Raw genomic sequence first — 52,912 nt, 5'->3', positions numbered from 1 at the left:
CAGAGATGAAGTGTACAAAGGCCAACAGTCTGACTTTACAAGACAAGGGATGATTTTTCTACTTTAGGGTTTCTTTTGCACACCATATGGTGGTGCTCATCTAATAAACTAGAGGAAAACAGGAGGCCTGGATTGAAAAGAAAAACATGACCTCTGAACAGAGAGAGCGGATGTTCTCATTTCACTCAATGTCTCAATACTAATAACATAAAGCTACAAAACAACTTATCCTGGATCATTTAGTGTATCAATTATTAGAATTAATCATTTAATTTGAAAATATATCAATAGCCCATGACAGCTCTTTTAAAACATGTGGTTACATTTTATTTTATAGTGCCGTTGTTACAGTGTAATTATATATTCAAGTACTAAAGCTGCGTCCCAAATGACACACTATACACTATGCACTCATACACTATGTACTTATGCACTATGTACTCAACCATGTAGTGTATGAATTATATAAGGTTATTTTTGTAATTCATAATCAGAGTCTGATTGTAACATTGTTTATTTGAAACTAAAAAGCTAATCATATAATGTGACTCAATAGATTCACAGTATTATATTGGAACCAAGTCACAGGAAAACAAATATGGTTTTCTGAGTATAAACCGTGCTGACACGGGCTGAGGGGATATTCTCTCTCTTCAGTGTGTCTGGAAATGCTGCTGTTGGGCTGTTCGGTCAGATAGGAACACAGAGAAATATTCAGAACCTAAAAGGCCACCATTGTGTCTGAGAAATGCGTCAAAGCTGACCATTCAGGAAAATAACACAGAGAGAAAAATCCCAGCTACGCTGACAGAGGGAGTGAGAGAATGAACCTCCACAGACACAGAAACCTCAGAGGCAGAACAACTCTGTGTGTGAGAGAAAGAGTGACATAGTGAGGGAAAAGTCTGAAGTTTATGATACATTGGACTGTTTGTATGGAAGTGACGTTAAATATGTAAGTGGATAAAAGCGATTTTATTTCAAAATAAACCCTGGCGGGGTGATCAGGAACACAGAAGCTGACTGTATCCTATCAAGCTTATAACATGTGCAACTGCCAAAAATACATGGACAATATCGATTTGAATGGGGTGATTTTACCATTCAGGGACAACAAACACAGTTTATCATCATTATTTTAAAACATTATTTATTAAACTACCCATGTATTTGCCACAGGCCAATCAGAATCAAGTATTCCAGCCAACAATTTAATAAGTATTATAAATAATGAAATTATTGAAGGTACATAGCACCCCAAACCCAGCCAGCCCCTCATGGGTTTTAAAGGGTGTTCTGAGATCTCCATCAGAGGGCACCTTCTCACCCACAGCCATTCGTTCTGAGAGAGAACTGAACTTATTCTGATATTTCTCCGAGTATCAGAGGATGCATTCACATTACAAGTCAATCAGGCCATTTCAGTTTTTTTTTTTTTTTTAGGTTCATGTGACTTTTAAGCCTAGCCCATATCAGACACTGGCCTAATATGCAACAAGTAACACTTTTGAGCTGCTTGATTAGTGCACTTTTCCTTCCCATGTTAGCATACTTCTTATTGATATCTAGACTGGGATTGTACTTTATTATATTTCTGGTGGACTTACCTGGAAGTGACCGTAAGCATTAAATGTGCACATCTGCTAAAAGTTCATTATTACACGCACTAATACACGGGTAAGGTATTAGTTGCACACACTGAAATCATATGCATTTAGGTATTTATTTAAGGTTCATGCTGTCATGAATCCGGTCCATGAACTTCCGTCTGCTTACCATCAGAGGTCACCCTTTCCATTACATTGACTCTCGCACAACACAAACTGTTGCATAGCACCCCGGACTACATATCCCATCATTCATTGCACGGTTTGCACACTGCACTGATTGCACTCATTGCACACAGCTGTTGCTTATCACCTCACTCACTATATAACACCCACTCAAACCACCATTCTCTGCTGAGTATTGTTTAGCCCGTACCCCATTCCGAGTCTCTGTGTTTTCCTTGTTTTGCCTTGCCTTGCCTGTTTTCGCGGTTTCTGATCTTTGCCTGTTTCCCTGGATTTTTCCCTCTCGTCTCGACCCTGTGATGCTGTCTGCCGATCGGTGACCTACGCTAGCCCTGGGACTATTCTTGTGTTTTGCCCGCCATATACCTGTTTGCCATTGTTTGACCCTGCCTGTTTACCACGTCTCTTTAATAAAGCTTGCAGATGGATCCACACGTCTCACGTCTCGTCAGCCCCGTTACACTAACACAGAAATCAAATGACATTGTGCTGTTAAAATGACTGGTTTTGTATTGTGTATGTGCATCTTTGTGTGATCTGAAATGTCCGCAGACTGGTGTGAGCAGTGAAGATGGAGATGTCCACAGCATCATCCTGGAAATGGTCCAGTGCCATGGATGAGATGCTCCATCACTCCACCTGCCCTCATCTGCTTCATCAGGACCGGATGTTGCTGTGGTCTCTTCATCCTCAGTGACCCCAGAGCCAGTGAGAACATCTAGAGAAACACCAAAAGACACTGATGTTGTATGAACAAACCAGCAGGACAAACTTGACCAAAATCACATCCTCAGTCAATGAAACCTGAGTTTCAGAAGCTTCAAAAGCATCATCAAATAATGTCATGAAGCTTCTGAAAATCAGGCTCCATCGACTGATATTGTATGAACAGAAACCAGCAGGACAAACTTAACTAAAATCACCTTTTGTGTTCAGAAAAAAACAAACAAACAATGATTGAACAGTGTGGAGGCAAGTAAATAATGACTGAATTTATATGTTTGGGTGAATTAACCCATTAAACCCCCCAAATAAAAATTTTATGAAATATATGTAAGCATTTATATTATAGTAGTACCTTGACTGATAAATTGAAGGACATTTGTGTTGGGTAAAAAGTGAGTTAACACATCAACACCAAAATCACATCCTCAGTCAATGAAACCTGAGTTTCAGAAGCTTCAAAAGCATCATCAAATAATGTCATGAAGCTTCTGAAAATCAGGCTCCATCGACTGATATTGTATGAACAGAAACCAGCAGGACAAACTTAACTAAAATCACCTTTTGTGTTCAGAAAAAAACAAACAAACAATGATTGAACAGTGTGGAGGCAAGTAAATAATGACTGAATTTATATGTTTGGGTGAATTAACCCATTAAACCCCCCAAATAAAAATTTTATGAAATATATGTAAGCATTTATATTATAGTAGTACCTTGACTGATAAATTGAAGGACATTTGTGTTGGGTAAAAAGTGAGTTAACACATCAACAACTACCTCAACATGTAAATGCAGTATTGAGCACATAAATCACTGGTGGCGACTGCGGAGATCAAACCAGCAACTTTCTGCTTACCAGTTCACTACACCACAGAAGTAATGAAGCTATATAAAAAATTAGCATTTAATTGTAAACATATGAAAAGAAATTTAGCAAGAAATGGAATGCTAAACATAACATAAAATGTTTTACAGATAGTTGTTTTACATTCTGATCCACATGTTGACACCTCAGTGCTTTGTTTAGTGGTCTTGGGTCAAAACAATTTAATAGATTTCCAGATGGTTTATTCACCACCATTATTTACTGGTCTTTCTCCTATCAGCATGGTTGTGAAGAGTTGTTTTGCTTGTTTGTCATCTCTTTTTTTTGTGAACTAAGGCTTAGGATTTCTTGAAACCATTCCTCTTCCATTTCTGTTACACTGTGTTTTGCATGTGGTTGCAAAATGGATCAGTTTGCCACATTTTCTGCACTGCTTTCCATAAGCCGGGCAACTCAATTTTTCCACTCACACTGTTTTCCACAGAATTTACACTTAGTTCAGAGAGTCAAACAAGCCCACACTCTTAAGAAAAATGGTTCTAAACAGTACCAAAAAAGGGTTCTTCGGCTTGTAACAATAGCAGAACCCTTTTTAGTGCTAAATATAACCTTTTTTATAAGGTTCCATATAGAACCATGCTTTAAAAATGTTATTTATAACACCAATAAGGTCGTATATAGCATTTTCAATGATAGTTTTTCATGTTAATATCATTAATATTAGTATTATTTGTATATATTATTTATTAATATTGTTTTTTACCCCTCTATCTGCCAGGTTTTATAATATCTTGACGTGTCTATTAGGGTTTTACATAAAATCAACAACAACAACAACAACGTGTCAATTAGGTACTTTTTTTAATGACGTGAAATTGTAGCAAAAATGACAGTGTTCACAGTTAACAGTTAATAGCAGAATACATTAAGCATTTATTTATGTTCAATGTCCTTTGTCATTCATTAAACAAATAAAACAAAATAGAACATAAAGGCATCATAGAAGGTCTTCAATACACTATTTTAAGTTAATCATTATCTGTATTTTGGTGTGATTGAATGGCAGTTTCTCTCTGCAGATGACGAGGTTGTAGGATGTGACAGCATCTGAAATGCACAATTGAGTTTAGATATACAGTTTGTCTCCTTTCATTTGTTTATGTAAAAAAACAATTGTTTATGAAGGTTAAAAGTAGTATGTGAGCACTTCACAATGTTAAAAGGAAAATGTAATATAAAGTCAAGGGATAGCTGGGTATGTTTATGCATAAACCCTAGTAATAAAACATATCTAACAAAATGGACCAAAAATCCAATATCTTTGTTACTTACTTAGTGAAGAAGAGGAGAGTATCCTTAACTGAATAGTGCTGGCCACACTTACATGTTCTCTTAAACTAAAAAGAGAAAAGACAGAGGAAACCAATTGGCATTTGAAAGTTATAATTTATAGACATTTTAAGAAATAAATAATTTACCTGTCGAGTGTGTGTTGACAGTCTGTGTAGTTGGGATGGCTGAGCTCCAGAAAATCAGTAATGAGGCATCTTAGAGTGTAGCCTCGGTTAAGGTTTTACATTAAAACAACAACAACAACAGCAGCATGTTGTCAGGGAGTATCTGTCATGTCACCAGCTCTGGACTCCATATCCCAGAATCCTCCTCGGCTCACACCAGTTCACATTCACAATCACCAATCTCACCAGATCTCACTCACCTGGATTCTGATCACCTGCACCTGCTGCCACCAATCAAGCCACCTTCAAAAGCACGCTCCTTTCAGTCACTCGCCGTCCGATCTACAGTTCACTACGCTACTCCTTACCGGACTCACTGTACCCGGACTCCATCCTGATACCTTCCTGTCTCTGTGCCATCCTCTTCAGCCCGATCCACCAAAGAACCCTTCACTTGAGCCCGATCCCTTCCACTCCCTAGACTATTGTTCTAACCCGTTTGCTCTCCATCTCTCTCCTTCTCCCAACACCTGTTCAAATAAAGCTCTGTTCACTTTACCTCTCTGTCCCTGGTCTCCTTCTGTACTGTGACAGAAGATCGGACCAAACGATGACTGCAGCAGACACGCGCTGTGGGGTTTGCGGCAAGGCGGTCAGAGGTTGGAGCGATATGTGGAGGGTTTCCTCGAGCTCACCAACCAGGTGAGTTGGCACGACGCCGCTCTAGGTGCGTGCTTCCTGCTGGGGTTGGATGGCAAAACTATCCGCTGCGATCTCCCTGCGGGCGATTTTCCTTTGATCGAGCTGATTAATCTCGTGCTATTCCTAAATGGCTCTGATGTGGAAGTTGAGGAGGTAATGAATGTTCCCAAGAGAGGCCTCCAGAGCGTCCACCCCCTCCTCCCCGTTGGATGTTATATGGCGTGGGACGCGCCTTCCGGGAGGGGGAGGTAATGTCAGGGAGTATCTGTCATATCACCAGCTCTGGACTCCATATCCCAGAATCCTCCTCGGCTCACACCAGTTCACCGTCACAATCACCAATCTCACCAGATCTCACTCACCTGAATTCTGATCACCTGCTGCCACCAATCAAGCCACCTTCAACAGCACGCTCCTTTCAGTCACTCGCCGTCCGATCTACAGTTCACTACACTACTCCTTACCCGGACTCACTGTACCCGGATTCCATCCTGATACCTTCCTGTCTCTGTGCCATCCTCTTCAGCCCGATCCACCAAAGAACCCTTCACGTGAGCCCGATCCCTTCCACTCCCTAGACTATTGTTCTAACCCGTTTGCTCTCCAGCTCTCTCCCTCTCCCAGCACCTGTTAAAATAAAGCTCTGTTCACTTTACCTCTCCGTCCCTGGTCTCCTTCTGTACTGTGACACATGTTGTGAACTATGTTTTTATTGACATGCAAAATTATCAGTGCTCTTAACAGTTATTAGCTGAATACATTAATGAATGACAATTAACACTGAACATGAATAAATACATAAAGTAAAACACAAAATAAGAACAAAAAATAGATATGATGCCTTAAAGTCCATAATTTTGGTGTGATTAAGCAGATTTTTCTCTGCAGATGATGAGGCTTGGGATGTGATACATCTGAAATACACAATTAAGTTTAGAGTTACAGTGTGTCCATGTAAAAACAATTGTTTATGAAGGCCAAAAGCAAAAATGGCTTTTCCAGCTCATTTTCCGCTAGAAAACGTACAACTGCAGTCATGCACACCATGGAATTTTATATCACTAACAAACACTACATTTTAGCTAACATGATGATTTCCATGCTAGTCGGACTCGTACCTGCAAATGTTCAAGTTGGTTGAGTAGCCTTTGTTAAAGCAAGAGTCTTCATGCATAGCTTACGCTGTACAACTATGTTATTTCCTTTATCCTCTTTGAAAACAAAAAGGAAATTTCCAAACATGAAAACGTGTTTCTCAGCAGGATGCATCGTAATTAACTGTAGCAGTGTCTCATCCAGTGTTAGAGAATAATTGTAGACAGGTATTATTTGTGCACGCACCAGCAGGCGGCTCACGAGTCAACGTGTCAACAGAACCAGGAACTACTGTATGATGAAGCAGCGCTAAATATATAACGTTATGTCAAAATACTAATTTATTTAATTTTAAATTAAGCAAATGTAATCCTGATAGAATTCCCACTTTTTACAAAATGTAACTGTAATCTGAATACTTTGTTTTTTGATGTAACTGTAACTGATTACAGTTACTAGATTTTTGTATACCGATTATGTAACGCCGTTACATGTATGGAGATGGAGGTGGCTTAATGAAGCAATGTCTGGCTTCTTGGCAGAGAGAAACATGTGCTGCATTTTCCACCAAAACATCGGCTTGTCCCATCTGTTCAAAGATGGAGTCCACCTGACCCTCGAGGGAAACAAGCTTTTGATGAGCAACATCAGAGAAGCTCTGCAAGTGGAACTGCGAAGATGAAGCCACCAAAGGCCCTTTTAAGGGCCAGCAACAGCGGCTCTTTTAAGAGCCGCCCACTCATTCAAAAAAGAGCAATTTACAATACTAGGAAATGCACTGGTTTATTTTGTAATTGAATTTATGAATTTTAAATATATTTTAATCTCTCTTTGTGTGTGCGTGTGTTCATTTTGATTTATGTAATGAGTATAATGATAAACTTTAATCAGTTAAGGTGCAAACAATTTATTCAACCATCTAATATAACACGCACATCTATTAAAATTATAAAAATAAAAAAAAATTTGAAAGATAAATAATCAAATGCAACTTATTTTACTTAATTCCTTTCTTTAAGTTGACTGTTAATGAGACATTGAGATGCTGTGCTATGGTGTGAAAAAAAAAATTATTAGTATTAAAGTATTAAACACTACAACACCAATTCCAGAAAAGTTGGGACATTTTGTGAAATGCTATAGGATCAAGAATGCTATTTGTTCATTCTCTTTAACCTTTAACTCTTTCCCCACCAGCGTTTTTGAAAAAAGTTGCCAGCCACCGCCAGCATTTTTGATCATTTTCACAAAAGTTTCATGGCCTCCAGAATATTTAGTTGTATGAATATCTGAACATGCAATACATCAAAATAAAAAAACAAAGCCTCTACTTTATACAAAAAAAGGCCAGTTTAGCACATTCAATGAAACCACGCTGTTGTAGCACATGCAGAATGAGACTGGCCATTGTCTTGATCTATTAACCATGGACTTCCCATGAAAGATGTCATCTTGATGGGAGTACATGTCTCTGTACAATTCCAATACATGTCTCCATGTCAATGGTACCTTCGCACATATTTCAGTCACCCATACCATTTGTTCTGATGAACCTCCATACCATGACAGACGTTTGCTTCTGCATCAGTCGCTAATGAAAGTCTGGATACTCCCTTTGGTCTTTGGGACTGAGAACTCAATATCCATTTTTCTCAGAAACAAGTTGAAATGTGGACTCTACTGACCACAGCACACAATTCCACTGTCTTTTTGACTGAGGTGCGCTCTGGCCCAGAGAACCCCACGGCATCACTGCACAGTATTGATGTATAGCTATATCCTCGAGTAACAGAGATTCAAGTTGCGTTTCTTGATGCAGCAGCAGACTGTAAAGTCACAGCGGTTTTCCAAAGTACTCCTGAGCCCATGTGGCTATATTTAACACAGTTGAATGTGCAAGACTTTTGAGCCCTCAGACGGCATTGCATAAGAAACCATCATTCTGCTGAGGTTTCCTGCGTTTCCCTACAAAGACTGAGATTTCTCTGGATTCCCTGAATCTAGTCACAATATTATGTATGGTAGTTGGTGAAAGGTTGAAAAGTTGGTGATTTTGCATTGAGAAATGTGCTTTTTGATTTGATTGACACTTCTCTCATGAAATTTAGCACAAAGTGAAGAGCCATGATCCAGCTTTGCTTGCAATGACTGAGATGCTCCTTTTATACCCAAACATGATACCCTCACCTATTACCAAACCACCTGCTTACTGTGAAAGGTTTCAAAAGTTTAATTTGTATATTCTATAACCTTTTCAACTTTATTTTGACTCTGCTGCAACACACTCAAAGTTGGGACAATCAAAATCAAAATGCGTTTATTTAGAAAATACATTTAAGTTGGTATGTGGAAACTTAGGAAAATGTTTTCTTTGTACTTTCGTCAATTAAATAAAAGTTAAAAGAGTATTAACAAAAATCCCAGATTGTAGAGTTGGAGTTGTAAAACAAAGGAAACAATCTTGCATACTAGCTAAAATGAGAAAACCAATTAAAGCTTGTAAGTTGATGTTTTGTCTGCATGTTACGGGACTCTGTAAATGATCAAGTCTAGAGGTTAGTTAAAAAATATTGACAATGTGTTATTTTGACATGCAATTTCAGTTTTGTGTAATGTGATCATCGTAGATTATTGTGTGTAAAATTTCAAAAATATCATTCATTCATTCATGCATGACGGCGATTTAAACCTAATTCACTTCAATAAAGATAACTATACATGCTATTCTTGTCATGAGCATCGAGGTGTGGGGGCGCTGCGGTGCAAATTTCACTCATGTTTAGTATGTTAACTCAAAGATTCGTAGAAAAAATATAAACGTTGGACTGTGGTCGATTCTGTGTTAAGGTAAGGCATGTTATTTGCAATTATGTGTTGTGGCTGGGTTGTTATAGGTCTGCGTGACTCTCGATGTCTTGGGCCTAATTGAACGGAGGAATTATGGTATTCTTCTGTAGCCTGACGACGAGTAAAGCCTGTGTTATACTTTCTGCACATACAATCCGGACGCGCACGTGGACATCGCGGACGACTTGCAATTATACTACCGAAACTGTCCGCTCTGCGGACGTGTTCCATACATGCGTAGTAGATCGGCTGGAACAGTAAACAAACATGTGAACAAAGAATTGCCCAGAGTTATTGCACATCTGGCTGTCTTAATATTGTTTTATTGACGGATTGTACAGGTTCGAGTAGCAACGGGCTTCTTCACACAGCCTGCGCATGCGCAGTAGCCTACTGACCGCGCGGACAACAAAAAATGGGAGGCATGCGGATGTCCGCTCAGAGCCTCCGCGCACACTCTCCGATGACGATTTTTACGTCACGCGGACACTAGCGGACTAGCACGCGCGCGGAAAGTATAACACAGGCTTAACTTTAACCGTTTTTAATGTGAACTCAAAGACAGCCTGATGCTTTGTTTCTATACTATTTGTGGGTGGCTGTTTGTTGTTTCACCTATCAATTCGTGTCGATAAAGTATAACGGTTAAATCCTGTATAGTGATTTATCCTATATAGTGCTTGCATAACACAACACAAGTCGTGGTCAGAATTGTTGGTACCCTTGGTAAATATGATCAAAAAAGGCTGTGAATATAAATTTGCATTGTTAATCCTATTGATCTTTTATTTTAAAAATGTACAAAAATATAACCTTTCATTGAAGAAAAAGAATTTAAAATGGGAGGAAATCTCATTATGAAATGTTTTTCTCTAATACACATTGGCCACAATTAAAAGGTACCCTTTTATTCAATACTTTTTGCATCATACTTTTGCCAAGATAACAGCTCTGAGTCTACACCTATAATGCCTGATGAGTTTGGAGAACACCTGACCAGAGATCAAAGACCATTCCTTCATCCAGAATCACTCTGGACCCTTCAGATTTCCAGCTCCATGCTGGTGCTTCTCCTCTTCAGTTCACCCCACTGATTTTCTACAGGGGGCCATGGGACGGCCATGGCAGAAGCTTGATTTTGTGCTCAGTGATCCATTTTTGTTTTGATGTTTGTTTTTTGATAATTGTCCTGTTGTAAGATCCAACCTTGACCCATTTTAAGATTTTTAGCATGGACAGTCATTTTTTTATTATTTACCTGTTGTTATTTGATAGAATCCACGATGCCATTTATCTAAACAAGATGTCCAGGGGCCTGATGTATAAACATTGCGTACACACAACATGGGCATTTTTCCATGCACATATCGGAATTTATAAAAAATAAACTAGGTGTAAATATGTGGTCACCGTACGGACATTCTGGACCATGCGTACACACACTTTTACTGGAGGGAGCGAAATAAGGTAGCAAACACTAATGAATAATGATCATTGATGTGAACTGGATTCGTCTGATGGTTTTGGAACATAGACGGTAACAACAGACATAAGGATGCACTCGTTGATCAAACAGTCCATTGGCTGGTTTGATGACAGTACTCTAGAACCTCTGTTCACAGGCACACAGTAACCTAATGATAACCCCTTTTGTGCTCTTCCCAATTGTAATGGGGCGACAGAGACGTGAAGCGAACGGATCCATGTGCATTTTTTTTAAATTAAGAGACGTAGTCATAACAGGCATGGGTCAAACAATGGCAAACAGGTACAACAGACAAGACAAAGAGTAATCCTAGGACAAGCGTGGGTCTTCGATAGGCGAACAGAATCCAGAGGGCTTGACAAAAGGGGTAATCCGTAATACACAGGCAAAGATCTTCACACAGGAAAACAGGCAAGGCAAGACTAGACTAAACTATGAACTAGACCGGGAACTGGCTCCGTAAAGTAGCTACCGCTAGAAGAGTGATAAATGCTAAACAACACTCATTAGTGAGTGGGTGACCTCTGGTGGTGAGTGAACGGAAGTTCATAGACCGGATTCGTGATACCAATATTGGTGACAAACACCATATTTAAAAGATAGAATTAGAAGGAAACTGTAAGATATGCACGTTTTATTTTCAAAATGTTTTGTTATTGACACGGTCAGGCAGTTATTTACACTGCAAAAAATAAGGCCCATCTCCACTCAAATATAGGCTATAAACATGCAATTTTGCCTATAAAGTAAACTCATTTTAGAATAAGTTTGAATAGCAATGTGATGTCTCAAAAAGCATTTATATTACGTATCTAATATTTTCCTAAGGTATTGTACCCTTAACTGCGTTAAACATGGTGTCAAGTGGATGGAATATGCATGGAAGTGATATGCAGATTACGTTATGCATATTAAAACTAGGCGTTGTAAGCTCCATATATGGCTATTCGGGGAGGAGATTCATGTACGCACAATCTTCCGCTGACTGGGTATTACAAAGGGAATTTTTTGCAGGTTCTGGCGTACACATGGCTTTATAAATATGAAAACGTTTGTACGTACGCAAAATCTAGATTTTTTGTGCGTACGCACACATTTAGGATGAAATCTACATAAAGTTTTATACATGAGGCCCCAGGACCTCCGGCAGAAAAATACACCAACAACATTAAAGATACAGCAGTACATTTCATTGTACACATGGGGTACTTTTTTTACTCCGTGTACCAAACCCATCTTGTTTGCTGCTAAAAAATTTTTTTTTTTTTCATCTGACCATAGAACCCAGTCCTGTTTTAAGTTCCAGTAGTGTCTGGCAAATGAATATGCTGGAGTTTGTTTTTGGAGAAAGCCACTCAAACTCTCCTCCTCACCATGCATTAGGACAATATAAACACACGTCCTCTTCCAGGAAGATTTGTAAAATCATTAGTTGATTGGAAATTCTTAATTATTGCCCTGATGGTGGAAATAGGAATTTTCAATGCTCTAGCTCTTTTCTTAAAGCCACTTTCTAATCTGTGAAGCTCAATTATCTGTTGCTGCACATCAGAAATATATTCTTTGGTTTTACTCATCGTGATGGATGATTAAGGGAATCTGGCCATTTTCCCTCATGTTTATATTCCAGTGAAACTGGAAGCAGTGGCCGGAAGCAAATCGTAAATATGAATGGGAATATACTTAAGAGATATTTTACTGATAAGAATTTCTAAGGGTACCAATTAGAGAATTTGCTTAGATCTCTGCGCGCGCGAATATACTTAAGAGATATTTTACTGATAAGAATTTCTAAGGGTATCAATTAGAGAATTTGCTTAGATCTCTGCGCGCGCGCGCGAGAGAGAGACTGGGTCTCTTTTGCCCTTTTTCTTTCTCCCTGGTGAAACTGAAAATAATTCCATACAATGAAGTGAAATCGTTCAGGGAAGCAACACTGCGTATTATACTTTATGCCTGTATAATAGCCTATATGCTGCTATGTGTTAAACACACAAATTACAAAGTCCATCTGTAACATTTAGCTTTCGCTTCCAAAAAAGGAACTGAACGTCTTGTGCGCTCAACAAAACAAAAAAAATCTGAAAGATTGCGACTGATGATTATATCTCCTGCTCCACTCATATTAGTTTCTATAGAGGCCATTATCTCAAGAGTTTTATCATTAGATTGTCAGATTTTGTCCATATCGGTCACGCTGTATATAGATCAAAACCTCTCACAATGCAGAAGTACAGAATCCAAGAAAACTTTATATACCACAAAACTCAGGTGTAAACAAAACAGGGTTTAACTAGTCAACACAGCCTTTCCAAGATTAATACCAGAGAAAAGAGAGCTCCACACCTGAGAGTATAAATAGGGAGACTAAACGAGGAAACACACCTGAACTGAGGACTCAAGTCAATCTGTAACCATGGTAACAAACAGGTAGAGCACAAAGCTGAGCAGAACTAATTAACTAACTAGTAGTGATGCAAAGTCCGATTCATTTCCGCGAACCGGTTCTTTTCAGACAGTTAGGCTCATTGAACCAGATTAAAAAGGCGATTCATCGGTTCCTGGCGTCATCAAGCTAGAGGTCTACATGGAGACCCGGGGACCCGACCCGGGATCCGTACGGGTTCGGGGCTATATTTTAAATGGTCAGCCGGGTCCGGGTCAGGTCCCAAATCTATTACTTCGGGTCCCGGGTCTGTTTAACATTGTGTGTAATACCCGAGTCGATCGGACTCGGAGAACACCCGGCTGTTATCAGTCAGTCAGCGCTGTGCGTGTGTTGTTTTGTAACTTTCAACTTGTAAAATTAGGATGAGAAAAGTGTGAGTCGGTAATTTGAAATAAGGTGGGAAAAAAAACAAAAACACGAGCGACGTCATCAGAAGCAGGGTGGGCGGAGTTAATGCACACGCACGGTGATAATGGATACCTTCATGAGTGATGTGAGTTATTATTGATTATTTTTTAACTAATATTATGAATGAACCGTCTTGTTGTTATATCTAAAATTTTTGCTCAGGCTCGGCTCAGAGAGCACAGAGATGATAGCAAATAAGTAAAGCTAACGTCAGCAGCCATGGCACTGGACGAGCAATCGTTATTATAATCCAAATGGGCAAACAGTCTAAATTATTATGCAAGTTGACTCGAGATTCAAAAAATGCAAAACTGCAACGTCGCATTTGTCATCCGTCCCCGTGACAGCAAGTGCTGCCGATCGGGTCCAGTCAGGTCTGTGTCTTCCCGGCCAGGTTCGGGTCCATCTTTCAAATAATTGACGGTCCGCGTCGGTTCCGGGTAGTACATTTTTGACATTTCTCGGTTCTGCACGGGCCCGGGTCCAACTTTCAAAATAATAGACAGGTCCGGGTCGGTTCAGTGTAGCACATTCACAAATTTTTGGACCCGTGTAGACCTCTACATCAAGCAATGATGTCACTACGCATTTCTTTTCTAACAACTCAGTGGCATGTTGTATCAATGAAACATTCAAATAAAGTCATTTGTGTCAACATGTACTAAAACATTAAAATAAAAAGTTATTTGTGTGAACGCATATTGCTGATTATTGCCTTTCATTTACTTAAGTTAATGGTCAATGGTTCATTCGCGGATCCTTCAGTCAGATACGACTGACCAGTATTGACTAACCTACAACTTGGACAAGATTCCTAAAAGTTTCACACCTACAGCACACATTACAGACATTGATGCACAAACGCAGATATGTTCTACATGTCTAAAATATAAAGAAAGAATAAAGCAGTCTTATAAACTCATTGATTTCGCTTAAACAACTTAAAATATAATCTGCATGCACAATAAACTATAGTCAAAATGATTTACATCTCTCGACAGAAAGGTTTTTGCAGGTTTTAATAAAATGTTAATAACAGTAGTCATATTTCCAGTACTGTTTTAAGCAGAGGGCTGAGAAAATCACCTTGGACCCCTCACACCCAGCCCACTCTCTCAGCTCCTGTGGCAGGTTGAATTTCCTCAGCTGGCAAAGGAAGTACAACCTCTGCTGGGCCTAGAGGTTGTACTTCCTTCGCCAGCTGAGGAAATTCAACCTGCCACAGGAGCTGCTGAAACAGTTCTACTCTGCTATCATTGAGTCTGTCCTGTGTTCATTCATAACTGTCTGGTTTGGTTCAGATACCAAATAAGACATCAAGAGACTACAACGGATAGTCAGGACTGCTGAGAGGATTATCGGTGCCCCTCTGCCCAGCCTCCAAGATCTTTACATCTCCAGAGTGAGGAAAAGGGCTAAGAAAATCACCTTGGACCCCTCACACCCAGCCCACTCTCTCTTCGAACTGTTGCCTTCTGGTCGGCGCTACAGAGCACTGACCACCAGAACAGCCAGGCACAAGAACAGTTTTTTCCTGCAGGCTATATTCAACCTGAACAATTAATCTTTCATACATCATCCATCACAACTGACATATTTATACACAGAATCCATCATTTGTACACTTGTAAACTGCACACTTTGTAAATAACATATATGCACACTTATAACATCTGTACATTTATCTAAACAATTGCATTTTTTATCTATACTTCTATTATTGTTTATAGTACATTATTTAATTTCTGGGTTTTTTTTATATTCCATCCCTACTGTGTTATTCCTATATATGTCTGCACTATGTCTGTAGTTTCTTCTACACTGGAAGCTCCTGTCGGCAAGTTAAATTCTTTGTGTGTAAACATACTTGGTAATAAAGCTCTTCTGATTCTGATTTAACTGGTCACAGCGTGTGGATGGATCCAGAAACGTACCCTAATACCACGAATCTTCAGGATAAAACATGGTATAACACTACTTTGTGAAACAGTATAGTTGAATACTGTGGGAAAAAAGGTGTTTAAACAAGTATTCTATAAATAACACGGCTGTTCATACATAATATGGTTGCATAAATGGATACCTTTATTTTAAACTTTAAATAGTAGTTTCACATCGATTTACCATACCTAATGTCCAGCCTACAGATTTGCTACACATTTTTGTTAAAAATAAATACTTTGGATGTATTTATATTTTCCTCTTATTATCATCTTCTCGTTGAGAGAAAACCTACAACCAATACATTTCATTCACATTCTGAATTTGTTATAAATTTCACACTGAATCCCGTGCAGATTTACCAGACATTATTATACATAAAAAGTCCCTTCCTTAGTTTACCTAACACAGCGGGAGATGTCGCACCACCAGGGGGTAGTTTGGAAATGCCAGATTATTTTACAGTAATAACCTGAACAAAGAAACGGCACAGACCTATAGAATTATTGATGAAACTCGCCAAACTGGGAACGCCTCCGGAGGGTCTGGTGGACCCAAGTACGGCGACGCTGACCCCTACGCCGCTGTTCTGCTCTCCAGAGCAAATACAAAGCGGTAACTCTCTCGATGAATGCTCGATCAACATCAGCCATCTTGCAAACAGACAACCGCCTAGCACTTGCCCCTCCCACAAGAAGCGGATTTCGCCTCGGACGCGCGTCAATTTCGCTTCAAACGCTTGTTTTTTACGCGCGTCTATTTCGCTCTAGACGCGCGAATGCATTCAAAATGTTCAAGCGGCAAACTAGACGCGGTAGACGCGAATTTGACGCTCTATTCGCGTTTGGTGTGAACACTCCTTTAGATTTTTTTCTTTTACAACTTTATTGTTCTGATTGTCACGTTGTGTCAATGACTCAACACCCATCAATCTCTGGTTTTCATTGCACAGGATGACACACAAGCATTTGCTTTCATCATGGTTACATATGCACGTGTCTACGTGTTAGATTTTTCAGACTTAAAATGCCGCTGTGTTCAAAGACCGAATAAAGGGGTCTCACACCCATTTTATGACACAGCGTGGAACAAAACATTTACTCTCATCCTGATATTTTAACTATGCACGTGTGTACGGGCGTTTCAACTGATAGCTAGCACACCACAAGTCTTACGGTTGAAAGATCAAAGACGAATCTTCTCTTGTTTTTTATTGTCCACGCATGATATGTGCATATCTAAAGCAACAGGATTGAAACCAATGGTTTTGTTCATGGTTGCTTTAAATATGCACACATGCACATAATGGTCCGCAAGTTTTAAGCTTGACGACAATCTAAGAGTGAATAAAGGAATACTAAAATTAACTAAATGAACTAAATTGAAACATTTTCCTGTAGCAGACTGCTTTATTAAAAACACCTTGCAGGGCTGTAGGGTGCGACATACTGTATATGTGCTATGAAATAACTGGTTTGTGCGATGAATAAATTTACCTCTGTAGCACACGTGCGATACAGTTTTGCATGTTCATTACACAGCCGCTAAATAGTGTGAAGTGATTTTGTTGTTCTTGTTTGTGTGTGTGAGATTGATTATACTTGGTTTAGGGGTGTGCAATATGACGATTTTTGATGGTGGATGATTAAAATGTCTCCATGATCTGCTTTTGAAGAAATGTCGTAGTATCGTGCTACAGCACACATTCTATCAGCTGCAGTTCTGACGCCTCCGTCTATGGTCTCAATATACTGTACAACGCCACATAGATTCACTTCAAATGTTAACTCAGAGGTAGAGTTACGCTCAAAGGACACAGCACTTATGCGCAATCACAAAAGTACATTATTTGCATGTGCTTTAAAGCCTTGCCGGTTAAACATTTAATTCACGTGCTGTTTTGACGTGCTTCTGAGCGAGTACACATGAAGTGATTACTAGACTTAAGTTTAAGACTTAAACTCAACTTATAAGTTGTCTTTGGCGTCTGATTGATTTCGCGTCTAATACTGTCAAAAGAACACAAGGTTTACATATAAACACAGTTAGTTATGTCTCAAATGAAAGTAAACAGTTGAGAGAGAAATGGATGCGTGCAGCTCTTAAAGGGACAGAACTAAACATACTGCCGCTTGTCATTAAAGGGATAGTTCATCCAAAAATGTAATTTATGTTGTTATTTACTCACTCACATGTTGTCCCAAACCTGTATTAATTTCTCTCTTGTGCTGAACACAAAATATATTTTGAAGAATGTGGATAACCAAACAGTTGCTGGTCCACATTGACTTTGATAGTAGGAAAAAATACTATGGAAGTCAATGTGGACCAGCAACTGTTATGCTATGTGCAAAAAAAAGTTAACGTACAGCCCTGCCTTGACCCCCTATTTATTTTAGTTGGTTGTTATTGACTTCTTGAAGAAAAAACCTTCATACCATATATTTTATTCTCATCCTGAACATCGGTTTGAAATTTCACAGCGGACCCCGTGCAAATTCAACAGATCCCCATTATAAAAAAAAAATTTCCCTAAGAAAAAGCAGGATTGTTTATCTTCCTGAACCTTACCTAACATTGCAACAGGAGACCCACTCCCTCAACTAGCATGTGCATGTCATAAAATAGAGGCAATGGTCATACTTTGTTTACTGCACATCTTAGAAAAATTAACTGTTTTGACCCACTGCACTTTACCTGACACACCACCAAAGTTCACAATGCCAGACCCCACAAAAACGTTAGGTTACTAACGTAACCCCGGTTCTCTGATAACATGAAGTGAGGTATCTCACTATGGGAACGCCTCAGGCGTGACCGATCGCGGAAGCACCAATAACACCACGTCTGCCAACTATGGCAGACCAATCGCTGCAGCGATCAGGGAGTCCCGCCTCCCTGTATATAAACCGCAGCTACCTGCCGTTTCATCATTCTCTGCATATCTCTTCTCCGTGCAGTAAAGGCAAAGAGGGCAATGTTTGTGAGATACCTCACTTCATGTTATCAGAGAACCGGGGTTACGTTAGTAACCTAACGTTCTCTTTCTAATATTCGTTCAGTATCTCACTATGGGATATAGACAACTGCCGTATTGCCGATATGCTGACGAAGCAGACTAAAGTAGAGTAGGTTATTATCTGAATCATAACTCCCGACAGAGGTGAAAACCGAACAATATGAGGAATTTGCCCCTTCATAACCTGCATTATTCACCCTGACTATTCACTCCCAGGACTGAGTGGGCCAGAGAGGGTTCTGTCACATCCAGTCTATAGAAACAAGCAAATGTGTGCGGAGAAGACCAGGTGGCTGCCGCGCAAATTTCTTGAATAGAAATGCCTCTAAACAGAGCCCAGGATGTAGCCATACCTCTAGTAGAGTGTGCTCGTAATCCTATTGGGGGCTCTATATTCGCATTATTGTAACATAACACGATAGCATCCACCACCCAGTGGGAAAGGCATTGACGAGAGATAGGTTTTCCTTTGTAAGAGTCAGCCCACGAGACAAATAGCTGATTGCTCTTACGAAGTGTGTGGGTTCTCTGAACATAGGTATACAGAGCACGAACCGGACATAAACTGTGTAACCTCTCCTGCTCTGGGGATGAAAAAGGTGGTGGATGAAAAGCTAGCAGGTCCACTGATTGAACATGCACCAGCATGATTAAACACTTTAGGCACAAACGCGGGGTTAGGTCTAAAAGTTACTTTTTGACCCCCCGGAGCGAACATCATACACGAGGACTGAACTGATAAAGCATGTCGCTCACTCACCCTTTTTGCTGTAGTGAGAGCAAGTAACATAGCCGTCTTAAAAGCGAGCAGCTTCAAGGCAATGTTATCAATGGGTTCGAAAGGGGCTTTTGAGAGCGCGTTCAGAACTACGGACAACTCCCAAGGCGGGACCAGCAGCTTTGATACTGGGTGCAGCCTATGTGCCCCTCTCATAAATCGACAGAAGAGAGGGTGTTGGCCAGTAGTACCCACGTTAAGATCAACATGACATGCTGAGATAGCGGACAGATAAACCTTAACTGTAGAGAAGGCTCTGCCCTTATCCAGAAGGTCCTGTAGGAAGCACAGCACATCCAAAACTGAACACAAGAAAGAAACAATGTTTCTATCTGCGCACCATCCCTCAAACACCCTCCATTTGAGATTGTATAAAGAACTCATTGAGGCAGTTCTGAATTCTCAATTCAGAACGTGTTCTGAATGGTCTCTACCACTTTCGAAGGTAACCCAGCTGCATTCAGATTTAGCCTCTCACGGGCCAGGCCCAGAGAGCTAGTTTCTGAGGGGAGGGGTTAAAATTTCACCCCGTGCTTGTGAGAGGAAATCACTGCATTCTGGTAACGACCATGGCTGGTCGTAGAGCAGTTGCGCAATCTCCGCAACCCACAGTCTCCCCGCCCATTATGGCGTGATCAGAATCATTACATGTCTGCATTGCCGAACCCTCCGTAGTGTCGGCTCAATCAGGCTCAACAGAGGGAACGCATACAGTAACACGTCTGGCCACTCGTGGGCTAGAGCATCCACACCCAACAGTGCATCGTCGCTGGCCAGAGAAGAACAGGGGACATTGCGTGTCTTCGCATGATGCGAAGAGATCTACGGCACCCAGCCGAATCTCTGCCACACCATGAGGATCACTTGGGGGTGGAGTCTCCACTCCTCATACAGAGGATTCCCTTTGTGCAGTAAATCCACTCCCCTGTTCATTATTCCTGGAATATGTGTCGCGTGTAACGACAGGAGGGTCCTGCTGCTCCACATAATCGGTTCTTTCGCTAACAAGTGAAGCTTGTGAGAATGAACTCCTCCCTGCCGATTTATGTAGGCTATCACCGTTGTATTGTCCGTCCTGACCAATACATGATGATTCTTGAGAAAATGCACAAAATGTCTCAGAGCTAGTAACACTGTTAGTAGTTCTAGAAAATGTATGTGCTTCTCTCTCATTGCGGGAGACCAAACTCCTCTCACTGTTCTGCCCTCGAACACCGACCCCCAGCCCGTGAGAGATGCATCTGTCGTCACCACTTTCCTTAACATAACAGGACCCAGAGGGCATCCTGTCCTGAGAAAAGACGGGGCTCTCTAATGACGAAGAGCGCTCATGCATTCTGGTGAGACGCGCAATCTGTGGCTGAGATGGCTCTTGAGACGAATGCCCTGTGACTAGGGGTGATACAGTTAGCGGAAAAAAATCTAACCGTACGGTTCTCCACAAATGGTTCGGCACGCGCTAGGACCGCAGTTCAACTTAAATCTGACAGCGCATCTGTAATATGGTTTGCTATAAATAACACGTAAAACAAACAGGGTTCGACTAATGTATGTTTCTGTTGCTGGATGTACTGTATCAGTGCATTCTCTTAAAGTGACAGCACTTTCTTAATATTAATCAAACAGCAACAACAAAGAAATCACTCACTGCTCTTGATTGAATAGCTTTTGTAACTTTAATAAAGATTCATCTTTAATTTATACAGTGAAATATGCAATGCTGTTTTACATTTCATTACTTTATTCAATTTCTGTACCTAAAAACTAATGTTAGACCTCCCTAAAAAAAGTGAAAATCACTGTTTATTTTATTTGTATCTTTACTCTAACTACAAGCAACAGCACAAATAAATACAATAGATAGATTATTCTTATTTTCTTTATTTTTATTTGACAGTATAGTTTTTCCCTAAACATAGCACATACCGAACCGTACCAAAACCGTGACTCTAAAAGCGTGATACAAACCGAACCGTGAGTAAGTTGAACCGTTCCACCCCTACCTGTGACACTGTCCAAATCTGAAAATCCCTCATTCGCGGCAGTCCCAGGGTAACCACTGACACTGTGAAGGCCATCAGACCCAGTAGCCGAAGACACATTCTGAAAGAGACTGATCTCCCTCATTGAAAAAGGGAGAGGCAGCTGTGAAATGAGTTGATGTAACGGATCTTCGAACAGCGGGGGAAGGACGGGTGACACCCTCTCCATCATCTCTCTCCAAGAGCTGCTGGCCTGCGGACCATCCATCGGTTCCTCTCTGGGTTAAGCACAGAGGCATGGGTCCGACTTCCCAGCTACTGCCACGTGGAGTCTCCACTCTCGGGTTTTAGCTGAGAACTTCGTGCAGTGAGGACAGCCCTCGGGGTTTGACAGAGCTACCTGAGCGTGTTTAGCGCCCAAACAGAAGATGCAGAGGCCGTGTGAATCCTTCGCAGAAATCCACATTCCACAAGCACACGAATGGGGAGGAAGACCTTTTCCTCTCAAAGTGAACCGTACCGAACCGTACCGTGTCGTACCATGCAGTGGAAAAGTGTCATTAGAGGTTTTTTACAACCTTTTGAGGTACTATGGATGCATCAGTAATTGTACAAGCCACTTACCCACCCTCTCTGGTTTTTAGTGCGCAGTCTGGCGCGCAAACATTTGCTGTGTTTCAACACAGCAGTTTTTTAAGCCTGTAAAATCAAAGACCGAATAAAGGGGTTTCTCACTCATTTTATTGTCCCTGCATGCGGTGTCTACACCGGACGCGACAGCTGTACAGAGATACCCATTTTAAATACATTTAGTAGTAGAGCTACTGCACGCAATTTTCAGTGCTGGAAATCTATTTATTCTTTGTTGAAACTTCCACTCGTCGCGGAGAACGCAGGTCACAGTTGCTTAGCAACGGCAGACGCCACGAAAACGCAAGCTCCAGAGCGCTTTGGAAAGAAGGAGATAGCAGTGCGACTGGCGTTTTCCACGTGTTTTTAGGCGCGACATGTGAACTGTCTACACTGTCTACACACAAAGTCTGTCTACACTGGACGTGACAAAGCGACCTTTGCAATTCATTTGAACTTTTGTGTCAGTACGTCATAAAGAGAACGCAGCATCAGTTTACTGTTGGGGATTTGTCGTGCCGCACCGCATTCAGTGTAGTCAGTTACACAGCATCACTGATTAAAATGGGTTCTATAGTATTTTGTCGCACCGCTCTCGTCCAGTGTAGACACAGTGTGAGCCACGCAGATGCATGTGAACTCTGAATTCTGTTCACTTCTGCATCTATTTGTGCCTGAAATACGGTGCTCTGCAAGTATCCTTGTAAACACAGATGCTTATAGCTTAGGTGAAGGGAAACAATTGAGAAAGAAAATGGATGTGTAACAGTATATTGGTTCACAACAGTTTAATGTTCCTGTTGCTTTCTCTGTCATGAGCGTTAATCAAACAACAAAACACAAAGAAAACTCACTTTTGTAGCTTTAACACAGATTTGTTAGATTTAATTTATAGTGAAAACTATGCAGTGTTATTTTACATTTGATTATTCAATTTCTGTACCTGAATACTGTTAGACTTACCTGAAAAATATAAAGCACTGCTTATTTCATTTGTATCTTTGTTCTGTTATTTATCTATGCTTGTAATTTGTTTATTTCCTATTCTGATTTACTCGCCTACAAAATCACCCCAATCATTGATAATTTTTTTCCAAATAGAGCTATTGAAGTAATCTGATTTTTTAAAATATCGCAATATATACCGCAGAAAAAAAATATCGCAATGTGAGTTTTTTTCCAATATTGTGCAGCTCTATATACAGGGAGGCGGGACTCCCTGATCGCTGCAGCGATTGGTCTGCCATAGTTGGCAGACAAGGTGTTATTGGTGCTTCCGTGATCGGTCACACCTGAGGTGTTCCCATAGTGAGATACCGAACGAATGTTAGAAAGAGAACTCATTAGATTGCAAATGAGTTGCAACCCCCAGAAAACACTTTTAAGACGCTTTTTGACTTTTCGGCTTTACGACTCGGCTTGGCACGGCTCAGTATGGCACGGCTTGGCTCAGTTTGCATTTCCACTGCAGCTTAGTACCGCTTTAGAGTGGGTGGGATTATTCACATGTCGTTATGCGCAAAACCACGTTCATATTCGCGCGATTTTTTGCGCAGCTCGTCAGTGAACAACGGCTCTGTGTAGTTAATGCTGCTCAATGTGAAAGCACGCAGGTGATGGAGATTTACCGCTGATTACAGAACCGGCTTTCTGACAAGATGCGCATTAAATATCGCATGCGATTTATCGTGCAGCCCTAATACAAACCATGACTTTCATCCTGATATTTTATCTACATACGTGTGTACATGCGTTTCAACTGATAGCTAACACACCACAAGTCTTATGGTTGAAAATAAACAATAAAGGAATAACTGAAATAAGTGTGAATAACTAAATAAACTAAAATAAAACAAAACAACATTTTCCTGTGCCTTAGAGTGATTGTATAGAAGAAAACTTTTACAAATGTTTTTGCCCCATTTTCATCATCTTTAAAGTGTAATCAATTAAGAATTTATCTTGATTTATTAAAACAACTCTTAATTTATTTTTAAAACGTCATTTTGTTTAATTCTTTTACCATACATTTAAATCTATCTTTGATAGATATCCTATCCCTCTCCGTCGGTGTTAGGGGTGGTTAGTGGGTGTGGTTTACCACTACGGACATCGGTGAGAGAGGGCCTATATCGCTGCCACTGCGTAAGATGCACAACTTTTTCTTTTCTAACTTGTATCAGTAACAAACTCTACCTTTTTAAAATTGTAATTTTTATGAGGGGTCATCAATCAAATTTTGACACATAGTGCCCCATCAACTGGTGCAGTGGGCCCTGGTTCCTCCTGGTGCATAATAATGTCCAGCCTCATGTGGCTAGAGTGTGTAGGCAGGTTTTAGATGACGAAGGCATTGATGCCATTTACTGGCCCTCACGTTCCCCAGACCTGAATCCAATTGAGAACCTCTTGGACCTTATCAGCATCCGAAGTATTATGTGTCAGAGCATCCGAAGCCGCCAAGTAGCACCAGAGACTCTCCAGGAGTTCACTGATGCCTTGATCCAGGTCTGGGGGAAGATACACCAGGACACCATCCGCCAACTCACCAGGAGCTTGCCCAGACTTTGTTGTGAGCACATACAGGCATGTGGAGGCCATACACTACTGACTTACATTATGAGTTGCTGTGATGAAGCTACAGGCTGATCCAACTTGCATGAAGTTAAATTTTTTACATTGAGGGCTGGATTCAAAATCGCACCAAAATCAGTGTGTTGATGATTTTGGTTTCCATTCACATAATTTTATTCTTAAAAATTATAGAATGTATGTAACTAAAAATTTTCAAAGATTTTTCAAACTGAAAATGTAATTAATGTAGATTCAATATGTGATTCAAGTATTCACTTAATTTTTTTTGGAGCAGCGCATATGGAACAATTGGCAACCATGTAGGTGTTTACATGTTCACGTATGAATTACTGTATGAATAGCGTGCACTGCGAGTAGGCGTGATCACATTACAGATAATGAGCTCAGACGGGAAAGACTGGACCTCTCGTTGGCTTCATATGGATTACTTTATCAGAGAACATTTGTTTTCGAAACGACTTCATTTAAAAGTAGACACTTCAAGCTGTCTATAGATATATTTCTCGTGTCTGTGTGTCAAGTATTCGCTGAGTTTCAGTTCATTTTTGTGACACGTTTCAGAAAGTTGTTCACTAAGACCAAGACTGCAGAAAGCGCACCGTTTGTTTTCTTTATTTTACAAAAGCATAACGTTCTGTTGTTATTATGAGTGTATACAAATAAAAGTAGACCCTTTACAGATTCGAATGATGTATTGCTGTTATCTGTAAGATCAAAAATGAAAGAGTAATTTTAGTTTTTTTTTCGGTGTTATCAGGAAAAAAATGCCACAAAATGCGCCGACGCGGGCTCCAACCCCAGAGGGTTAACACAAGTTATTTGGGTATGTAGCTTGGGCCTTTGGCCGAAGGGGATAGAGTCACTGACAGCCGCTGATGCATCCAAGGGGCGACTCCGATGGTTACTCTGGAATCAGTGCACAGTGCTTGCCTCAAGAAATGTGGCATGCGCTCGCCTTAGGATGTCAGCGTTGGGTATTTTGTTCTCCATAGCGACCTCTAGAAGATGCAGTTCTTTTATTTCAAATGTTGCATGCTCGTAGTTTCTTTTGCTCTTTAGTGAAATTATATACAGCGTGCGCCGCCGCATTTGCGTGTGCAATTGAAGAGTGTGCGCTACGAGCACAGTATAACATCTGACAGGACAGATTACTTCATTTTTCTGAGGTGAAAGAGTTTTATTTATAATAAGTAATGAAAATAACAATAGAATAATGACATTGACATTAAGCCTGACAACATTTCATCTGACTGCAGATACCTAATTGGGACAGCACATTTTTCTCAGGCACTGACAGAACTGTCAACAGCTCTCACACACGTCTTTCAAATAGTCGCATAAGAAAAACAGTCTTCTTACCAGTTGAGAAACACCATTCTATAACATCTCACTGTTACCAATTCATCATGCAGCTCAAAGCATTATGGGTAGAATCTCTCATCAGTCTCTTCTGATTCATCAACACAGTTTTACTGATGTTCCAGAATAATCAACTCCAAACCCAGGATAGAGCGGCTGAGTGAATGTAGTCTGGACTGTGTGGATGAGGCTCATTGTGTCAAGAGATGCTGTAGAAGGACAGAGTTCCTGCACTATGATCCACAAACACTCCTATTCTACAACATTTGCTGATGGGCTTTACTGGGAGATTAGTCCATATATTATTGTGTCTGAATGAGTATCTGTAGGGAGAGGAGATCAAACACCAGGACTGATCATTATATCCAAACACACACTCACTACCCCGTCCTTTCCTGCTGATGCTCTTATATCACACTGATATAGACACATATTCTCCACTCCACTCAATCTCCCAGTAACAGCGTCCACACACACTCTCTCTACACAACACCTGAGAATAAAAATCAAATCTGTCTGGATGATCAGGATACGACTGTTTCTCTTCCACATGTATCACTGTTCTGTTCTCCTCAGACAGACTGAGTTCAGTGTTTGGATCCAGTGTGAGAAAACAGGCATCTGAACACAAAAACAGAGACATTTAGAACAACAATCACTAAACTGTGTGTGCGCGAGTGTGTGTGAGTGCGCATGTAGGCGTACATTTCATGAGTCCTGCTGTAATCCTGGATTCTCCTCCATGATCCACACTAGAAAACACACACAAGAGTCACATTCAGTCAGTGAACACAAGGTTGTTGCTATGCAGTTGTTGGGGTACTTCTGGTGGTTGCTGTGAAGTTGATAATGTGTTCTAGTGATGGGAAGTCCGGTTCTTTTCCACGAACCGGTTCTTTCGGACGGTTCGATTCAATGAACTGGTTCATAAAAACCGGTTCATCGGTTCTTTTACGCCCTAACGATAACCTTAAGACTAACATATTGATACTAACACCCAAAAAAAACTTTAATTTTGATTTCATGGGGTCTTTAAGTAATTTGTGGATTAATGCTTACTTGAGACGCGAACCGTTTCAAATGATTCAGTCCGATTTGGTGAACTGGTTCAACCGGTTCACTAAGAAGAACCGGTTAAATCGAACGATTAATTCGCGAACCGGACATCACTAATGTGTTCTGGGTGGTTGCTATGCAGTTGCTAAGGTACATGGGGTGGTTGCTAGGGTCTTACTATGCAGTTGCTAACATTATCACATTGCAAGCATGTTTTAACACATTGTTTTAGAATGACTTAGCATGTCCTAGGCTAGTTGCTAGGCTTTGCTAGTGATGATCGATAGATATAAACAGAGAGATAAAATGGAAATGTACATGAGATAGATAGATAGATAAGAATTATTACATAGAAGGGAAGCTTGATTAAGTCCTAATGGGCTTCAATGTGTTTAGATTTGAATTTTGTCAGTGGGAGTTTGAATAGTTTTGGCTCATTTGAACATTCTGAACATTCCATTTTTTTCTAAACAGTCTGAAGATCTGAGTTTGGTGGTTGTAGATCGAAAATTCTAGGAGATACATTTTAAAATTTAGTCTCAGAAGAAGTAATCAATTTCAGTGGATTGTATTACTTAAATATCATATGATATTTAAGTAGCCTTATATCAAAGATGGTTATTTAAATATATGATATTTTTTAGGGTTTTTTATTCATTTATAAAATCCAATTTATATTATAATCCATATGGTCTAATCAGTGGTGTAGTGAAGGCAACTGTCACACCTTCACACTGTTTGGACTTTGTTTTCAATTTGCACCGTTTTCACTGTTGAGTTATCATGGTTTCTGATTTGAGTTCATCATTATGTATTATCATGCATTAAGTATTTAAATTTCGGTCTATGCAGTTTGAGTTTGTCGGGTCTCGTTGATGTTACGTGTGTTGTTAGCTCGGTCTTTGTCTGGAATTAAATGCCAGCATTTTTTCTCCTTTATACCAAGGGGCCAGATTACTAATTCACGTCCACACACCTTTACTCAATTTCCTTTTTATTGAAGGAAATTAAAGTATAACTAATGTCATTTGTTTTTAAAGATTTTATTAAGTATAAAACTTGTGCAGTTATGCTAATTCAGAAGGAAAACTTTGTTGTGAGTGGACAGAAATATTTATAATGCATTAGCTTTTTGTCGATCCACTGGTTCACATTTAAAAATATGTAGCAAAAATAGCAGATGGGCTTTTTGAAAAAGCAAATTCGTTCTCTGCCAGCAGGTTTCACTTTCGGAACTGCGCATATAGTGGTTTCGCCGGTAACCGCAGTACACAAAGCTGACGTGCAGCGCTCAAGTTTATTCAGTGAAATCGTAGCCTTTTGAAGTTTAATCGTCATATTAATCCTTATAGCAATTCTTGTCTTTCCGTCCCCAAAGACCTCTTATAATTTAGACTTTTTGTACCATTTAAGAGTTTGCATGGCCTTAAATGTAAACAATTTAACTGAAGACGTTTTAAGGACCCGCGGAAACCCTAATAAGAACATAGTTCAGTGCAAACATTTCTGTCATGCATTTGGCAAAAAGCTTTTGTTGACTATGAATTTTACCTTTGAAATTTGAGGCAAGTGCAACTCTGGCGTCCCCGTTGTTTGTGAGCAGTGGTGTGATGGCGATTTAAATAAAATACAGATTTCCAAACAATCCAAACATATGGGTATCCCCTTGAACTTGGTAAAAAGATAATCCGTTTATGGTCAGTTTTTCATTTATTATTTGCTAATGTTAGTGAATGTTTACATTAGAGTGCACGTCTTACTACGCTGAAATTAAAATAGGGGAGTGGCTGGAAACTAGCGACCTCTCCTGGTTGGAGATAGTATTAACATCATAAACTGAAAGCAATCTTTACGTGACTTGCTTTTCAAATGTTTTAAAATTGATCATCCGAGTCTAATATGATCCAGCGGGCCGTACTAAAAGACACTGCAGGCCGTCAGTTGCCCATCCCTGATCTACCATGACAGTAACATTAATTTTCTGTTTGGAAACTCAGCACCTGTGATTCAGAAGTAACTATTATATGAAAGGTAAGTTATATTATACTGCTGTTTAATCGTTTCTCTGAGAGCTTGTGGGTCAGTTTGGTGCATCTGTACGTGTCTTATAAGCTCTTGGCAGCTCTTTTTACAGTCTCTTTGACTGGAAAACATTTAACTTCTGTGATCAGCTTCCTGAGTGCTGTCTTTTTTTTTTTTACTTTTTGTATTCTTATGGTTGAGTGCGAGTAGGTAATCTTAGGGTAATGTTAACTAATTTACTGTCAGTTAAAATTAGGGCTTTTTTGTTCTTTCATTTAAAAGTTGTTAATGTTTGCAATGGAAACTGTAGGGAGGTGGCTTCCTTTTTGTTGTATTTTTACTGTTTGCTCCTGTTTATGGCCAGTTAGGGAGTTAAAGTACTGTTTTGTTGTTAATTTGTTTTGAGCAATTTAGTTAAGATTTTACTCCTCAGAATAGTGCTCTTTAAATCCTTTATACTAGATTAAATGGTCAAATCTTTCTGCTCAACATACTTGTGTTTGTCCAGTTTGCAGTGTGGATCCTCCAGTTTTTCAGAGATCAGTTTGACTCCTGAATCTCCTGGGTGATTGTAGCTCAGATCCAGCTCTCTCAGGTGTGAGGGGTTTGAACTCAAAGCTGAAGACACATAACCACAGCCTTCCTCTGTCACCATACAGCCAGACAACCTACAAAAACATACAGCAACAGTCCGCATCATTAGTTTTTTTGTTGTGTATAGCATGTTGTAACCTTTTTTTTAAATTATTGAACTGATTTAATAAAAACAAATGTTTACACAAAACATCATTTTACACTAATTTAGCTTCATCAGGAAGGAGCAAACATTCCCCCAAATCATTGGACATTTGTCACAGTGTGGCTATGCTAATAAGGTGCAAGACAAGGAATTCCACGAAAAGAGTCTTCAATCCAAGGATAATAAACACTCACAGGAGCTCAGTGGGAATATGCATCCACAAAATTCAAAAACGAGGCAGTACAATTAAGCTAAGGAAACTCAGGACTTATATACACAAAACACAGAATCAAAACAGGTGAGAACTAATCAATTAACTTATGAGTAACCAAGGAAACCCACTAGTGGAGTGAATCAGACAACAAAACAACAAAAACCAAAACCAAAAACAACAAAATCTTATGTTGACAAAGTAGAGAAAGAAAGAATATAAGGATAAGATTAAAACATTTGGCACAAATGTAAATCCATATTAGTCATGTATGGCCAAACTGAGTGTAGCTGAGAAGCAATGACTTTACAGAGCATTTGCAGAAGAGTATTTGTAGAAAAGGACACAGAGCTGTGTCTGAGATATTGAAACAAAATAAGGAATGAAAATGAAAGAGACCATCAGCAAAGATGCAGGCAAAGACTCAGGGTGTATTCACACCAGGAAAGTCCGCTAGTTCACTTGCATTGGTCCAGACCAAGTACAATGTTGATTTTTTTTGTTTTTGTTTGGTGTGGTTCGCTTTCACACTGCCCTTTTTGCAAGTGAACCAGAAATTGTAAACAAAACCACACATGTGCTAAGATCATCCATTCATTAGACAGAAATTCTCAAGCGTACCAGAGTTCGTTTGGAACTGGACCGAGACCACCTCTTCAGCTGGGTCCCGGTGCGGTTGTTTGGTCCGCACCCGAGTGCGATTGCTGTATTCACACCCGCCCAAAAGATTCGCACTACGGGGGGAAACAAACTTGAGTTTGATTCAAGCGAACCAAACAAGACAGGTGTGAATACACCCTCAGAGACTTAGGCCTGGGACACACTAGACGGTTTTCAGATCTTAGACAATTTTAAAACGGTTTGAGACCACAGAAATAATGACAGTTCCAACCAATTTTTAGCATTTTAACCCTCTGAACACACACTAGATCAGGGCTGGGCAACTGCGGTCCTGGAGGGCCACTGTCCTGCAGAGTTTAGCTCCAACCCTAATCAAACACACGTGCATGTAGCCTTCTAGTGATCTTGAAGACATTGATTAGCTTGTTTAGGTGTGTTTGATTAGAGTTGGAGCTAAACTCTGCAGGACAGTAGCCCTCCAGGACTGAAGTTGCCCATCCCTGCACTAGATGATTCAACCAGACTGCAAGACCGCACATTTGTTGATTGTAGGAACGATTTCACAGCAACATGAGATCTCACGGAGACTCGCGAGATCAAACGTGACCAGAGAAGAAAAACACATGGAGGACAATCGACATTGTCAGCTGGCTCTGTTTGTGGCTCCGTTCTGTTTCACAGCGAAAAAACAAAGTATAAAAAAAGAATATGGGTAATATTCCTTCTTAAAACTGCACTTTTGTGGCATGTTTGTGGCTGCCAAGTTTCAGATATAGAAGCAAGCAACATCCGGTAGGTGACGCTTGCTCACTCTCATTAGCTATCATGGGTATCATCACATCAGTGGCAGCCCGATCAAGTGTCGTAAATATCAAACATGTTTGATATTTAGTATTTGGGATTGTGGTGGCTCCGACGCGATCAGGAGCAGTAAAATAATCGTAATGACACCACACAATAGAGATTTTTTGGACAAAAAGTCAGTTGCGACAAGCCTAAAATCAGGCCACCTCCCACCCTTCAGGGGTGTAAATCGGGGCCAAAATCAGGCTTAAAATCTTCAAGTGTGTGGCCAACCTTACATAAGTACAGCAGGACATAAAATAAACCAAGTGCATGAATTGATTTATGCGCTGTTATAGGTGTGCAGAATATGACAGGTCATTAAGGGCCCCCAAATCACCACTAATTATTAAATTGCTACCGTTTTTTTTTAGTTTTGCATATACGTGAACATGTATAACTATTAATAGTGTATTCAAATAAAATTATATCTGCAATTTATAGAACATGATTAGTGAAAATTAACTACCATGTTATTTTTTGTCCTCCCAGCCATGAAAACAATATGGTCTGTCTAGATAGTGTACATAAGACTGGTTAAAAATGTTAATTATTCCGCTTATGTGTTTAGAAGCATATTGCGATGTTCATCTGCACTGATATGTTTGATATTTCTTCATTTTTAACACCTGTAATGTAAGAAATAAATATAGGAAGGAACATTTTTAAGTATCTTTTTTGTAGTTAAGGTAGATTTGAATAAAAAAATAATCAATGACATTGTTGTGTGACGCTATGCTATTTTCATTAGTGCAATATGTATAGATAATGGCCATGTCATAAATAAATGATACTCATGCTGTTCTCGACTGCACTGCTCTGTTTGTTGTTAGGAGGGTTAAGTGGCTCAGTTTTGAATGTATTAAAGTCTCTTAATAGATTTAGCCAGCAAAAACAGATACAAAGAGACAGAGACGAGATATACCCACATTATTTTTCAACGCGGAAGAAGAATAACAACATGCAGTAAATGGTAAACTACAAACCAATGTGTTCATAATTAAGATAATACATTAAAGTGATATGGTAAGACACAACATTTTGCCATATCAAGCAGCAAAAAAAGCTGTTTTGTACAGCTAAAAATGGCTGGAAGCAGATGACACCTGAAGTCAGACCCATAAAATTTACAAATGGTCACACCCGCACTTACGGGGGAAAAAAAAAAGTGGATAGATATGGCCTATTCCTGGCAGTACTTCTAGTCAGGCATGTGATCTTGGCATTGTTTCAAATCTGCCTTTTATCACAGTTGAAGGAAGAATCTGTTTATCATCTATTATCAGTTTAAACCGTTTACACTTCTAGTAGCTGCCAATGAATAAGACCTCAGTCTTATAAAAAATTATGTTGCTGTTTTTTCATTCACACAGTGAGAAAGAGCTGCTGCAGAGGATGCAATATCAGGCTTAGTGCTGATGTAAATGTGTATGAAAATGTCCTGATAATCTGACCGAGGGGTTGCTATTAAATAACACCACATGTGGAAAGTTTTTAATTTCAAAGTAATCAGGATTTTGTGGACAACAAACAGATGCCTTTTGCCTTAAAAACAACACTACCTTTGGAGAACAAGATGGATATGAACACACAGTAACCCTCATGCAGGAACTGCTTTGCTCTTCCTCATTCTTTTTTTATTAGATAAATTCCTTGCTTCATGTTCCTTCATGTTCTTTTAAATAAGTCCAGCTGGCAGTTTAGTCAAATGAACACTGCTAAACGTGAGAGTATCCAACTTTTGTGAGAATAACATTTACACTGGAGTTTCATAAGTTAGTAAGTTCGTTTTTATAAGGTGAATGATAAATAATGGTGATTGGCAGATTATTTATTCATTCATGTATGTATTTATTTATTTTGATGCTCCACAGTAGTTATATTTGCCATCTGACACACCCAAACACATGAAATTAGGGTTGTGCGAAATTAGATTGTGAATTATCAAAATTTCTCCACAATCTGCCTTTGATCTTAGTAACATTTATTTATTAGGATTAACCCTTTGAGATGTAACATCTAGTTTTCGAGGGGGTCCCAAAATACAACGTATCACAATCACAACACAGACGTATCACTATGCCTTTAGGTTCAGTATCTTTGCTGTCAAAAATGCCAGTGTGAACGCTCAGCGGACCAGGACCAAATGTATCGTTTTCTTTTTTTGGTCCGGACCAAACGAACCAAGAGAACCAAACTACAAGTGTGAACGCACCCTAATATTTGCACTGTGGGCAGTACCATTAGCACGGTGTGGCCAGGGACAGTTTTACATCATTTATGGAAGCTGTTTTATACTGCGTGGACTTTGATAGTTGTTTAGGTTACACTTTATTTTAAGGTGTCCTTGTTACAGTGTAATTATACATTTAAGTACTAAGTAATATGAATTAATTACATGTACTTACTATATGGTTAGGATTAGGGTTTGGCTTAGGGTCACTTGAATGTAATTATGCATAATTAATCGTTATTATAATAGTAAATACATGTAACGTGTAACAAGGACACCTTAAAATAAAGTGTTACCGTTGTTTAACACCAACGTTTTTCAGACAAAGTGCCATCATTTTTATTATTATAACTGTGCTAAATTTAAAGCAGGTTCTGACTGGCCATCAGGAGCAGCGGATGAAATGAAAAACCTGTTGGCCTGGCTGCTAATTTTGCTCGCTGTCCCACTCGTTTTATCCATTTATGTCCCATTCGTTGTATCCATTTATTTACTTATTCATTATTACTTTATACTGTCGCATGCCTGATGCACCCAAATAATTCTGCAATTCTAATATCACCAGTTACTGTTATAAGTGCACTGTTAAAGCTTCCTGTCCTCCTCCTATTTATTTGTTTTTCTTGATAAATAATTTTGGTCACCTTTAGATATGAGCTTGTGATGCTTGGCTGCATATAGTATTGTCATTGCTTTTGTAGATTGTAATGAAACTGCTGATCAACTGAATGCGCAAGTAGCAACTGTGTTAAAATGTTTTCGTATCTCTAAAAAAAAAAAAAAAGGTCATTGCATTTTGGCCACAATACATTAAATACAGTTGGTTGTAGCCTATATTTTTATTTATTTGATTATTTAAGTTGCATTTCTGTATACTTTTATTTTTTGTTTCCCAGCATAAGTTGCCACAGTGACTGAGCTTGAGCTATGGTAATTTTGCTTTCGGAAACCAAATCCAGTGACAGTAAATCAGAATATCTGAAATAAGCCTGGCTTATTTGGTAAACTAGTTTTATGAAACAGTCCCCAGGAGTGCCACTTAAAAATAAAGTGAAGAATCAATTTATCAATTTAATAACTCAAACATAAAAATGTCTATAAATAAATAGACATCACTTTTTAAATGGACAAATTAATACACGGGTTCCGGTTGCATGGCAATGGAGTAAGACGTGCCTGACTCGAGCTCCCGCCGAACTCCTTTTTTATAAAGCAAATAAGCGCCTTGTAACAAAACATTGTGTGAAATTTGCTTTGAATGCGTTTCTAAAATAAGAAAATAGTTGATATGCGGGCCAATGGCTGAAAAACTACGCAAATATAAATACGACGCATCATCTGGTACTAGGCCCAACATCACCTCGACTTCGAGTTCCACCGTCACCCGATTGCGAACGACCCCACCCCCGCTGGACAGTCCAGAGAAGATGGACTCGACAGCCTTGAAATCAGATATTCTTCGCTCACTAAAAGCGGACATCTCGGAGGTGATTAAATCCGAACTGAAAAGTGCTCTTGCCGATGATTTCAGTTCCCTTAAAAATGAAATACAAGCGGTTAAAATGGAAATAATAAACAATACGGCAGCGATTCACTCTGAGAAAGACCAAATGAAGGCTACGATTAAAGAAGTGGAAGGCGGGCTATCAACGTGGTCAGACGAAGTGACAACCTTGCAGTCTGTGGTAACCGATTTGAAAGAAGAGGTGACTGTGCTGAGAGGAAAATGTGAAGACATGGAGGGAAGGATGAGAAGGTGCAACATTAGGATACTGGGGGTAGCTGAGACGGATGGATCAAGTTCTTCTGTGTCGGTTTCAAGGCTACTGAGAGAATCGCTACAGCTGGAAAAGGATGTACTTGTTGACCGCTCGCACAGAAGTCTTGCACCAAGAGGTTCGGATAGGAAGCCACGCGCCATCGTGGCTAAACTTCATTATTACCAAGACTGTGTGGAGGTGCTGAGACGTGCACGCAGTTGGGCCCCGCTGAGATTTAACGGGGAATCGATCGCCATCTTTCCGGACTATACTGCAAGCGTTGCCAAGGTCAGGGCAGCGTTCACGGAGGTTCAGAAACTGTTGCGTAATCGTCAAGGCGTCCGGTTTGGCATCCTATTCCCAGCCCGACTACGCATCTCTCATGATGGTAAAGAAAAAGAATTCACAGATGCAGATTAAGCGATGAGCTCCGTCAAGAAGAACATCATACCTACAGAGACTTGAAAGTAACTGAGAGACTGAGTTCTGTGTATACACGTTATTTCAATTTAAAACTTGCCCCAATGGAGCAGTAATTTGTTTATATTTTCTTTAGCTCTTGCCATGGGGGTAGGATTGTGTTACTCAGTCATGCTCAAATGATGTTCTGACTCATCTCAAGGGCAACTTTTGACAGGACGATATTTATTTAAATAGTTTTGCTGCAGATGTTAATATCACCAGTTACTGTTATAAGTGCACTGTTAAAGCTTCCTGTCCTCCTCCTATTTATTTGATTTTCTTGATAAATAATTTTGGTCACCTTAAGATATGAGCTTGTGATGCTCGGCTACATCTTGAGGGAAGCATATAATATTGTCATTGCTTTTGTCATTGTCATCAGGCTTATTATTATTATTATTTTTTTAAATTATTATTATTATTATTACTGTCTTATGTAGCAGAGTTTATGATATGATATAATTGCATAATGCGCTGTTTGAGTTACCTTAACATGGAGGGTTTGGCGGGAGCCTAAGCCGTTGGCTCTGAAGAGTTCCCTAACACAAACACTAAATGTGTGGATTTGCTTTGGAGGGGTATTGTGCTTACCTTGTTCTTGTGGGTGTTAGGGGGACATCTGACAGATGTCCGTTTTAATTTTCATTTGTTGCCATGTTGTGACTTTTATATGTTTCATATATACAATTATTTCCCCTTAACATGATTGACACTAATTCTTCCAGAGGGGTGGAGGGCTCCTCAGTCAACTTCATGAGTTGGAATGTTAAATCACTTAACCATCCAGTGAAACGTAAAAAGGAATTTGCACATTTAAAACAACTTAATGTAGATATCGCATACCTCCAAGAGACCCATCTATGTACAATGGATCATTTTCGACTTTCGAGAGGGTGTTGGACAGGACAGATATATCACTCCAATTTCCATTCAAAAGCTAGAGGGGCAGCCATACTTATTAATAAAAACACACCATTTACTATGATTAGTGTAGAGGCTGGCCCATTAGGGCGTTATGTTATTGTGGTGGGGCAGCTTTATTCTTTACCAGTCGTCTTGAAATGCTATGGCGCCGCAGACGGCAGCCTCAGTGTTTGGCTCTCCAGTGTTTGTACTGTTTTTGTTAGTTTTTCCTGTTTTTTGTTTCTCAAACACGATCAGTTTTAACAGGGATGAGCTGCTGAACATTCGGCAGTTATGCATGTGTATTTTATTCACATCTCATTTTTATTATCTGTGTGTTGTTGTTGTCTCCGTGTACTGGAAGCTTGTAACACTATAACAAATTCCTTGTATGTGCAAACATACTTGGCAATAAAGCTCTTTCTGATTCTGATTCTGATTCTGATCTTGGCTAACATTTATGCTTCAAACTGGGAAAACCCTCTATTCTTTTCAAATCTTTTTTCTCGTTTGCCAAATATGACATCGCACCACCTTATTCTTGGTGGTGACACGAATTGTATACTCTCCCCTGTCTTAGACCGCAGTTCACACAAAAGACCTCCCTGTCTAAATCAGCGCATTCCATTTCTTTAGAGAAAGGAAAACTTGAAATCGCATCATATGACCACTTTAAATCTTATGGTATAGCCTACGTATGGCGGTTTCACAATCCTACATCCAGAGAATACTCTTTCTTCTCCCCTGTCCATAAGACCTACTCCCGTATAGATAATTTCTTCCTGGATAAAAGACTCCTTCCCCTTGTTACTAATTGCGATTACGGAACTATAGTAATTTCAGATCATGGTCCTCTAATTATGAAAATGTGTATCCCTAACATACAGTCCAGTTACCGCCCTTGGAGACTCAACTCTCTGCTCCTTTCGGAAGAAGCTTTTACTAAATTCATCTCTTCTGAGATTACATCATTCCTTGAGATCAATCAGACGCCCGGGATGTCTTCTTTAACTCTATGGGAGTCGCTAAAGGCATACTTACGGGGTCAGATAATCTCATATTGTGCAAATAAAAATAAAAACAATTCTGCACGCCTTAAAGAGCTGATGGATGAAATACTGAAGCTAGACAGGCTAAATAGTCATACGCCCTCTGCAGATATAATGAAAAAGCGTATATTATTGCAGACCGAGTTTGATCTCCTATCAACGCGGCAGGCTGAGTATCTCATCTCTAAGTCACGGCATGTGTGTTATGAACACGGAGAGAAAATGATGGAAATTTAAATGATTTATTAATGTTCTTTTTATTGTTTTATTAAACTACATTTAAAAACACTAAATAAACAACTTCAAATATGTGTATTAATTTGTCCATTTAAAAGTGGTTCATTTATATACATTTTTATGTTTAAATTATTAAATTGATAAATTGATTCTTCATTTTAAGTGGTACTCTTGGTCCTCCATATGCATGAGCTAGCAACACTATCTTTGAAAATGCAGAAGTTTTGCTGTTTTTTTTGTAATTGTTTCAGGCCATTTTGCTATTTCAATCTTAATACAATCCATATCTACAGACATCTGTATAAATAAGAAAAATTAAATGTCTGCAAATGAATTTTTGTCTTTTGATTATTGAGAGCAGATGCAACATTTGTTGACAAAATTCAATGGTAATTTATTGTGGTAACATTTGGTTAATAATTTTATGGAAAACCATTTACCTCAGAATCTCCAGCTGACAGTTTGGACTCTTCAGTCCATCAGAAAGAAGCTTCACTCCAGAATCCTGCAGGTCATTGTTACTCAGGTCTAGCTCTCTCAGGACAGAGTTTGATGATTGTAAAACTGATGACAAACTCCCACAAGACTGAGCAGTGAGATTACAGATGGAAACTCTGAACAAGAAAAACAGTAATTGCATACAGAATAAATCTTAGCAGTGTGATTTTAGTAATTAACAATGCAAAAAAATCAGTCAAGTATATGAAATTCAAACCTCAGAATCTCCAGCTTACAGTTCTTCAGTCCATCAGAAAGAAGCTTCACTCCGGAATCCTGCAGGTCATTGTTACTCAGGTCCAGCTCTCTCAGGACAGAGTTTGAGGATTGTAGAACTGAAGACAAACTTTTACAGGACTGAGCAGTGAGATTACACCCATACAGCCTGTTAAGAGAACAAAACAGATAGGTTAAGAAGTTGCTGTTAAGAAGTTTCGGCCATGGCTGAATTCTTTTGGCCACAATCTTAACCTGGCCATCACAAGCGCAATGTCAGCCAAAAAAGGAGAGGACAGCCAGGGCCATGGGGTTGTGTCGAAATTTTGTGGTTGCATTTGCCCACACCTGTCCAAAAAAAGAAGAAACTTCGTCGAGAGCAAGAGGCCCTAAACCTACCAGTGCACAGTTTGATACTAGTGAGTTGATTTCCATTATCTATTCCAGTTAGAGCTGGGCTAAATCAAAAAACTACATCAGCTGAGTGATGATCCTGAATTTGACACAAATCCCATTATAGCCTAAACCTTTTTAATCAAAGTTATTAAAAATTCTTGAAAAATAACTAAAGTGTATATTTTATTTGTAATTATTTTTAAATGTTATCCATTGTACCTCATTGCCTTCTAACAAAACTAGCATTTTTTTACATTGTGGGTTTGTTCTGATGGGTCTAAAACGAACCAGATTTAAAAAAAAAAATTTTTTAATGGTGACGGAATTCTGAATTTGACACAAATCCCATTATAGCCTACAACTTATTTAATCAAAAAGTAATTTAAAATGCTTGAAAAATAACAAGTGTATATTTATAATTTAAAGTATATTTAGATTAGATTTAAAATGTAAAAAAAAAAGAGGTAGGCCTATAAAAGATAACATTAAAAAACAGTTCTAAATATTATATTAATATTACAATATGTAATACAAGTCTCAGGCGTCCACAGTCCACATGTTTCTGTGAAGTTTCAGCTCAAAATACCCCACAGATCATTTATTATATCATTTTGAAAATGCCTATTTTGATTGGAAGCAGAAACACGCTGTTTTTGTGCATGTCTCTTTAAATGCAAATGAGCTGCTGCTCCCTCCCTGTCCCATTTTCCAGAATAGGGCTGTGCCTTTACAGCTCGTACTTCAGATACTCTGCCAAAAACATCTGTTTGGTTTTGATTATCATGTCTATCGTGCTGAAATCATGCGTTTTAAAGTCATAATAGTTTAAATTTATGATATACGGTTTTCTGAGCGCACACATCCAAAGCATGCGCACAGAAAGCAGCTGTTTTTATGCATATTTCATGAGTTAAATATATTCTGAGGCACATTTATTGGTGTTAATCTGGCACCTGGTGCTAATTTCCTTAATTATCTAACAAACCCTATTTAACTGACAGCCTAACTTTCCAGTTTTCACTGATTTTGCAAGATGGTGAGCCGTTCTAAAGTGACTGAAACTCTCCGAAAGGAGGTTGTCCAAATGAAGGCCAAAGGAATTACCCTTTCAGCCACTGTAAGAGAAGTTGGTTGTTCCAAATCTGTGATTTCTAGAATATTGCATCTTAACAATGTCACTAACTTATTCAAGTCCCCCAAAAAGGCTGGTCATCCACGAAAGACAAATGCACAAGAGGACAGTATAATACGGAGAATCTCAATGGGTAATCGGTTCAACACTGCAGCTGGAATTGCTCGCAAGTTCAGCACTGAACAGGGTAATGATCTGTCTCGGCATACAGTGTCTTGATGTTTAAGAGAATTTAGACTGAAAGCCCACTCTCCAGTGATCAAAGCTCTCATTAGCAGAAAGAATCAAAAGGCTAGACTAACCTTTGCTGAGAAGCATGTTGTGAGAACAGAGAAGAACTGGTCCAAATTTCACTTCAGTGATGAAAGCAAGTTTAATTTATTTCAGTCTATTTTCAGTCAGACTGAATCCAAAGTGTGTAAAGAAGTCAGTGAAAGGTGGAGGAGGAAGTGTCATGGTTTGGAGGATGTTTTCTGCAGCAGCATGGGCCTTTTATACAGATACATGGCAGAATAAATGCAAATGTTTATCAGAACCTCCTACGGCAACAAGCAGTTCCTTTCCTGCGTTCATCGCCCAATCAGCCTGCAATTTTCATGCAGGACAATAACCCCTATCAGCTGAAAACATTGAAATAATGAAATGGCCAGCCCAGAGTCCTGATCTAAACCCGACTGAAATCTCTGGAAAATCCTTGGGGACAAAAAAAGTTATGTCACCGAACTAACACAACATCTAATTTTGAACGATGAAGTTTACATTATTTCTGAAAAAAATCAAGTGTTCATAAATCTTTCTTTAATTTTGATCACTGTAGATCTAAAGCAAACTGATTTTATGTAAACAGTGACAATTCTAAAAGCTGACAGTCATGTTGACAGAAAAAGAAAAGGCAAAAGGGGAAAGAAATGTAAGAAAAATAAATTTATGATGCATTAAATAAAAACAATTACACCATGCATTCATTCAAAACAAGAAAAAAGAAGTTTTAAATGTTATATTCTCTTGTTTCTTCACTATGCCAACAGGATTTCCCCTTGCAATGGGGAAGCAAACAAAAAAATTATACAGAAAGTTTTGGAGAAAGCCCATGCAATTAAAGGCTGGGACACACCAAGCAGACTTCAAAGAACTAGCAGCATTGAAAGCCGATGGTATTGTTGCCTTGCGTCGGCAGCGTCTGGACCAAAGAGCTGCGCTTGAACACACAGCACAGACTACAGCCGACATCTGTCTGTCGCCTTTATTTACTTGCTCGTCTCCCAACTCTCTCTCCCGCTGCAGACCTCGCTGAACCATGCCCCCCTCTCCACATACCCCCACCGCCCGACTCAGGCCGGGGAGCCGTCTGGCCTGCAGCCCCCCCACCATTTCTGGAGAGGAAGTCAGCCACAGCCATCTGTACACCCGGTCTGTGGACCACCTAGAATTTAAAAGGCTGCAAAGCCAAATACCAAAGAGTGATCCGACCGTTGGTATCCTTTATGCGGTGGAGCCACTGCAGAGGGGCGTGGTCCGAACAGAGAGTGAATTCCTGTCCCAGGAGATAATATCGGAGGATGAGGACAGCCCACCTGATGGCCAAACACTCCTTCTCTATGGTGCTGTACTTAGTCTCTTGCGACTAATGTACAGCACCGGCCGCTCCTCTCCCTCTATCTCCTGGGACAGGACTGCACCCAGCCCTCTGTCCGATGCGTCAGTCTGCAACAAGAAGGGGAGAGAAAAGTCAGGAGAATGTAATAGCGGTCCGCCACACAGAGCAGCCTTTACTTGGGTAAAAGCCTGCTGACACAGCTCCGTCCACTGAACCGGATCTGGTGCTTCCTTTTTAGTGAGATCAATCAGAGGGCTGGTGAAGTCCGAATAATTAGGCACAAACCTTCTATAATATCCTGCCAGCCCTAGGAACTGTCTCACTTCCTTTTTGGTCTTAGGTCTCGGACAAGTTGCAACCGCTGGCGTCTTATTAATTTGGGGACATATTTGTCCGTGACCCAAGTGAAAGCCCAGATACCTGACCTCCACACGCCCAACCGCACACTTCTTTGGGTTGGCCGTGAGTCCGGCCACTCTCAGCGCTGTCAGAAAAGCCCGCAAATGCTCCATATGATGCTGCCAGTCATTGCTATAGATGATGTCATCTAAACAGGCAGCGGCATATGCAGCATGGGCAGCATATGCAGAATACGGTTCATGAGTTGCTGAAAATTGGCTGGCACCCCGAACAACCCGAATGGAAGTGTAACGAATTGGTGCAATCCAAACGGCGTTGTGAAGGCTGTCTTTTCTTTACATACAGGCGATAAGGGGATCTGCCAATATCCTTTTGTTAAATCCAGTGTCGAATAAAAACGAGCTGTGCCCAGCCGATCAAGCAATTCGTCAACGCGCCATTGGATATTTTCGTAAGCTGGTTCCCCTGTTGTACAGCCGGCTTTGTTTGTCCTGAGCTTGTAACAAATTCTCCATAGATAGCTGCCCCAAAGTATGGAGTTTTGTTCTCAGGTCCATTACATATTGAATTTCATTTTTACTTTGAGAAGGTCCGTCCTGCCAAGTTTCTCTCAGGACGTCTAAAACCCCTCGGGGCTGACGTCCATAAAGAAGCTCAAAGGGGGAAAACCCCGTGGAGGCTTGCGGGACCTCCTGCACAGCGAACAAGAGGGGTTCCAACCATTTATCCAAATTTTTGGCCTCCTCGTGAACGAACTTACGAATCATGGTTTTTAAAGTGCGATTAAATCGTTCCACCAGTCCGTCCGTTTGTGGGTGATAAGACACTGGTGCGAATCGACTTAATGCCCAATAATTCGTACAGTTCGCGTAATGTACGAGACATAAACGCCGTGCCTTGGTCAGTGAGAATCTCTTTCAGAATCCCCACTCAGGAGATTAATTGAAACACAACACTCTTGGCGGAGATGCTGCGGAGCGCCACTGCCTCGGGATATCATGTTGCATAGTCCACCAGCACTAATGCAAAACGATGCCCTCTTGAGGATCGTTCTAATGACCCGATGAGGTCCATCCCAATTCTTTCAAAGGGGACCTGCATTAACGTCAGAGGGCGCAAAGGCGCTTTTGGGGAGGACGGTGGATTTACCAGCTGACATTCACGACAAGACGCGCACCACCTGCGCAGGTTCTCGCGAATACCCGGTCGGTGGCACTGGACCCACTCTGCCGTCTTCTTTGGCAGCAGAGTGATGAACTGCTTCAGTACCACACGGTCGATGATGTGCTCGACGTCGCTTCCCTCAGCCAGTAGCCATTTGCGACATGAGTCCCGGAGTCGTTTTGCTATCAAGAAGGGTCAGCCGCTCTCACCCAGGCAATGTTGCCCCGGGCTTCGACCCGCTGGATGATGGCTCTTCTGAGGTCGTCGAAGACCAGGATGTTCTGTACGGGCATTTGCTGAGCAGCCACCTGCGCTTCCCCTGACAACAGGCGCATCGGCCATTGCTCTCGTGGCCACCCACCGGTTTCTGCTGTTTTTTCAAACAGATCCAGGAAGGCTTCGGGGTCATCCTGAGCCCCCATCTTGTTCAGCGGCAGGTGGGGGGCCGGGGTCTGCTGAGCTGCTGCTTCTGCCCGAACCTCCCGGTCCATCCAGCTCCGGAACCTCTCACAGTCCTACTGTTGCGCCTGGATAATGGCCTGGAAGCGACGCTACTGGTCACTCCGCATATCCAGTAACGCTTGGTGTTGTTCTTGATGGAGGACCGCGAGGGATGAGATGACAACCGCAAATGGCGTACTTGTCGGAGTTTGCATGATGGCGGCGGCTCTCCTGCTTCCTTCCCGAGTTTCGGCACCAGTGTAACAAAGTCAATGATGAAGAAGGAAGAGGACGGGGTCAGCTTGACTGCTGCTGGTGATTTTATTTAGGTTTCAGTAAACAAACAGAACGTTGCGCTACCAGCGCTCAATATAACACAGTTGCACAAGCAATATACATGGGGGCTCTCCAGAGCAGACACGGTCTCCACACACACACACCAGCCAGCAGTCTGTCCCTCTCTGCCTACCTTCTCATTCCCGGGTCTCTTTATGCGGTCTCTCCACGCCAATTACTGGAACAAGACACAGGTGTTTATCATTTGCATTTGACCCACTTACTCACCGCTCGTCTCCCAACTCTCTCTCCCGCTGCAGACCTCGCTGAATCACGCCCCCTTCGCCACAGTATTTTTTTGGGGAGGGTTATCAGAGCCACTCATTTTGTGTATGCCATTGTGGTACCCTGACTGGACGCTGGCATAATATATTGACCTTGCACTGCAGCTGAGTGGCTCTGCTCTTACTGTGGAAGCTGTAGAGGAGCAGCACAGCACTTCCGCAGTAACCCACATAACAGAGCCTCTCCACAAAATGACTGCCAGTCCAGAGACTGTTCACAAAATGGCTGCCAGCCCAGAGACTTTACACAACATGGCTGCCGTTCCAGAGTCTCACCCGTCATGGCCGCTGTTCCAGAGTCTTGCCCCGTCATGGCCGCGTTTCTAACTTCAAAAGCATTTGAAGAGAATAACTCTAACAGTTATTCGAACAACTCTAAAATGTTCGTCTAGGTGTCAGGTATGATGCACACCTTTTAGATCTTCAAATGCTATTTAAGTTAGAAACGTGTATACCAATGTCGTATGCAACTTTAGAGACTGTCCCTAAATTTGTGAATATTGTACGGCCAATGTCAAGACAACTTTATGCCAGTCTTATCGATTAAACACTTATTCATCAACATATTTGAACATAGTGATACAGTGAAAGTGAAACCTCAGTGTTTTCAGTTGACAGTGTGAACTCTTCAGTCCATCAGACAGCAGCTTCACTCCTGAATCCTGCAGGTGATTGTTACTCAGGCCCAGCTCTGTCAGGTAGGAGTTTGACGATTGTAGAGCAGAAGACAGAGTTTCACAGCATGCTTCATCAAGACCACAGCCATCAAATCTGCCAGATGTTTAGCCAGATTATTTTATGATGTTCAGTGTCTCTGCAATAACTTATTGTACTCTTCATAATTGGGACATGGAAATATTTCACATAGTATTTTGACATTTAATTATTTAGTGATGTAGAACAAAATGTTTGATTGAACAGCAGTCAATAAAATTACTCACAGGGCTTTTCTGCAGGATCTCACAGCTGGAACAAGTTTCTTGTGGTCTGCTTGTGATGATGTGAACCTCTTTGGGTCGAACTCATCCAGCACCTTCTCTGACATCAGCAGTATGTAGGTCAGCACTGTGCACATTGAAGATGAGAGGTCTCTTCCTGGATGTGCATCTGAACTGAGGTATCTCTGGATTTCCTCATATAATGAATGATCCTTGAGTTCAAGTAAGCAGTAGAATAGGTTGACTGAAGCTTCACCTGAGATACCATACTTATTTTTTACTCGTTTAATGTATTCAGTTGTTTGTCTGATGCTCTCTGTGGTGTCTTCAGTGTGTGTGATCAGGCCTTCGAGCAGATTTTGACTGGATTCCAGTGAAATGCCCATTAGAACCGCAGGAACCAATCCAGATGTCCTCTCTCACTCTTCATGGCTTTATCATAGGCCTTCTGCAGTAACTCCTCCAATGTGACATTTTGTTTTGGCTCATCAAAGAAAAACTGAAGTTCCTGCATGTTCTTGTTCAGGTAGCAGAGGAACACATGCACTGCAGCGAGGAAGTCTTGAACGCTCAGATGCACAAAATAAAAGACCTTCTTCTCAAAAATTCCATGTTCCTTCTTAAAGATCTCAGCGATCATTCCTGTAAACTCAGAGTCTTTACTCACATTAATACCACATGCTTTCAAATCTTTCTCATAGAACACAATGCGTTCTTTCTTCAGCTGTTCAAATGCTAGCTTGGCTAACTTCAAAATCATTGTTCTGTTTGAATATAAAAGCTTTATACATTCTCGTTCTTCTTGTTCATCGTACTTCTGGTTCTTCATGTTCATCTCAATCAGCAGGAAGTGAATGTACATTTCAGTGAGTGTTGTGCTGATTTTCTCGTCATTGTTTTCAATGAGAATATTCTCAAGTACTGAGGCCGTGATCCAGCAGAACACAGGAATGTGGCACATGATGTAGAGACTACGAGACATCTTAATGTGTGAGATGATTCTGGAGGCTTGAGTCTCATCTGTGATTCTCTTTCTGAAGTACTCCTCCTTCTGTTGATCAGTGAATCCTCGCACCTCTGTGAACAAACCTACATACCGACGAGGGATCTGATTGGCTGCTGCTGGTCGTGAGGTCACCCAGACAAGAGCTGATGGAAGCAGATTCCCTTTGACTAGATTTGTAAACAGCACATCTACAGATGATTTTTTCTCAACATTGTTCAGTAGCCTACTTTTAAAATTCAGAGACAGGAGACTCTCATCAAGTCCATCAAATATAAATGCTAGCTTACATTCCTTATATAATTTTGATTTCTCCAGATCCTTCAGTTCAGGATAAAATTCCAGCAGAAGCTCATGGAGACTGAAATCTTCATTTGTCATTAAGTTGATCTCTCTGAATGGAAGCAGGAACACACAGTCTATATCCTGATTGGCTTTTCCTTCTGCCCAGTCCAGGATGAACTTGTGCACAGAGACAGTTTTTCCGATGCCAGCAACTCCCTTGGTCAGCACAGTCTTTTTTTCTTTGTTTTTCCTCAACTCAGTAAATATATCATTGCATTTGATTGGTTTGTCCTGTGTTTTTTTGCTCTTGAAAACATCATCAATCTTCAGAATCTCATGCTCTTGATTGACATCTTTCATATCTCCCTCTGTGATGAACAGTTCTGTGTAAACAGCCATGAGATCTGTGTCATTTTCTTTGTCGCCCTCAAAACTATATTCTGCTTTCTTCTTCATGTTGGTTTTGTGAGTTTTTATAAAATGTTGGAGCTCTATAATTAAAAACAAATAAATAAAATTCACAAAAAGCATTAAACAATGCTGATATGGAAAAATATGTCAAATTTATCGTCATTATTAATTACTAGTGCAGAGAGATTAAATTCATACTGCTGAAAACAACAATGTACATCCCTAACAACTTGGTTTAAATTTTTGTACAATTTCTGAATGATTTTTTTTTATGTTCTTTTTAGATTACTTATTGAATCAGATCATCTTTGGGCCATGTTGACCAATGTTACTAAAAGTTGATGAATGGTTTCTATCGATATCGAAAAAGGTGTACCGTCGATAAATATCGATACCGTTTTATCGCCCAGGCCTAATTCTAGATATACTATGTTTTCAATTATGCGTCATTTGGGACCCAGTATCACTTAGAGCACAGGCGTCAAACTCAATTCCTGGGGGGCCGCTGCCCTGCAGAGTTTAGTTCCAGCCCTGCTCCAACACGCAAACCATGTAGTTTTCAAATAAGCCTAAATGACTTGATTAGCTGGATCAGGTGTGTTTAAGTAGGGTTGAATCTAAACTGTGCTGGGCTTTGGCCATCCAGGAACTAAGTAGGGTTGAAATCTAAACTGTGCTGGGCTTTGGCCATCCAGGAACTGAGTTTGACACCCCTGGCTTAGAGCCTTGCATCGCCGGCGTGGGTCTCACGATCACAAACTCGCCAGTTCTGAGTTTAATCAGAGGATGCAGAGTGAACTAATACCTTTCATTCGGCTGCCACATGCTTATACAAAAAGTGTAGCTTCTTTAGTCACGCAGCTGCAACTTGCTAAGTCAGTTATAGGCAGAAATCAAAAGGTCCCACATGATGTACCAGATTCTTTGGGCCTTCAGTTTGACCTTTCCTGGATGCAGATTTGCTGAAATACCAGATTCCACTTAATCTACTGACTTAATGTTTTGCTACTTTCACTTAAATACCCAGACCAGAATCAGTGGGGGATTTAGGTATGGGCGACATCTTGCCAGGGGCGGCACGTGGTGCCCGTACAAGAAAAAAAGAAAAAGAGTACGCAGTCGGGTTTACCGCTCATTTGCATTGCACATCAATATCATGTCAATGTGTGAGTCAATTAACCTGGTCGGGACTCGGAGTGTGCTAGCCTAGTCTCTCACTCAGGTGCATAGACAGAGCGTCATCCAACTGCAGGGTAAGGCTAAAAGTATGCTAATAACTAGGCAAATAGTTATTATAGAGCAAGAGGGAGAGGGGGGTTCAGGATAAGTGAGGGGAGAAGATTGGGCAAGGAAGGTGTCCTTTGCTCTTTCTAAGAGATCTTCTTTCCAGATTGGTGAGTTTTGTGGATCTCTGCAATTACATTCTTACTAATAAGAATTCAATTAGAGAGCTCTACAATTAAATTCTTACTAGATGCGCAACACCGACATCTTACATCATCCGCCCGGAGCTTCCGTGTACAACTGTTGGCGCATGCTACATTAAAGTGATTATTACATTTTGAATATGAATATTTTTCTTACAAAAACGCATCTATTTGCTACAGGAGGCCTTTGTTTACCCCCCGGAGCCGTGTGAGACACTTTTTTTATGGATGGGCACTTTTTATTTAACTTATTTTGGACTGATGCATGCAACAACCGCTGAGTGGCATTAAACAGCTTGAAAGATCAAAGACCATTTTTAATATAACTCAGACTGGATTCGTCTGAAAGAAGAAAGTCATATACACCTAGGATGATTTGATGGTGAGTAATTGATGTGCTAATTTTCATTTTTTGAACTAACCCTTTAATTAGGTGATATTTTGCTGAGTGTGTTTTTGTGCTGGAACTGTGGATGGTTTTGGCCAGTAGGTGGCAGCACGACTCTGTCTTACTGAGTGATTCATTTAAAAACACAGATTCATGCAAGTACGAAACATGTTTCTCTGAGATGTGCAACAGTTCTTCTCCGGCTTTGTGTGGAACTATTTTGTTGGTGAAACAAAAACAGACAATTTTGTGTCCAAAATGTAACTCACTTGTATTGATTTCTTGGTTGTTGAACTGTATAAAATCAACATCACATTCACGATCATGCTTGTGCGCTGATGTTTGGAAAACGGCACTCTTGCTTGTGTGACATTACTTAACTATATCAGATGTTATAAATATAAAAAACAAATACTCATACAGGGATATTTTTGCCCTCACAAGTATAGTGGCATTCTAACTGTGTAAGTGAATTGGGGGGAGGGGTGCGGGATCGGAGGGGGTCACGAGCTCACGAGACTCAAACTCAGGATACCCGAAGCGCAATGGCATTATCAACGGACTACCCACAAGGCTATCGGGACAGACAGTCAGCTGTTTTATGAATATGCATGAGGCGCAATTATCATAATGAGGTCGCACTGAAAAGAGAGCTCTACAATGCAATTCTTACTAGTAAGAAGCATTATTATAGAGCTCTACAATAAAATTTTTACTAGTAAGAATGCAATTCCACAGCTCTTTAGCTACATTCTTCCTAGTAAGAATTACACTCAGAGAGCTCTCTAATACAATTCTTACTAGTAACAATTAAATTAGAGAGCTATGTAATTGAATTAGAGAGCTCGGCAATTGCATTCTTACTAGTAACAATTCATTGCATTTTCAAAGAAATTCAGTTGTAGAGCTCTACAATTAAAAATGAATGGAAGTCAATGGGGACATATGACTAGTGAAAATTAATTTGTAGAGCTCTCTAATTGGAATTGTTACTAGTAAGAATAGAATTAGAGAGCTCTGTAATTAGAACTTTTACCAGTAATAATTGAATAAGAGAGCTCTCTAATCATAAGCTCTCTAATTGGCATTGTTACTAGTAAGAATTTTATTGTAGAGCTTTCTAATTGAATTGTTACTAGTAAAAAATGCAATTAGGTTTCAGGGTCCCAAAACGCTGGATCCGTTTGGACGAAACGCCGAAACGATACAAAATTTTTACGTATACAGCTAAACACGTCTTCGTGTGGACGGGCTTTTAAACTGCTCATAACATGCTGATTAAAAGTGTAGGCTACATGAAAAAATGTCGTCAAAAACCTGCTTTGCACTGTTATATATACTGTCATATATGATAGGTAAAATAACTGATACTTTCGCAGAAAACAACAGTGCTGCAAATATAATGTATTTTGCTGCTCACCGTGTTTCTGCTACTGTTGTTAAAATAACCGCTGTTAATGACTCTAAATAAAAAATATTATATAATGCCAAAATATAATTACAAAAAATGACCGTGCACTTGAGGTGTGTACAGCTCTGTTATTTTGACATGCTGCTAATTTTATCTAGAAATGGTAAATTGGTGCTACCGTTGTCATTATGTCTCGCACCGCCATTTGAATATGCCTGTTTATATAAGATGTTTAATCAAGGCTTTTAGACCATTGTAAACTGGTATCACTGGAGAAACTGTATTCTATTCTGTATATTTGTATAAAATCAGCTGCTGATGTGACTGGCTCTGTAATTGCTGCTTGCGGTTATATTTTCTCGTTTCCATTTACAGGCAGTGTGTGTTATTTACCCCAGCACTACTTTGAATCAGCTTCAACAGGGACAAATGTCTTCATATTGCCCTCAACCTGAGCTGTGAGAAAGAGAAATACTCACTGGAAAACATTTATCACACAAAAATATCAGTAGAGCAAAGATGAAAAAAGGTTTAAGTCAAACCATCACACTTGTAAATATTTAATCATGTTACAGTCATGGTGAATTAAATGTTACCTTGCTTATATTCATTCTCCAACTGTTCAGCCAGATCATTCTGGTTCATCTTTCTCAGGATGCCGACCGTGATCTTCACAGCTTCTTCTTGTCCAAAACACACCACCATCTTATCCACGGTTTTTAACCTATCTGCATTCTCCATGTCAGACTTTGATATACACTCATGATCTTTCTGTAAGTGCCACTGAAACTCCTTCAGTTCAGCTTCTACCAGTTCCTTCAGTGAGTTCACAAGCAGCTCTTCAACAGACACCATCGTCCTTCACCGACTCACAGCTGCAGGACACGAAGAAAAAGATCTGAAGTACTTTCACTTATAATAACGGGACCTAAGATGTTATTTGGATTATGAAGCTGTGTGCGGAGACAAATTAATCATCAGAATGTTGTGTGAAGCAAATCTGCTGTAATTACTTTAAAATATTGATTAGTTGCTTTTAGTTTTGTTAAATAATAAAAATAACAATAAATAAAAAATCTACTGATGTACACAATGCTGCCTGATACTGCAAGTGTAAAATGAACAGACCCACACACAGTGTCTGTGATTGGCTACATTGCGCAACCCTTTAAACACGTGTTATAAATAGAAACTATGCCTAGCTTGCGCATGTCAATCGTTTTAATGTAAATATTAGTTGTTCTTTTTGCTTTTGTGCAACAGATAAATAACAATTTATATGTTTTAGACACTTTATGTTTAGATAATTTCTAGTTTGTGAGAGTCCCGCGAATCATTTTATTCTCCCGCATCCCGCACAGACACAAGTCTCTTCCCGCCCGCACCCACACTCGCCCATCAAGAGTTGTCCGCACCCTGTTGCGTTGGGTCCCGCGGTACTCCCGCGGTACTTTAATGCTGTCACACATAGCATAGAGCACAGCTACGTTTGTGGATGCTCTTTTGTCTCAGCACAGTGGAGATAGCATATTTCAATTATAACCAGGAATGCTGTTCTTTGGTAAGGCGATTGGTGAGGGTATTAACAGAAAACTGATGCACATTAGACTAATTTTTAAGTCCATGAGAGGGGAGAATGATGCTCAATCCATTAAACTACGTATTACATAAACAGTCCGCTTAAAGGGTTAGTTCACCCAAAGATGAAAATTAGCCCATGAATTACTCACCCTCAAGTAGACTTGTGCCGGTATCCTTTCCTAAAGTAAGGAAACTTTGCTTCCTTTGATCCTGTAAACATACGTTGGTTTTCACGAGACTCACTGGCGCATGCGCAACGCCGACATCTTACGTCATCTACCCGGAGCTGCTTCCATGTACAACTATTGGCGCAAGCTAGATTAAAGTGATTATTACGTTTTAAATATGGATATTTTTCTAAGAAAAACACATCGATTCGCTACAGGAGGCCTTTGTTCACTGTGCTGTAAATATATTAACGTGCGTGAATAAATCCAACCACCCCTATAGATTTAAGTTTCACTTTCTGTAATCCGTGACGACAGAGGAGCATCTTGGCGGCAGGGATTTAATCTTTAACAAGACTCAAACTGACACAAACAGAGTGAAATACTGTATTTTTTCGATCAGGTAGGGTACAAGTGATTTCAAAACATTTCAGCTGGTTTAAATATATTGTGTATATATTATTTATCTCGTATAAGATGCATTTGGTTGAGTCAAGCGCTTCATTGTAGTACTACGGTAATTATCTCTTCAGCGCGCAGCGCGAGCAGGACAAACAACAATGCAGAATATTAATAACTATGACTGGGACTCTCATATACATAAAATTATAATGAGAAAACCATTATAATAAAACGCTGTGAATTTTT

General features: G+C 40.1%; 1 pseudogene; it reads right to left on the bottom strand.

The window, feature by feature from the left end:
- Window positions 1-26,192: 26,192 nt before the first annotated feature.
- LOC107741448 (NACHT, LRR and PYD domains-containing protein 3-like) lies at window positions 26,193-51,257 on the bottom strand (annotated as a pseudogene).
- Between the last annotated feature and the right edge of the window lie 1,655 nt (window positions 51,258-52,912).

This window comes from Sinocyclocheilus rhinocerous, unplaced genomic scaffold (assembly GCF_001515625.1).
Source record: "Sinocyclocheilus rhinocerous isolate Xijiao unplaced genomic scaffold, SAMN03320098_v1.1 scaffold2843, whole genome shotgun sequence".
NCBI classification, from domain to species: Eukaryota; Metazoa; Chordata; class Actinopteri; order Cypriniformes; family Cyprinidae; genus Sinocyclocheilus; species Sinocyclocheilus rhinocerous.
Note: the sequence above shows the minus strand (reverse complement) of the source record. Positions and strands in the feature narration are given on the sequence as shown.